Here is a 72089-nt window from a genome sequence, read left to right as displayed (position 1 = left end):
ACGCCTTGATAAGTTCCTTTCCTGAGGATGGCTCACCCCTCACAGTTCTGGGTGACTTTAACCTCCCTACGTCTGCCTTTGACTCATTTCTCTCTGCCTCCTTCTTTCCACTCCTCTCCTCTTTTGACCTCACCCTCTCACCGTCCCCCCCTACTCACAAGGCAGGCAATATGCTTGACCTCATCTTTACTAGATGCTGTTCTTCTACTAATCTCACTGCAACTCCCCTCCAAGTCTCCAACCACTACTTCGTATTCCTTTTCTCTCTCGCTCTCCTCCAACACTACTCACTCTGCCCCTACTCAGATGGTAATGTGCCGTCACAACCTTCGCTCTCTCTCTCCCGCTACTCTCTCCTCTTCCATCCTATCATCTCTTCCCTCTGCTAAATCCTTCTCCCTCCAATGTCCTGATTCTGCCTCCTCAACCCTCCTCTCCTCCCTCTCTGAATATTTTGACTCTCTATGTCCCCTATCCTCCCGGCCGGCTCGGTCCTCCCCTCCTGCTCCGTGGCTTGACGATTCATTGCGAGCTTACAGAACAGGGCTCCGGGCAGCCGAGTGGAAATGGAGGAAAACTAGACTCCCTGCGGACCTGTCATCTTTCCACTCCCTCCTCTCTACATTCTCTTCCTCCGTTTCTGCTGCTAAAGCCACTTTCTACCACTCTAAATTTCAAGCCTCTGCCTCTAGCCCTAGGAAGTTCTTTGCCACCTTCTCCTCCCTGCTGAATCCTCCTCCTCCTCCCCCTCCCTCCTCCCTCTCTGTGGATGACTTCGTCAACCATTTTGAAAAGAAGGTTGATGACATCCGATCCTGTTTTATTAAGTCAAATGACACCGCTGGTCCTGCTCACACTGCCCTACCCTATGCTTTGACTTCTTTCTCCCCTCTCTCTCCAGATGAAATCTTGCGACTTGTGACGGCCGGCCGCCCAACAACCTGCCCGCTTGACCCTATCCCCTCCTCTCTTCTCCAGACCATTTCCGAAGACCTTCTCCCTTACCTCACCTCGCTCATTAACTCATCCTTGTCCGCTGGCAATGTCCCTTCCATCTTCAAGAAAGCGAGAGTTGCACCCGTCCTCAAAAAACCTACACTCGATCCCTCCGATGTCAACAACTACAGACCAGTATCCCTTCTTTCTTTTCTCTCCAAAACTCTTGAGCGTGCCGTCTATAGCCAACTCTCTTGCTATCTCTCTCAGAATGACCTTCTTGATCCAAACCAGTCAGGTTTCAAGACTGGTCATTCAACTGAGACTGCTCTTCTCTGTGTCACGGAGGCTCTCCGCACTGCTAAAGCTAACTCTCTCTCCTCTGCTTTCATCCTTCTAGACCTATCTGCTGCCTTTGATACTGTGAACCATCAGATCCTCCTCTCCACCCTCTCCAAGTTGGGCATCTCCGGCGCGGCTCACTCTTGGATTGCGTTCTACCTGACAGGTCGCTCCTACCAGGTGGCGAGAATCTGTCTCCGCACCACGTGCTCTCACCACTAGTGTCCCCCAGGGCTCAGTTCTAGGCCCTCTCCTATTCTCTCTATACACCAAGTCACTTGGCTCTGTCATATCCTCACATGGTCTCTCCTATCATTGCTACGCAGACGACACACAATTAATCTTCTCCTTCCCCCCTTTTGATAACCAGGTGGCGAATCGCATCTCTGCATGTCTGGAAGACATATCAGTGTGGATGTTGGATCACCACCTCAAGCTGAACCTCTGCAAGACGGAGCTGCTCTTCCTCCCGGGGAAGGACTGCCCGCTCCATGATCTCACCATCACGGTTGACAACTCCGTTGTGTCCTCCTCCAAGAGTGCAAAGAACCTTGGCGTGACCCTGGACAACACCCTGTCGTTCTCCGCTAACATCAAAGCAGTGACCCGATCCTGTAGGTTCATGCTCTACAACATTCGCAGAGTACGACCCTACCTTACACAGGAAGCGGCACAGGTCCTAATCCGGTCTGGATTACTGCAACTCGCTGTTGGCTGGGCTCCCTGCCTGTGCCATTAAACCCCTACAACTCATCCAGAACGCTGCAGCCCGTCTGGTGTTCAACCTTCCCAAGTTCTCTCATGTCACCCCGTTCCTCCACACACTCCACTGGCTTCCAGTTGAAGCTCGCATCTGCTACAAGACCATGGTGCTTGCCTATGGAGCTGTGAGGGGAACGCTTGAAACCCTACCTTTTTAAGGAATAACTGGGATATACTATATATATATATATATATATATATATATATATATATATATATATATATATATATATATATAACAAATTAAACTTAAAAATATACTCAAAAAATTAACAAATTAGAAGAAAAATATATATATATATTGTAAAGTGGTTGTCCCCCTGGCTATCATAAGGTGAATGCACAAATGTGTAAGTCACTCTGGATAAGAGCGTCTGCTAAATGACGTAAATGTAAATGTAAATGTAAATGTAGATCCTCTCAAGCTCTGTCAGGTTGGATGGGGAGCATTGCTGTACAGCTATTTTCAGGTCTCTTCAGAGATGTTCGATCGGTTCAAGTCCGGGCTATGGCTGGGCCACTCAAGGACATTCAGAGACTTGTCCTGAAGCCACTCCTGCGTTGTCTTGGCTGTATGCTTAGGGTCGTTGTTCTGTTGGAAGGTGAACCTTCGCCCCAGTCTGAGGTCCTGAGCACTCTGGAGCAGGTTTTCATCAAGGATCTCTCTCTACTTTGCTCTGTTCATCTTTCCCTCGATCCTGACTAGTCTCCCAGTCCCTGCCGCTGAAAAACATCCCCACAGCATGATGCTGCCACCACCATGCTTCACTGTAGAGATGTTGGAAGGTTTCCTCCAGACGTGACACTTGGCATTCAGGCCAAAGAGTTCAATCTTGGTTTCATCAGACCAGATCATTTTCTTTCTCATGGTCTGAGAGTCTTTAGGTGTCTTTTGGAAAACTCCAAATGGGCTGTCATGTGCCTTTTACTGAGGAGTGGCTTTTGACTGGCCACTCTACCATAAAGGCCTGATTGGTGGAGTGCTGCAGAGATGGTTGTCCTTCTGGAAGGTTCTGCCATCTCCACAGAGGAACTATGGAGCTCTGTCAGAGTGACCATCGGGTTCTTGGTCACCTCCCTGGCCAAGGCCCTTTCTTCCCCGATTGCTCAGTTTGGCCGGGCGGCCAGCTCTAGGAAGAGTCTTGGTGGTTTCAAACTACTTCCATTTAAGAATGATGCAGACCACTGTGTTCTTGGGGACCTTCAATGCTGCAGAAATGTTTTTGTACCCTTCCCCAGATCTGTGCCTCGACACAATCCTGTCTTGGAGCTCTACGGAAATTTCCTTCGACCTCATGGCTTGGTTTTTGCTCTGACATGCACTGTCAACTGTGGGACCTTATATATACAGGTGTGCCATTCCAAATCATGTCCAATCAATTTAATTTACCACTGGTGGACTCCAATCAAGTTGTAGAAACATCTTAAGGATGATCAATGGAAACATTTCTACAAACCTTTTTTCGCTCTGTCATTATGGGGTATTGTGTGTAGATTGCTGAGAAAAAAATATATATTTTATCAATTTTAGAATAAGGCTGTAACGTAACAAAATGTGGAAAAAGTCAAGGGATCTGAATACTTTCCGAAGGCACTGTATATACTGTATATACACTGTATATATATATAAACTGAGTATAAAAAAATATTAACACCTGCTCTTTCCATGACCTAGACTGACCAGGTGAAATCAGGTGAAAGCTATGATCCCTTATTGATGTCAGTTGTTAAATCGACTTCAATCCGTTTAGATTAAGGGGAGGAGAAAGGTTAAAGAAGGATTTTTAAGCCTTGAGACAATTGAGACATGGATTGTGTATGTGTGCGATTCAGATGGTGAATGGGCAAGACAAAATATTTAAGTGCCTTTGAACGGGGTATGGTAGTAGGTGCCAGGCGCACCGGTTTGTGTCAAGAACTGCAACGCTGCAGGGTTTTTCACACTCAACAGTTTCCCGTGTGTATCAAGAATGGTCCACCACCCAAAGGACATCCAGCCAACTTGACAAAACTGTGGGAAGCATTGCAGTCAACATGGGCCAGCATCCCTGTGGAACACTTTTGACACCTTGTAGAGTCCATGCCCAAACGAATAGAGGCTGTTCTGAGGGCAAAAGGGAAGGGTGCAACTCAATATTAGGAAGGTGTTCCTAATGTTTGGTGTACTCAGTGAATATACAGTACCAGTCAAAAGTTTGGACACACCTACTCATTCCAGGGTTTTTCTTTATTTTTACTATTTTCTCCATTGTAGAATAAAAGTGAAGACATCAAAACTATGAAATAACACATATGGAATCATGTAGTAACCAAAAAAGTGTTAAACAAATCAAAATATATTTTACATTTAAATACATTTTCCCACGGGGGGCCAGTATGAAAAATGTATGCACTCACTAACTGTAAGTTGCTCTGGATAAGAGTGTCTGCTAAATGACTAAAATGTAAATGTAAAATATATTTTATATTTGAGATTCTTCAAAGTAGCCACCCTTTGCCTTGATGACAGCTTTGCACACTCTTGGCATTTTAATTAATTGTATGATTTTTGCATCTCTTCCTCCTTGGTTATTTATTTTCATGGTTTTGAGTGTGAGTACTTTTTGAACTCTACAGATAGATTTTCAAGCAGATTTAAGTCAAAACTCTAACAGCGTCCACTCAGGAACATTCACTGTCTTCTTGGTAAGCAACTGCAGTGTAGATTTGGCCTTGTGTTTTAGGTTATTGTCCTGCTGAAAGGTGAATTCATCTCCCAGTGTCTCAACCCTCCAGAGAAGGCTGACTGACGAAGCCTGGCTGGTTAGTCGATGCTGCAACACATGATTATTGGATGTGTACATGTCCATCCATCCTGTATGTCAATAACATGGAGACTAGGGCTAGGGTTTCTCAAGATCAGAAATGGCACGTCATTCAATAGTAAAGAGTAAATCACACTGAAGTGGAAAGCAGACTGAACCAGGATTTCTTCTAGGATTTTGCCTGTACTTAGCTCCATTCCGTTTAATTTTTATCCTGAAAAACTACCCAGTCCTTAACGATTACAAGCATACCCATAACATGATCAAAGCACCACTATGCTTGAAAATATGGAGAGTGGTACTCAGTAATGTGTTGTATTGGATTTGCCCCAGACATATCACTTTGTATTCAGGACAAAAAGTTAATTGCTTTGCCACATTTATTTGCAGTATTACTTGAGTGTCTTGTTGCAAACATGATGCATGTTTTCGAATATTTGTATTCTGTACAGGCTTCTTTCTTTTGACTCTGTCAATTAGGTTAGTATTGTGGAGTAACTACAATGTTGGTGATCCATCCTCAGTTTTCTCCTATCACAGTCATTAAACTCTGTAACTGTTTTAAAGTCACCATTGGTCTCATGGTGAAATCCCTGAGCGGTTTTCTTTCTCTGCGGCAACTGAGATAGGAAGGACGCCTGTATCTTTGTAGTGACTGGGTGTACTGATAAACCATTCAAAGTGTAGTTAATAACTTAACCATGCTCAAAGGGATATTCATTGTCTGTTATTTTGCCAATCTACCAACAGGTGACCTTCTTTGCGAGGCATTGGAAAACCTCCCTGGTCTTTGTGGTTGAATCTGTGTTTGGAATTCACTGCTCGACTGAGGGACCTTACAGATAATTGCAGGTACAGAGATGAGGTAATCATTTAAAAATCATATTAAACACTATTATTGCACACAGAGGGAGTCCATGCAACTTATTATGTGACTTGGTAAGCGTAAAACTCCTGAACTTATTTAGGCTTGCCATAACAAAGGGGTTGAATACTTATTGACTCAAGACATTTCAGCCTTTTATTTTTAATTAATTTGAAAAAAGTTCCAAATACATAATTCCACTTTGACATTATGGGGAATTGTGTGTAGGCCAGTGACAAAACATCTCAATGTAATCAATTTTAAATTCAGGCTGTTACACAATTAAATGTGAATACTTTATCCCATTACTCAACAATATGAAACCAGACCTAATTAAATGGAACAATTTTCACATAAATCTAACAGGTAGAATAAACCTCTTCAGAATGGCATGGCTTCCAAAGTTTTTATTGTCACGATCGTCGTAGAGAGTAGAGTTGGTTGCGAACATACTTAACTTTATTATCTTAAGTGATAATATAACAACAAAACAATAAACGAAACGTGCAGTCCTACGGTTAACACAGAAACAAACCAAACGGAAACAAGATCCCACAAACACTAAGGGAAACAGACTGTTTAAATATGGCTCCCAATCAGAGACAACCAGCAACAGCTGACACTCGTTGCCTCTGATTGGGAGCCACTCTGGCCAACATAGAAAAACAACAACTAGAACTCCCACACAGAACAAAAACACATAGAATCTACACACCCTGGCTCAACATATAGAGTCCCCAGAGCCAGGGTGTGACAGTACCCCCCCCTCAACATAGACAAACCAGGGGAGGGCTGGGTGGGCATTCCTCCTCGGAGGCGGTTCCGGCTCCGGGCTTGACCACCACCCTCCAATAATCCCCCCGTAGCGCCCCTGGTCCGGTCTGGCCCCGCTGGCTGGAGCTGGACTGGACATCGTAGGAGCGGATTGCTTCAGCTCCGGTGTGGAGCAGCTGACCGGTACCTGACCAGGCACCGGTGACCCAGGCACAGGTTGTGCCGGACTGACGACGCACACCCCTGGCTTGGTGCGTGGAGCAGGAACGGGCCGGACCGGACTGACGATGCGCACCCCTGGCTTGGTGCGTGGAGCAGGAACGGGCTGGACCGGGCTGACGACTCGCACCCCTGGCTTGGTGCGAGTGGCAGGAACAGGCCGGGCCGGGCTGGCAACGCGCACCGTAGCTTTGGTGCGAGTGGCAGGAACAGGCCGGGCCGGGCTGGCGACGCGCACCGTAGTTTTGGTGCGAGTGGCAGGAACAGGCCGGGCCGGGCTGGCGACGCGCACCGTAGCTTTGGTGCGAGTGGCAGGAACAGGCCGGGCCGAGCTGGCGACGCGCACCGTAGCTTTGGTGCGAGTGGCAGGAACAGGCCGGGCTGGCGACGCGCACCGTAGACTTGGTGCGAGTGGTAGGAACAGGCCGGGCCGGGCTGGCGACGCGCACCGTAGGCTTGGTGCGAGGAGCAGGAACAGGCCGGGCCGGGCTGGCGACGCGCACCGTAGGCTTGGTGCGAGGAGCAGGAACAGGCCGGGCCGGGCTGGCGACGCACACCGTAGGCTTGGTGCGAGGGGCAGGAACAGGCCGGGCCGGGCTGGCGACGCACACCGTAGGCTTGGTGCGGGGAGCAGGAACAGGCCGGGCTGGGCTGGCGACGCGCACCGTAGGCTTGGTGCGGGGGGCAGGAACAGGCCGGGCCGGGCTGGCGACGCGCACCGTAGGCTTGGTGCGAGTGGCAGGAACAGGCCGGGCCGGGCTGGCGACGCGCACTGTAGGCTTGGTGCGAGGGGCAGGAACAGGCCGGGCCGGGCTGGCGACGCGCACCGTAGGCTTGGTGCGAGGGGCAGGAACAGGCCGGGCCGGTCTGGCGACGCGCACCGTAGGCTTGGTGCGAGGAGCAGGAACAGGCCGGGCCGGGCTGGCGACGCGCACCGTAGGCTTGGTGCGAGGAGCAGGAACAGGCCGGGCCGGGCTGGCGACGCACACCGTAGGCTTGGTGCGAGGGGCAGGAACAGGCCGGGCCGGGCTGGCGACGCACACCGTAGGCTTGGTGCGGGGAGCAGGAACAGGCCGGGCTGGGCTGGCGACGCGCACCGTAGGCTTGGTGCGGGGGGCAGGAACAGGCCGGGCCGGGCTGGCGACGCACACCGTAGGCTTGGTGCGAGGGGCAGGAACAGGCCGGGCCGGGCTGGCGACGCGCACCATCCACTTAGTGCGGGGAGCAGGAACGGGCCGGACCGGGCTGGTGACGCACACCACTTGCTTGGTGTGAGGAGCGGGACTGGGTTTCGTCATAACCCTCCGCTCCCTCAGCTGCCTACCGAGTTCCTCTCGCCGTGCCTCAATTCTCACCTTCTCCCTTATCGCCTCCAATAGCTCCACCCTCTGCACCACTAACTCCTGCTCCCTCTGCGCCAATAGCCCCCTTAACCTGGTGGCCTCCTCACCTAACCTCCTACTACGCCCTGTAGCTGCCTCCTGCTGCCCCGTCGCCCATGCCGTATGCCCCCCCCTAAAAATGTTTTGGGGTTGCCTCTCGTCCGTCCGACGACGACACTGTTGACGCCGTTGCTCCTCTCTCCGTCGCGCCTCTACCATTTCACTCCATGGACGGCGGTCCATCCCGGCCTGGATTTCCTCCCAGGTCCAGGACCCCTGCCCGTCCAATATTTGCTCCCACGTCCAGGCTGCCTGCTCCTGGACACGCTGCTTGGTCCTGGTATGGTGGGATCTTCTGTCACGATCGTCGTAGAGAGTAGACCAATGCGCAGCGTTGGTTGCGAACATACTTAACTTTATTATCTTAAGTGATAATATAACAACAAAACAATAAACGAAATGTGCAGTCCTACGGTTAACACAGAAACAAACCAAACGGAAACAAGATCCCACAAACACTAAGGGAAACAGACTGTTTAAATATGGCTCCCAATCAGAGACAACCAGCAACAGCTGACACTCGTTGCCTCTGATTGGGAGCCACTCTGGCCAACATAGAAAAACAACAACTAGAACTCCCACACAGAACAAAAACACATACAGTGGGGAAAAAAAGTATTTAGTCAGCCACCAATTGTGCAAGTTCTCCCACTTAAAAAGATGAGAGAGGCCTGTAATTTTCATCATAGGTACACGTCAACTATGACAGACAAAATGAGAAAAAAAATTCCAGAAAATCACATTGTAGGATTTTTTATGATTTTATTTGCAAATTATGGTGGAAAATAAGTATTTGGTCAATAACAAAAGTTTCTCAATACTTTGTTATATACCCTTTGTTGGCAATGACACAGGTCAAACGTTTTCTGTAAGTCTTCACAAGGTTTTCACACACTGTTGCTGGTATTTTGGCCCATTCCTCCATGCAGATCTCCTCTAGAGCAGTGATGTTTTGGGGCTGTTGCTGGGCAACACGGACTTTCAACTCCCTCCAAAGATTTTCTATGGGGTTGAGATCTGGAGACTGGCTAGGTCACTCCAGGACCTTGAAATACTTCTTACGAAGCCACTCCTTCGTTGCCCGGGTGGTGTGTTTGGGATCATTGTCATGCTGAAAGACCCAGCCACGTTTCATCTTCAATGCCCTTGCTGATGGAAGGAGGTTTTCACTCAAAATCTCACGATACATGGCCCCATTCATTCTTTCCTTTACACGGATCAGTCGTCCTGGTCCCTTTGCAGAAAAACAGCCCCAAAGCATGATGTTTCCACTCCCATGCTTCACAGTAGGTATGGTGTTCTTTGGATGCAACTCAGCATTCTTTGTCCTCCAAACACGACGAGTTGAGTTTTTACCAAGAAGTTCTATTTTGGTTTCATCTGACCATATGACATTCTCCCAATCCTCTTCTGGATCATCCAAATGCACTCTAGCAAACTTCAGACGGGCCTGGACATGTATTGGCTTAAGCAGGGGGACACGACTGCACTGCAGGATTTGAGTCCCTGGCGGCATAGTGTGTTACTGATGGTAGGCTTTGTTACTTTGGTCCCAGCTCTCTGCAGGTCATTCACTAGGTCCCCCCATGTGGTTCTGGGATTTTTGCTCACCGTTCTTGTGATCATTTTGACCCCACAGGGTGAGATCTTGCCCCAGATCGAGGGAGATTATCAGTGGTCTTGTATGTCTTCCATTTCCTAATAATTGCTCCCACAGTTGATTTCTTCAAACCAAGCTGCTTACCTATTGCAGATTCAGTCTTCCCAGCCTGGTGCAGGTCTACAATTTTGTTTCTGGTGTCCTTTGACAGCTATTTGGTCTTGGCCATAGTGAAGTTTGGAGTGTGACTGTTTGAGGTTGTGGACAGGTGTCTTTTATACTGATAACAAGTTCAAACAGGTGCCATTAATACAGGTAACGAGTGTAGGACAGAGGAGCCTCTTAAAGAAGAAGTTACAGGTCTGTGAGAGCCAGAAATCTTGCTTGTTTGTAGGTGACCAAATACTTATTTTCCACCACAATTTGCAAATTAATTAATTAAAAATCCTACAATGTGATTTTCTGGATTTTTTTTCTCAATTTGTCTGTCATAGTTGACGTGTACCTATGATGAAAATTACAGGCCTCTCTCATCTTTTTAAGTGGGAGAACTTGCACAATTGGTGGCTGACTAAATACTTTTTTTCCCCACTGTAGAATCTACACACCCTGGCTCAACATATAGAGTCCCCAGAGCCAGGGTGTGACATTTATATTTATTCTCGGTAATACCAATTACCCCACCGAAGACATTCTTTTAAAAAGTATACTTGGCCACAAAAATTATTTATATGGGCAAAAAAAACTCATAGAATAAAAAGGAAAGTTGTACATCTTCCTAAGTCTGAGGGTGGTTTTAACCTTCCAGACTTATAATTGTATCAACCCGCCACACAAGGCTTTTACTTGTAACATAGTGTTGGAACATAACTAACGAATTTACAGTTAATGAAAATGTACGCTTAATCCAGTATAAACTAATGTATAGAATTTATTATACAAGAGACAAAATTCACAAATTCTACAGCACAACGACAGAGTCATGTCTTAAGTGTAAAACTAACAAGGACTGAATAATTCATGCCTTCTGGGAGTACTATAAAGTCCAAAAGTTATGGGCGGAGTTAGAAAGTTGGCTGTAAGAAGTTTTACAATGCAAGTTAACTTTTAATCCGTCTATCTGCATATTTCAAGACATGGCATATGAGGGTGTGGTGAGATACCCAATGGGGTGGACCATACTTTTCTGATAAATGATTTAGAAAAAAACGTATACTCAAAAACTGGAAATCAAATGATCCTCCATCACTACGACAGTGTATGAATCAAATGTATTATTATTTAAATATTGAAAAGGTGTGAGCTACGGAGAAAAATATATCAGTGCGATTTGAGGCCATATGGCATAGAGTGCTGCAAGCACTGGAAAGTTCCAGGGGATGAAGGATGAGGGGGAGTGTGGTTGATACATACGTGATGTGTATTATGCGGTGGGAACATGTGGGTCTGAGCAGGTATTATGTCATTGATGTTTGTTGAAATTTGTGTGCATCTGTTTATTGTCTTTTGTTTATGTATGGTTGCTTTTGTTTAAAAATAAAATAGTTTTTTTTAAAAATGTTTGTGAGTAGTACACACCAAGGAACCTTACTGTCTGCACTGATGTCCCTTTACCTCTCTGACTTGTCGTGTGTGTGTGTGTCCAGACGACATCCCCGCCCATTTTGATCCTCGCCACCATTAGCCAGTGGCCCAGCAGCTGGTCCTCTGTCATGTGGTACAATATGCTGACTGATGAACCCAGGGTGAGCTGAACACACACACACACAGTCGCTATCATTCTGAACACACACACACACACAGGGCGTGCACTAATAGGGCGTGCACTAGAATCACAACAATACAGGTCAAAGCACAACATTCCTTTCTGTTCAAAACTTTAGCTCTCTTGTTCTTGGCAACTCTTTCAAAAGTCATTCTTCTTAATTAATCCCTGTTTGTTTTAGGTCTCCACTCTCACACACTCCCCCTTTTTTTATATATTTTTTGTACCTTTATTTAACTAGGCAAGTCAGTTAAGAACAAATTCTTATTTACAATATTGGCCTACACCGGCCAAACCGGACGACGCTGGGCCAATTGTGCGCCGCCCTATGGGACTCCCAATCACGGCCGGTTGTGATACAGCCTGGAATCAAACCAGGGGGTCTGTAGTGACACCTCAAACACTGAGATGCAGTGCCTTAGACCGCTGCGCCACTCCTGCTACTTCCTAGTCTACCTGCCTGCCTGTCTGTCTGTCTGTCTGTCTGTCTGTCTGTGTCTGTATGTCTCTGTCTGTCTCTCCCCCTCTCTCTCTCTTGCAGTGTTGTATTTTTGACATTGAATTCGCTATGTAAATAAATTGGATTGCACCAATAACGGTTGATTTTTTAATAAAACAAATTCTCTCTTTATCTCGCTCTCATCCCGTCTTCCTGCAACCCGCCTCACCCAATGTGGAACGGATTCTATTATTTCTTAATTTTTATCAAGAACCTATGGCTGAAACTAGCCAGCTAGCCAGCTAACTAGCTACTTGCTATTAGCCACCGTTAGCGGTCTTCACCACTGTCCGTGGCCTGCACTACCTACCAGCCAGCTCTGGCCTGGACAATTATCGGCCAATCTGCACAGCGTGCTATCGATCCAGAGCATATCGAATTTTCTGCCGAAATCACTGAATCACTGGACCTTAACACCGGACCATCGCAACTAGCTAGCTGCAACCGAATGGCTGTTGTTGGCTAATCACCACTGTCCCGATGTACCAGTTAGCCTTGAGCTAGCCTCGAGCCAGGCCCATCTCCTGGCTATCTACCTCTCTGTCAACCGGACGGGACATCCTAGTGTCGACACGGAGCCCCGCCGATCCATCACGACTGGTCTGCCGACGTAATCGTCTGATGTGGTTTCAACAGGCTTCCCGTTGCGACGACCACAAAGATCCATCTGCTAGCCCCGGCCCGCTAGCACGCTCAATCAACAGCCGTGCCTCCTGCTCGCCTGTGCTGTAGCAGCCTACGAACTGCTCCCGGACTTACTTATTGCTGTTCACTGGAACTTATGATCACTCAGCTACACAGCTAATGCCTGCTGGACTGTTCCTTTACATGGTACTCCATCCTGTTTATGTGTTTAGCCTCAGCCCAAACTTTCATCGCCATTACCAGTTGTTGTCTTAGCCCTCTCGAAAAACACCTGTGATTGCGTTATGCCTCTCTCCCATGTCAATATGCCAAGCCTATTGCTGTTTGGGTTAGTTCTTATTATACAATTTCACTGTAGAGCCCCCAGTCCCACTCAATCAGCCTCAGAGAGCTCCTTTGTCCCACCCCCCATACACGCGGAGACCGGCTCAATCGGTACCTCCAGTGATGCTATCTCTTTCATAGTTACCCAATGCTTAGGTGTACCTTCACTGTACTCATATCCTTCCATATCCTTGTCTGTACATAATGCCCTGAATCTATTCTTCAACGCTCGGAAATCTGCCCCTTTTATTCTCTGTACCCAACGCACTAGAAGACCAGTTCTTAAAGCCTTTAGCCTTATTCTATTCATCCTCTGTTCCTCTGGTGATGTAGAGGTTAACCCAGGCCCTGTAGCCCCCAGTATCACTCCTACCCCCCAGGCGCTATCATTCGTTGACTTCTGTAACCGTAAAAGCCTTGGTTTCTTGCATGTTAATATCAGAAGCCTCCTCCCCAAGTTTGAGTTATTCACTGCGTTAGCACACTCTGTCAACCCTGATGTTCTAGCAGTGTCTGAATCTTGGCTTAGGATGGCCACCAAAAATGCAGAAATTTCCATCCCAAACTACAACATTTTCCGTCTAGATAGAACTGCCAAAGGGGGCGGAGTTGCAATCTACTGTAGAGATAGCCTGCAGAGCTCTATCATACTATCCAGGTCTGTGCCCAAACAGTTTGAGCTTCTACTTCTAAAAATCCACCTTTCCAGAAATAAGTCTCTTACTGTTTCCGCTTGCTACAGCCCCAGTTGTGCCCTGGACACCATATGTTAATTGCTTGCCCCCAATCTATCCTCAGAGTTCGTACTGCTTGGTGACCTAAATTGGGATATGCTTAACACCCCGGCCGTCCTACAATCTAAACTAGTTGCCCTCAATCTCACACAAATCATCAAGGAACCTACCAGGTACAACCCTAAATCCGTAAACATGGATACCCTCATAGATATCATCCTGACTAATTTACCCTCTAAATACACCTCCGCTGTCTTCAACCAGGATCTCAGCGATCACTGCCTCATTGCCTGCGTCCGTAATGGGTCCACGGTCAAACGACCACCCCTCATCACTGTCAAACGCTTCCTAAAACACTTCAGCGAGCAGGCCTTTCTAATTGACCTGGCCCGGGTATCCTGGATGGATATTGACCTCATTCCGTCAGTAGAGGATGCCTGGATGTTCTTCAAAAGTGCTTTCCTCTCCATCTTAAATAAGCATGCCCCATTCAAAAAAATCAGGACTAAGAACAGATATAGCCCCTGGTTCACCCCAGACTTGACTGCCCTTGACCAGCACAGAAACATCCTGTGGCGTACTGCATTAGCATCGAACAGCCCCCGCGATATGCAACTTTTCAGGGAAGTCAGGAACCAATATACACAATCAGTTAGGAAAGCAAAGGCTAGCTTTTTCAAACAGAAATTTGCATCCTGTAGCACTAACTCCAAAAAGTTTTGGGACACTGTACAGTCCATGGAGAATAAGAGCACCTCCTCTCAGCTACCCACTGCACTGAGGCTAGGAAACACTGTCACCACCGATAAATCTACGATAATCAAGAATTTCAATAAGCATTTTGCTACGGCTGGCCATGCTTTCCACCTGGCTACCCCTACCCCGGCCACCAGCTCTCCACCCTCCGCTGCAACTTGCCCATGCCCCCCCCCCCCCCCCCCCCCCCCGCTTCTCCTTAGCTGATGTCCTGAAAGAGCTGCTAAATCTGGACCCCTACAAATCAGCTGGGCTAGACAATCTGGACCCTTTCTTTCTAAAATTAGCCGCCGAAATGGTCGCAACCCCTATTACTAGCCTGTTCAACCTCTCTTTCAAATCGTCTGAGATCCCCAGAGATTGGAAAGCTGCCGCGGTCATCCCCCTCTTCAAAGGGGGTGACACTCTAGATCCAAACTGTTACAGACCTATATCCATCCTGCCCTGCCTTTCGAAAGTATTTGAAAGCCAAGTTAACAAACAGATCACCGACCATTTCGAATCCCACCGTACCTTCTCCGCTATGCAATCTGGTTTCCAAGCTGGTCATGGGTGCACCTCAGCCACGCTCAAGGTCCTAAACGATATAATAACCGCGATCGATAAAAGACAGTACTGTGCAGTTGTCTTCATCGACCTGGCCAAGGCTTTTGACTCTGTCAATCACCGCATTCTTATTGGCAGACTAAATAGCCTTGGTTTCTCAAATGACTGCCTCGCCTGGTTCACCAACTACTTATCAGATAGAGTTCAATGTGTCAAATCGGAGGGCCTGTTGTCTGGACCTCTGGCAGTCTCTATGGGGGTGCCACAGGGTTCAATTCTCGGGCCGACTCTATTCTCTGTGTATATCAATGATGTCGCTCTTGCTGCTGGTGACTCTCAGATCCACCTCTACGCAGACGACACCATTTTGTATACATCTGGCCCTTCACTGGACACTGTGTTAACAAACCTCCAAACGAGCTTCAATGCCATACAACACTCCTTCCGTGGCCTCCAACTGCTCTTAATCGCTAGTAAAACTAAATGCATGCTCTTCAATCGAACGCTGCTTGCACCCGCCCGCCCGACTAGAATCACTACTCTCGGCGGGTCTGACTTAGAATATGTGGACAACTACAAATACCTAGGTGTCTGGTTAGACCGTAAACTCTCCTTCCAGACTCACATGAAGCATCTCCAATCCAAAGTTAAATCTAGAATCGGCTTCCTATTTCGCAACAAAGCCTCTTTCACTCATGCTGCTAAACATGCCCTCGTAAAACTGACTATCCTACCAATCCTTGACTTCGGCGATGTCATTTACAAAATAGCTTCCAACACTCTACTCAGCAAATTGGATGTAGTCTATCACAGTGCCATCCGTTTTGTCACCAAAGCCCCATATACTACCCACCATTGTAACCTGTACGCGCTCGTTGGCTGGCCCTCACTACATATTCGTCGCCAAACCCACTGGCTCCAGGTCATCTATAAATCACTTCTAGGCAAATCCCCGCCTTATCTTAGATCATTGGTCACCATAGCAAAACCCACCCGTAGTATGCGTTCCAGCAGGTATATCTCACTGGTCATCCCCAAAGCCAACACCTCCTTTGGCCGCCATTCCTTCCAGTTCTCTGCTGCAAATGACTGGAACGAACTGCAAAAATCTCTGAAGCTGGAGACACTTATCTCCCTCACTAACTTTAAGCATCAGTTGTCAGAGCAGCTTACCGATCACTGCACCTGTACACAGCCCATCTGTAATTAGTCCACCCAACTACCTCATCCCCATATTGTTATTTACATTGTTATTTATTTTGCTCATTTGCACCCCAGTATCTCTATTTGCACATCATCTTCTGCACATCTATCACTCCAGTGTTAATACTAAATTGTAATTATTTAGCACTATGGCCTATTTATTGCCTTACCTCCATAACTTACTACATTTGCACACACTGTATATAGATTTTCTATTGTGTTTTTGACTGTACATTTTGTTTATTCCATATGTATCTGTGTTGTTGTTGTTTTTATCGTACTGCTTTGCATTATCTTGACCAGGTCGCAGTTGTAAATGAGAACTTGTTCTCAATTGGCTTACCTGATTAAATAAAGGTGAAATAAATAAATAAAATAAAAATCAGTCTATGACCCATGTAGGTCAGCAAGCCTCCCACAATGAATGGCAGGTGTCCTGGTCCACGTTCTGCAAGGTAGGTCAAGCAGTTATATACACACACAAGCTGGATCATGTCATGTCCTACTAACAAATATCCTCCCTTCCCCTCCTTATACAATAGAAGCTTTCTTAACATACATGTTCTTAATTTCTCTGTATTCCTGTAGCCATACTACACCACCTTTTTAATAAGCGAGGCGAGGTCCTCGGGACTAAGATAAACATAACACAGGTTATTTCAATCAAGGAGTGGAGCATGGGAATCAGACAACATTATCAGGATGCAACAACAATTTATTTCATTTTCAGTGTCACAAGTAAGGCACAATCTCCATAGGCCTACATCATCTTCGGCTCCAGGAGCTCCGTACAACTGTCCTACAAGGCAGACTTCAACAGATAGCAATATCAGATTTCTCACAAACAAATATCACTAGGTTTATATGTTTCATTCACATTCTCAAACAGACAATAATAATGTGTTGCAACACTCAAGGAGGGCGTGCCCAGGAAGAAGGAGAGCAGGTCTAGGTGGAATATGGGCGCCAATGCCTAAAAACAATACATTTACAATAATTCCTATTTCTCATACTTACTTTGTAAAAAAAAAAACACCATCGCAGCTCCCATCCTCCCAAGGCACGTTGACCAGCACATAGTAAGGAGATCCCCTGAATGACCCAGGAAGGCTTTTATACAAAATGCTTTGGCCTTAGCCTTAAATAAGGCTATTAACAATTATAACTTGGTACTTAGATACTTGTTTTTCTTTAAATACATTAGTTGCTGTGAAGACTCCTTGTAATTCTCTGTGGTGATTGGACTGAACCTGCAGACACTCAAAACAATTTTTATCTTGTAGTTGCATTGTCATCAGTTATGCATTTGTCTGACTTTTACTTTCATTTTGAAACAGATGAGTTCTCCATAAACAGTGTAACACAAGATTACCTGCAGAGTCGGCCATGTAACTCACTCCTCTCCGACTTGTGGCCTAGAATCTCTACTGAAGCCCTATACAAGTGTGGTTTTCTCTTACATCTGATCACAATACATTGCTTTTCTACTCAACTTTTAGTATTGTCTTTGAGCCCTTTGTCATGAATACAAATATATAATATGATGTTATGAGTGTAAAGTAGATATTAAATGCAGTGGTACATCCAGCGTGTTATATCACGTCTCATAAATGGGCATCTTTATTACTCTGTGTGCTAGCACACTGTTGCTTTCTGTTTGTCTCTGTGCATAGGTAATGTTAGTCGGTTATTTTTGGAAAAAAGAATGTACAAAGAATAAATGTTTATTATCGCATTGATGTCTTTTCATTCAGTTTACCAATTTGCTTACCAATAGCTTTTTTGGTGATTCATTTCCTTGCAGGTTCTTCAGAACTGCAACATTTCCTCTTTTTATGTTTAAATATTTCCTGAATGGTTCAATCCCAAATGCAGAAGTGATTTTCATTTTCTGTTGGCATTTGACCTGCTACAGTTGTTGGAAACAACAAGTGGCTACTGTACTGTATTGTACTGTATTGTGGTAAAGTGGGAAAGTACCCTGGGCTTAAGTTACTGCATGGGGGAAAAATCCATAATGTTTTTCTAATGTTTTGCCTAGAAGGTAGGAGAGCTTGCTTCCTCAGCGGGTCTACTGTAGTTTATTTTATGTATGACATGAAAGTCTGAATACTGACTTACTGGGTTTACTTTGCAATAAGACACTGTAGCATGATATGGGAGTGTTGTAGGCCTACTTTGGGCCTACTGCCTCTACCAACGGTTTGTGGCACAGGTGGTTATGCACTCACCCATGCACTGCAAAAATATCACGCTCCCCTTCAACTGTCATTTAAGGAATAAGGCATGCCCGGGGATTATCGTAAATGGCACACTGGGGCTGTTCTTATGCACGACGTGAAGCGGAGTAGGCTAATAGGCTGGCTACACTGTAAAGGGATTATAGTGAATTTGACAGTAGTTTACAGGCAGCTCAATTGCAAGTACAATTCTGTATTTCATATTATAGTACACCTACTGTAATATAAATACGGTATTGTTGTGCCACAGAAGCTACAGGACTGTTTTGCTAGCACAGACTGGAACATGTTCCGGGATTCTTCAGACAGCATTGAGGAGTACACCACATCAGTCACTGGCTTCATCAATAAGTGCATCGATGATGTCGTCCCCACAGTGACCGTACGTACATACCCCAACCAGAAGCCATGGATTACAGGAAACATCCGCACTGAGCTAAAGGGTAGAGCTGCCGCTTTCAAGGAACGGGACTCTAACCCGGACGCTTATAAGAAATCCCGCTATGACCTCCGACGAACCATCAAACAGGCAAAGAGTCAATACAGGTCTAAGATTGAATCATACTACACTGGCTCTGACGCTCGTCGGATGTGGCAGGGCTTGAAAACTATTACAGACTACAAAGGGAAGCACAGCCGCGAGCTGCCCAGTGACACAAGCCTACCAGACGAGCTAAACCACTTCTATGCTCGCTTCGAGGCAAGCAACACTGAAGCATGCATGAGAGCACCAGCTGTTCCGGACGACTATGTGATCACGCTCTCCGTAGCCGATGTGAGTAAGACTTTTAAGCAGGTCAACATTCACAAGGCCGCAGGGCCAGACGGATTACCAGGACGTGTACTCCGAGCATGTGCTGACCAACTGGCAAGTGTCTTCACTGACATTTTCAACATGTCCCTGACTGAGTCTGTAATACCAACATGTTTCAAGCAGACCACCATAGTCCCCGTGCCCAAGAACTCTAAGATAACCTGCCTAAATGACTACCGACCCGTAGCACTGACGTCTGTAGCCATGAAGTGCTTTGAAAGACTGGTCATGGCTCACATCAACAGCATAATCCCAGAAACCCTAGACCCACTCCAATTTGCATACCGCCCCAACAGATCCACAGATGATGCAATCTCTATCGCACTCCACACTGCCCTTTCCCACCTGGACAAGAGGAACACCTACGTGAGAATGCTATTCATTGACTACAGCTCAGCATTCAACACCATAGTGCCCTCTAAGCTCATCACTAAGCTAAGGATCCTGGGACTAAACACCTCCCTCTGCAACTGGATCCTGGACTTCCTGACGGGCCGCCCCCAGGTGGTAAGGGTAGGTAACAACACATCTGCCACACTGATCCTCAACACGGGGGCCCCTCAGGGGTGCGTGCTCAGTCCCCTCCTGTACTCTCTGTTCACCCATGACTGCATGGCCAGGCACGACTCCAACACCATCATTAAGTTTGCCGACGACACAACAGTGGTAGGCCTGATCACCGACAACGATGAGACAGCCTATAGGGAGGAGGTCAGAGATCTGGCCGTGTGGTGCCAGGACAACAACCTCTCCCTCAACGTGACCAAGAGAAAGGAGATGATTGTGGACTACAGGAAAAAAAAGAGGACTGAGCACGCCCCCATTCTCATCGACGGGGCTGTAGTGGAACAGGTTGAGAGCTTCAAGTTCCTTGGTGTCCACATCACCAACGAACTATCATGGTCCAAACACACCAAGACAGTCGTGAAGAGGGCACGACAAAGCCTATTCCCCCTCAGGAGACTAAAAAGATTTGGCATGGGTCCTCAGATCCTCAAAAAATTCTACAGCTGCACCATCGAGAGCATCCTGACTGGTTGCATCACCGCCTGGTATGGCAACTGCTTGGCCTCTGACCGCAAGGCACTACAGAGGGTAGTGCGTACGGCCCAGTACATCACTGGGGCAAAGCTCCCTGCCATCCAGGACCTCTATACCAGGCGGTGTCAGAGGAAGGCCCTCAAAATTGTCAAAGACTCCAGCCACCCTAGTCATAGACTGTTCTCTCTGCTACCGCACGGCAAGCGGTACCGGAGTGCCAAGTCTAGGTCCAAAAGACTTCTCAACAGCTTCTACCCCCAAGCCATAAGACTCCTGAACAGCTACTCATGGCTACCCGGACTATTTGCACTGCCCCCCCACCCCATCCTTTTTACGCTGCTGCTACTCTGTTAAGTATTTATGCATAGTCACTTTAACTCTACCCACATGTACATATTACCTCAACTACCTCAACTAGCCGGTGCCCCCGCACATTGACTCTGCAACGGTACCCCCCTGTATATATAGCCTCCCTACTGTCACTTCATTTTACTGTATATATAGCCTCCCTACTGTCACTTTATTTTACTTCTGCTCTTTTTTTCTCAACACTTTTTTGTTGTTGTTGTTTTATTCTTACTTTTTTTGTTTAAAATAAATGCACTGTTGGTTAAGGGCTGTAAGTAAGCATTTCACTGCAATGTCTGCACCTGTTGTATTCGGCGCATGTGACCAATAAAATTTTATTTGATTTGATTTGATTTGAGAAGCAGTATGTCCCGCCTACTTTGATCCCTACTTGACAGCTGTATGTTCCAATTGTCATGACATTGTAAGTTATGTTCAGTGTTTTTCCGTTGGTTCGTCAGTTCTGTTGTATGGCCCCGGTAAGGACACCTACGTGTGATCTGTATTGGAGCTAAACAGTAGCTAAAGTGTAATACCTAACTTGTCTACAATAAACATCCTGCAGAGAGAAGGTAGTTGTGGACCTTCTTCCCACACCATCCACATATTAGAAGGTCAGTGGAGCTACAACAGAACATTACAGTTTATAGCCAGCTAACGTTACAGTCCAGGTATGTCATGTAATGTAATGTAATGGGGTGGAGGGGGGGCCTTCCTCTATTGTTCCTCAAGCAAGGGGGAGGCCGATGACATCACGGATTCCCATCAGACCAACTCCTTGAATGCCCTGTGTCTAAAAAACACTATTTTGCTTAAAACGTGCAAACATTTACCCTTTAGTGTGTGTACTTTAATATATTTATATTTGGGATATCGCTTTTCAACAGTAAAAGTTCAAACATTGCTGGAGGACATCAGCTTCCAAACTGGCAGCGACTATAGGGCAAAACAGATCAAAAGGACATGGCAAAATGCTCAACCATTTCATCTTTAAGACTTGCTGCCACTCCAATCTATCCCCTATACATTTTAATGATGGGGCACTATAACCACATAGGAGTTAAATTAGTACAGCATTCTCACTCACGGGTGCAACAAATATAGCCTCTTATATAGCCTCTTACAAGGCATGTTGATGAGCCAGAAACAACAATATCATGCATCCACTAGTGGTCAAAAGGTTTTTGGCGCTTTAAGGATACGGTACGATACTGTATTATGTAGGGTTGAATGACAGTACCATTCGAAATATAGCAATTATTTCCCCGCCCACAAAATTTTTCAACAATACACCATCATTTTTCAGTATGCTGCAGTAAAACATTTCCGAATCTTTTACTGTCGATAACCCACTATGTCAAATATGACAAACCTGTGCTCTATAAAGGGTGGCATAAGCACCGCTTAATAAAGACCTTATAAATCATATTAAATTTAGGCTTCACAAAGCATTTATAACCCTGTCATGCATCTTGGTATAGCATTGCAACGCCAGGATATTGGCTTCGACCACCCATACGTAAAAAATGTATTCACGCATGACTGCAAGTCGCTTTGGATAAAAGTGTCTGCTAAATGTTATATATTATATTATATTATATTTCCCTAAAACATTTCTAGGATGGCCCAACCTCTTTACCTCTTGGGTGCATAGCTGATATTAGACCTGATATAGTGGGTGACCTGATATAGAGTCAGGCGCAGGAGGGATAAATCACAGAGTACAGCGGTACGCAGCAATGCGTAAAACAACTACAGTGCGGTATGACGGCGCACTGGAGAAAACAAAACACACGGGTGAATATCCCGGCGATAAGTACATAAAGCTCCACTGAGCTATCAACACCTCCACATGAAAAAATCACACACAAAGACATGGGGGGCAGAGGGAATACTTATACAGGGACTGATGAGGGGAAATGAACCGGGTGTGTATAAAAACAAGACAAAACAAATGGAATGATGAGATGAGGAGCGACAGTGGCTAGAAGGCCGGTGACGACGAACGCCGAAGCCTGCACGAACAATGAGAGGAGGCAGCTTCGGAGGAAGTCGTGACAGTACCCCCCCCCCCTTGACGCGCAGCTCCAGCAGCGTGCCGACGCCGGCCTCGGAGACGGCCAGGAGGACGCGGAGCCAGATGGCGATGGTGGAAATCCCGCAACAGGGAGGGATCTAGGACATCCCTTACCGGGACCCAGCACAGCTCCTCTGGACCGTACCCTCCCACTCCACGAGGTACTGAAGGCCCCCCACCCGACGCCTCGAATCCATGATGGAACGGACGGAGTACGCCAGGGCCCCCTCGATGTCCAGAGGGGGCGGAGGGACCTCCCGCATCTCAGACTCCTGGAGCGGACCAGCCACCACCGGCCTGAGGAGAGATACAGTGGGGAGAACAAGTATTTGATACGCTGCCGATTTTGCAGGTTTTCCTACTTACAAAGCATGTAGAGGTCTGTAATTTTTATCATAGGTACACTTTTTAAAAAAATAATCCAGAAAATCACATTGTATGATTTTTAAGTAATTAATTTACATTTTATTGCATGACATCAGTATTTGATCACCTACCAACCAGTAAGAATTCTGTCTCTCACAGACCTGTTAGTTTTTCTTTAAGAAGCCCTCCTGTTCTCCACTCATTACCTGTATTAACTGCACCTGTTTGAATAAAAGACAGGTTCCGGGTCGAGAGCCAGACCCGATCACCCGGTACAAAGACCGGGTCTCACTGTGGTGGCGGTCAGCGTTGGCTGGAGGTGGACGTGGGCGCCGTTCCACGTCTCTTCCGCACGCCGAAACCAGCCATCCACCGCAAGATCTTCGGTCTGGCTCTGATGCCACGGTGCCAGGACCGGCTGATAGGTTAGTGGAGGAGTGGCGGAGAGAGTTATGGGAATATTCGGCCCATGGCAAGAACACCGGCCACTCCCCCGGCCGGTCCTGGCAGTAGGACTGCATGAACCTACCCACATCCTGATTCACCCGTTCCACCTGCCCATTAGATTCGGGGTGAAACCCAGAGGTCAGGCTGACCGAGACCCCCAGACGTTACATGAATGCCTTCCAGACCCTAGACGTAAACTGGGGACCCCGGTCAGACACTATGTCCTCTGGTACCCTGTAGTGCCGGAAGACGTAAGTAAACAGGGCTTCCGCAGTTTGCAGGGCCGTGGGGAGACCGGGCAGGGGAAGGAGGCGGCAGGCTTTAGAAAAGCGGTCCACAATGACCAGGATGGTGGTGTTACCCTGAGAGAGGGGAAGATCAGTGAGAAAGTTAATCGGTTAATGGGACCATGTCCGTTGTGGAACTGGTATGGATGTAACTTACCCGCTGGAAGGTGCCTAGGTGCCTTACTCTGGGCTCACACCGAGCAGGAGGAGACATACACCCTCACGTCCTTAGCCAACGTAGGCCACCAGTACTTCCCGGTCAGACAACACACTGTACGGCCGATGCCTGGGTGATCAGAGGAGGGGGACGTATGTGCCCAATAGATCAGATGATCATGGACACTAGAGGCACGAACCGCAGCCCAGCTGGGCACTGAGGTGGAGATGGCTCTGTGCGTAACGCACGCTCCATGTCCGCGTCCACCGCCCATACTACCGGCGCCAAAATGCAGGAGGTCATGAGTATGGGGGTGTTGTCTATGGGCTCTCCTCTGTGTCGTACAGCCGTGACAGTGCGTCTGCCTTCACGTTCTTTGTGCCTGGTACATAGGACAGCGTGAAATCAAACCGGGTGAAGAACAAGGCCCACCTGACCTGGCGAGGGTTCAGCCTCCCCGCTGCCCGGATGTGCTCCAGGTTACAGTGGTCAGTCCAGACGAGGAAAGGGTGTTTGCGCTCCTCGAGCCAGTGCCTCCACGCGGTCAGGGCTCTGACAACAGCCAACAGCTCCTGATCACCAACGTCATAGTTCTGCTCCGCCGGGCTGAGCTTCTTAGAGAAGAAGGCACAGGGGCGGAGCTTGGGTGGCGTTCCCGAGTGTTGGGATAGGAGAGCGCCTACCCCTACCTCGGACGCATCCACCTCCACTACGAACGGCAAGGACGGATCGGGATGGGCCAGTACCGGGGCTGAGGTGAACAGAGCCCTCAGGTTACTGAAAGCCCTGTCAGCCTCAGCAGACCAGCAGAGCCGGGACGGCCCACCCTTCAACAGAGAGGTGATGGGAGCCACGACCTTGCCAAAGCCCCGGATAAACCTCCGATAATAATTGGCAAAGCCAATGAAGCGCTGCCCCTCCTTTACCGTGGTTGGAGTCGGCCAATTACGCACGGCTGAAATGCGGTCTCCCTCCATCTCAACACCTGAGGTGGTGATGTGGTATCCGAGGAAGGAGACAGATTGTTGGAAGAACAGACACTTTTCTGCCTTGGCATACAGGTCATGCTCCAACAGTCGGCCCAGCACTCTGCGAACCAGGAACACATGCTCGGCGTGCGTAGCGGAATACACCAGGATATCATCGATGTAGACCACCACACAGCAACCAAGCATGTCCCGAAACACCTCATTCACAAAGGACTGGAAGACTGATGGAACATTCATCAACCCGTAGGGCATCACCAGGTATTCATAATGCCCCGTGGTTGTGCTAAAGGCTGTCTTCCACTCGTCCCCTTCCCGGACACGCACCAGGTTGTACACACTCCTGAGATCTAATTTCGTGAAGAAGCACGCCCCATGCATTGATTCGATAACAGAGGAGATTAGGGGTAGAGGGTAACTATAGCGAATTGTAGTTTGATTTACTGCATGGTAATCAATGCAAGGGCGCAGACCCCCGTCTTTCTTCTTCACAAAAAATAAACTTGAGGAGGCGGGTGAAGTGGAGGGACGTATGAACCCCTGGCGCAGGGACTCGGAGACGTATGTCTCATAGCCTCCGTTTCAGCCTGTAACAGGGGATATACATGACTCCTGGGAGGCACAGAGTCTAATCATAGGTTTATTGCGCAATCACTCACCCGATGGGGTGGTAATTTGGTCGCCTGCATTTTCGAAAACGTGTGCGCCAAGTCGAGGTATTCGGAGGGACTGGATCTGTCGTCCTCCGTTCTCCTGGATCGCTGAACCACCCAGCTCCATCGGAACGTGATCCGGGTTGAAGGGGGGTGAAACGGGCAGGCCCCTTCCAGGACGTCTTCTCGAAGCCTGCAGGTTGTCCAACCGGATGGCCATGTCCACCAATTGGTTGAAGGTCAACGTGGTATCCCGGCAGGCTAGCTCCCTTCAGACTTCCTCACGCAGGCTGCACCGGAAGCGGTCGATGAGGGCCCGCTCGTTCCGCCCGGACCTAGCCACTAGAGTTCAAAACTCCAGGGCAAAGTCTTGCGCGGTCCTCGTCCCCTGCCTCAGATTGACCATCCGCTCACCCGCCTCTCCTCCCTCGGGGGGATGATCGAAGACTGCCTGGAAGAGGCGAGCGAACTCCCTGTAGTTGTCCAACGGGTCTCCTCCTTCACTCCAGACTGCGTTGGCCCACTCCAGGGCTTTCCCCGAGAGGCAAGAGACGAGGGCGGACACCTTCTCCCGACCCGATGGAGCCGGGCTGATGTTGGTAAAATAGAGGTCCAACTGCAGGAGGAAACCCTGGCAGCAGGCCTCTGGGGTGTGGGTGACTAGATCCGGTCGCTCAGCTGGTTCCGCAGGGTCGGGTCCTCTCCTCTCCAGGCGCTGGACGACCTGGAGAACCTGATCCATCGCTTCACCCAAGCTGGCTAACATGTTGGAATGCTCCCGGACCCGCTCAAAGACTCCAGGCATGTGCTCCTCTCCTGCTGACTCCATGTCTTGGTGTGTGATTCTGTGATGAGTAATTTCGAAGGAGTCAGGCACAGAAGGGTAAATCACAGAATAACAGGATTTATTCCGAAACACAGGTGAATGCGTCAAAACACTCCAGTGCGCAAAACAGGCGCACTGGAAAATACAAGGCACACAGGGAATTGTCCCGATGATACAAAATACAAGGAGCTCCACCGAGCTTCTCTATCCTCCACAATAAACAATCACACACAAAGACAAGGGGGCAGAGGAAACACTTATACAGGTACTGATGAGGGGATATGAACCAGGTGTGTGTAATAACCAAGACAAAACAAATGGAATGATGAGATGAGGAGCGGCAGTGGCTAGAAGGCCGGTGACGACGAACGCCGAAGCCTGCCCGAACAAGGAGAGGAGGCAGCTTTGGAGGAAGTTGTGACAAACGCAACCACTATGTGTGGTTACTGCTGGCTGTCTAACATACCACAGTATCTGTAATCTGTGTGCGGCTGGTGCTGTCTGGCTAAAATCTACCACAGTGTCTCCAATCTGTGTGTGTGGCAGGTGCTGTCTGGCTGTAACCTACCACATTGTCAATCTCAGCAGGGTTAATAATTCTGGTCAGCTCTCCATACACTTCAGGACTCATGGGCAGCATGGTGTCCTGTAGTCTGGAGGGGTGGCTGAGGAGAAACAGAATGCAACCAACAGCTACACAACCAGGAGAAAATATCAACTTTAGACATGAATAACTAAAATAAATAAAAATGTAATAAATAAAACTCAAATCTAGGCAAAAATTAGAGGTCATTTGGCATTGTTTTATCATTGTTAATTTACACCAGGGATGGGCAACTTTGATCAGGATCGGGGCCGCAAAAAATCTGAACTCTGACGACGAACACCGAAGCCTGCCCTAACAAGGAGAGGAGGTAGCTTCGGAGGAAGTCGTGACACCTGACCTCAACTTCCCCGAAAATGCTGTGCTGCACGATGACACACTCTAAAGTGCAGTCATGCACAGCCTACTTCTGTTCTTTTCCCAAATTCAGTTTTCTTGGTTTTGTTTTCCAGGTTTCGGGTTTCCCCCATTTTTTTTGGTTCACCCCAGTTTTTCACATTTTTTTAGTAGAAAAACAAATTAGATTTTCTGTGTTCACAGCTCCTTCAGGTTGGATGGGTTCCACTGGTATACAGCAATCTTTAAGTCATACCACAGATTCTCAATTGGATTGAGGTCTGGGCTTTGACTAGGCCATTCCAAGACATTTAAATGTTTCCCCTTAAACCACTCGAGTGTTGCTTTAGCAGTATGCTTAGGGTCATTGTCCTGCTGGAAGGTGAACCTCGGTCACAGTCTCAAATCTCTGGAAGACTGACACAGGTTTCCCTCAAGCATTTCCCTGTATTTAGCGCCATCCATCATTCCTTCAATTCTGACCAGTTTCCCAGTCCCTGCCGATGAAAAACATCCCCACAGCATGATGCTGCCACCACCATGCTTCACCATGGATGGTGTTCTCGGGGTGATGAGAGGTGTTGGGTTTGCGCCAGACATAGCGTTTTCCTTGATGGCCAAAAATCTCAATTTTAGTCTCATCTGACCAGAATACCTTCTTCTATATGTTTGGGGAGTCTCCCACATGCCTTTTGGCGAACACCAAATGTGTTTGCTTATTTATTTCTTTGAGCAATGGCTTTTTTCTGGCCACTCTTCTGTGGAGTAGTCCAACCGGAGACTACCGCACCAGGTATTCCCCTTCTGTTCCCATGCTGGAGACCAGGGCTTGATTACAACCTGTCACAGTGCCAACATTTTGTGGCTTATCTTTCAGTGGGGGAGTGGGTGAACATGTCAAAGACTGGGCCCAGTAACACGTGGTATGGCTCGTTTTTGTTTTGTGCATGTTTGTGTACTGATGAACATGTCACTTGGTTCCAGAAGAAAGACACTTTCAATTTCTTTAGGTTGGGGCTTTAATCAAGGTAAGTGTTTCTTGGTGTAACGTCGTCCCCAGGCTATTGCACACACAACACATACAGTATAAGCCTGGGATATCAACCATTCAAAGTTGTCCTTAATGGGACTGGCCATAGAATTCTATAGGATTGACCTTACTGAGTAAAGTATTTGTCATCATCACTAATTAACACAGTTAAAAAGTCATAATTATTGCTAAACCCTGCCCATTTCCACAATTTATCTTAAAATTAGATTTTAAACCTTACCCTAAGTAATGAAGGCCAAGTTTGATGGTTGGTCCACCAAACTTTCCACGCATTTGGGCAGAAGTGTCTGGGAAAGAGATTAGGTGTAATGTAACTAACATGACATCACTTTAGAGCGTATGCCATCCTTCAGCACAACATGTCACCCTTTATAAAGCACATGCTTATATCATATTCGACATAATGGGTTATGTCACATTAGACATTGGTGATTATGTCACACAGTTATGCCACATTTATGAACCCTTTATTAAGCATGACATATGGTTATAGATGCTTTTATAACATATGTATGTAGTGCTTATGAAGGCATTGTGAAGGCTTTATGAAGCCTTTATAAGGTGAATTACATTTAAAGCGGGACCAGTAATTCAAATTGAACTGTTAACAGGCATTACCCAGGAATTATCGTGAAGTGGGGCCCTAGTCAGACTCAGGCGGCGTGCATACCATCCACCGCTTCCGATTGTACTTGTATTAATCGTTAATATTCAGTCCCTGGACAATAAAATAGACGAGCTCAGGGCGAGGATCTCCTTCCAGAGAGACATCAGGGACTGTAACATACTCTGTTTTACGGAATCATGTTTCTCTCCGGATATATTGCCCGTCAATTCACCGAGCAGGGTTCTCCATCCATCGTGCGGACAGGAAGAAAGAACTCTCAGGGGAAAAGAAAGGCAGAGGGGTTTGTTTAATGTTTAACAACTAATGGTGTGATTGTGGCAATGTAAAGGAACTCATGTCCCGAGTGGCCCAGTGGTCTACGGCACTGAATCTCAGTGCTAGAGGTGTCACTACAGACCCTGGTTCGATTCAAGGCTGTATAACAACCTGGCAGTGATTGGGAGACCCATAGGGTGGCGCACAACAATTGGCCCAGTGTCGTCCGGGGTAGGCCATCATTCCAAATAAGAATCTGTTCTTAAGGATCTGACACTTTTTTTCATGACATACCCAAATCTACCCAAATACTGCCTGTAGCTCAGGACCTGAAGCAAGGATATGCATATTCTTGATACCATTTGAAAGGAAACACTGAAGTTTGTGGAAATGTGAAATGTTTTTTTGGGTTCCATCATCTTTGAAATGCAAGAGAAAGGCCACAATATAATACTGCAGTTTAAGCACAATTTAGATTTTGGCCACTAGATGGCGGCAGTGTGTGTGCAAAGTTTCAGATTGATCCAGTGAAGCATTGCAATACTGGACTATTTTTTATCAAGTCTGCCGAAATGTGCCGAATTGGTCAATTTACACATTTTCAAGTGCATAACTACAGAGAACATACAAACATGACATGGTAATACAAAATGTAAGTTTACACACTCCCAGGAATGTCATACATGATGGATTATTAGCTTATAAGCTAAATTTCACACGTCTAGATGGCCGGGCGGGGTGGATGTGCAGCCAGAGACAGCAAGGGTTCAAACTGTAGAACCCAGTTCCTACATTTGAATATAAAAATGGATTTGATCAAACAAAACTATGCTACATTTTATCTCTGGGACCCTCAGGATGACAAATCAGAGCAAGATTACTGAATGTAAGTACATTATTTACCTTCAGAGGTGAATGTATCAAACCAGTTGCCGTGATACATTTTTTGTTGTTGTGCACTCTCCTCAAACAATACCATGGCATTTTTTCACTGTAATAGCTACTGTAAATTGGACAATGCAGTTAGATTAACAAGAATTTAAGCTTTCTGCCCATATACAGTTGAAGTCGGAAGTTTACATACACCTTAGCCAAATACATTTAAACTCAGTTTTTCACAATTCCTGACATTTAATCCTAGTAAAAACTCCCTGTCTTAGGTCAGTTAGGATCACCACTTTATTTTAAGAATGTGAAATGTCAGAATAATAGTAGAGAGAATGATTTATTTCAGCTTGTATTTCTTTCATCACATTCCCAGTGGGTCAGAAATGTACATACACTCAATTAGTATTTGGTAGCATTGCCTTTAAATTGATTAACTTAGGTCAAACGTTTTGGGTAGCCTTCCACAAGCTTCCCACAATAAGTTGGGTGAATTTTGGCCCATTCCTCCTGACAGAGCTGGTGTAACTGAGTCAGGTTTGTAGGCCTCCTTACTCGCACACGCTTTTTTAGTTCTGCCCACACATTTTCTATAGGATTGAGGTCAGGGCTTTGTGATGGCCACTCCAATACCTTGACTTTGTTGTCCTTAAGCCATTTTGCCACAACTTTGGAAGTGTGCTTGGGGTCATTGTCCATTTGGAAGACCCATTTGCGACCAAGCTTTAACTTCCTGACTGATGTCTTGAGATGTTGCTTCAATATATCTACATAATTTTCCTTCCTCATGATGCCATCTATTTTGTGAAGTGCACCAGTCGCTCCTGCAGCAAAGCACCCCCACAGCATGATGCTGCCACCCCGTGCTTCACGGTTGGGATGGTGTTCTTTGGCTTGTAAGCAACCCCCCTTTTCCTCCAAACATAACGATGGTCATTATGGCCAAACAGTTCTATTTTTGTTTCATCAGACCAGAGGACATTTCTCAAAAAAGTACGATCTTTGTCCCCATGTGCAGTTGCAAACCGTAGTCTGGCTTTTTTATGGCAGTTTTGGAGCAGTTGCTTCTTCCTTGCTGAGCGGCCTTTCAGGTTATGTCGATATAGGACTCGTTTTACTGTGGATATAGATACTGAGTTTGAAGGTAGGCCTTGAAATACATCCACAGGTACACCTCCAATTGACTCAAATGATGTCAATTAGCCTATCAGAAGCTTCTAAAGCCATGATATCATTTTCTGGAATTTTCCAAGCTGTTTAAAGGCACAGTCAACTTAGTGTATGTAAACTTCTGACCCACTGGAATTGTGATACAGTGAATTATAAGTGAAATAATCTGTCTGTAAACAATTGTTGAAAAAATTACTTGTGTCATGCACAAAGTAGATGTCCTAACCGACTTGCCAAAACTATAGTTTGTTAACAAGAAATTTGTGGAGTGGTTGAAAAACGAGTTTTAATGACTCCAACCTAAGTGTTTGTAAACTTCCGACTTTAATTGTAAGATATCTCTATGTCCTGGAAAGTTTTCTGTTACTTACAACAGTCATGTTAATCATATTAGCGCACGTTAGCTCAACCATCCTGTATACGGGACACCGATCCCCTAGAGGTTAACTGACTTGCCAGGTTAAATTTTAAAATACATTTTAATAAAGTCATTTTCTTCTCCTGATCTGGAATACCTCACCATTACCTCCCGAGAAAAATGTATTCGTCATCGTTACTGCCGTATATATTCCCCACCAAGCCGACACTCAAGGAACTACATTGGACTATGTGCAAACTGGAAACCGCATATCCTGAGGCTGCTTTTGTTGTGCTGGGGACTTTAATAAAGGAAATCTGAGGAAAACACTACAGAAATTCTGTCAACACATCTCCTATGCTACACGCGCATTAAACAAACTCTTGATCATTGCTACTCTCCCTTCCGGGACCGCAACAAGGCCCTCCACCGCCCTCCCTTTGGCAAATCAGATCACGCCTTCATTCAGCTCCTCCCCGCCGCAATTTAATGGCTCAGACATGAGACATATGTGGCAGGGACTCCAGACAATCATGGATTATAAAGGGAAAGCCAGCCATGTCACGGACACCAACGCCTTGCTCATGGATAAGTCATTTAAGCGTGTTAACCCTGGCAAGGCTGCTGGCCCAGATGACATCCCAAGTCGCATCCTCCGAGTATGTACAGACCAGCTGGCTGGAGTGTTTACGGGCATATTCAATCTCTCCATATCCCAGTCTGTTGTCCCCACTTGTTTCAGAATGTCCACCATTGTTCCTCTACCCAAGAAAGAAGGTAACTGAACTAAATACTATCGTCCCGTAGCACTCACTTCTGTCATCATGAAGTGCTTTGAGAGGCTATTTAAGGACCATATCACCTCCACCTTACCCGACAACCTAGACCCACTACAATTCGCATACTGCCCCAACAGATCCACGGACGACGCAATAGCCATTGCTCTGCACACTGCCCTATCCCACATGGACAAAATAAATACCTATGTAAGAATGCTGTTCATCGACTACAGCTCAGCCTTCAACACCATAGTGGCCTCCAAGCTCATCACTATGTTCAGGACCCTGGGTCTGAACCCCTCCCTGTGGAACTGGGTCCTGGACTTTCTGATGGGCCGACCCCAAGTGGTGAAGGTAGGCAACAACACCATCGCTACGCTGATCCTCAAGACGGGGGCCCCACAGGAGTGCGTGCTCAGCCCCCTCCTGTACTCCCTGTTCAACCATGACTGTGTGGCCACGCACGTCTCCAACTCAATCATCAAGTTTGCTGACGACACAACAGTGATAGGCCAGATTACCAACAATGACGAGACAGCCTACAGGAACTCCCTCAACTTCAACAAAACAAAGGAGCTGATTGTGGACTACTAGAGACAGCAGAGAGAGCATGCCCCCATCCACATCGACGGGGCAGCAGCGGAGAGGGTCAAAAGCTTGAAGTTCACACAGGCAATGTGGTCTTCAACCGCAGGAGGCTAAAGAAATTTGGCTTGGCCCCTAAGACCCTGACGAACTGCTACAGATGCACCATTGAGAGCATCCTGTCGAGCTGTATCACAGCCTGGTATGGACATTTCACCGTCCGCAACTGCAGGGCTCTCCAGAGGGTGGTGTGGTCAGCCCAGCGCATCATCGTGGGCACACTCTCTGTCCTCCAGGACATCTACAGCCCCCGGTGTCAATGGAAGGCCAAGAAGATCATCAAGGACCTCAGCCACCTGAGCCACAGCCTGTTCACCCCGCTCCCATCTAGAAGGAGTAGACAGTACAGGTGCATTAAAGCTGGGACCGAGAGACTGATAAACAGCTTCTAACTTCTATCTCCGGCTAGTGATGACTGTTAAACAGTCATCACTAGCCGGCCTCCGCCAAGTACTCTGCCTTGAACCTTAGTCACTGTTACTAGCTGGCTACCACCCGGTACTCTACCCTGCACTTTAGAAACTGCTTTGCCCAATGTACACTGAACAAAAATATAAACGCAACATTTAAAGTGTTGGTCATGAGCTGAAATAAAAGATCCCAGAAATGCTCCACACACACAAAAATTATATTTCTCAAAAATGTTAGTTAGCGTTTCTCCTTTGCCAAGATAATCTATACACCTGACAGGTGTGGCATATCAAGAAGCTAATTAAACAGCATGATCATTACACAGGTGCACCTTGTGCTGGGGACAATAAAAGTCCACTCTTAAATGTGCAGTTTTGTCACACAACACAATATCACAAGTTTTAAGGGAGTGTGCAATTGGCTGCTGACTGCAGGAATGTCCACTAGAGCTGTTGCCAGAGAATTTAATGTTAATTTTTCTAACATAAGCCACCTTCAACGTCGTTTTAGAAAATTTGGCCAACCGGCCTCACAACCGCAGACCCGTGTATGGCGTTGTGTGGTTGATCGGTTTGCTGATGTCAATGTTGTGAACAGAATGGCCCATGGTGGCTGTGGGGGTTATGGTATTGGCAGGCATAAGCTACGGACAATGAACACAATTGCATTTTATGGTACAACATTCCACAGGCCACAATCAACAGCCTGATCAACTCTATGCGAAGGAGATGGGTCACGCTGCATGAGGCAAATGGTGGTCACACCATATACTGGCTGGTTTTCTGATCCACGCCCCTACTTTTTTTTTTAAGGTACTGTATCTGTGACCAACAGATGCATATCTGTATTCCCAGTCAAGGGAAATCCATAGATTAGGGCCTAATGAATTTATTTCAATTGACTGATTTCCTTATATGAAATGTAACTCAGTAAAATCGACCCAGGACAACGACCCTAAGCACACAGCCAAGACACGCAGGAGTGGCTTCGGGACAAGTCTCTGAATGTCCTTGAGTGGCCCAGCCAGAGCACGGACTTGAACCCGATCGAACATCTCTGGAGAGACCTGAAAATAGCTGTGCAGCGACGCTCCCCATCCAACCTGACAGAGCTTGAGAGGATCTGCATAGAAGAATGGGAGAAACTCCACAAATACAGGTGTGCCAAGCTTGTAGCGTCATACCCAAGAAGACTTGAGGCTGTAATCACTGCCAAAGGTGCTTCAACAAAGTACTGAGTAAAGGGTCTGAATACTTATGTAAATGTAATATTTCCGTTTATTTTTTATTTTTATATTTGCTAAAATATCTAAAAACCTGTTTTTTCTTTGTCATTATGGGGTATTGTGTGTAGATTGATGGGGGGGGGGGGGGACAATTTAATCAATTTTAGAACAAGGCTGTAATGTAACAAAATGTGGCAAAAGTCAAGGGGTCTGAATACTTTCCGAAATGCAGTGTATACAAAAGTATGTGGACACCCCTTCAAATTAGTGGACCCGTTGCTGACAGGTGTATAAAATCGAGCACACAGCCATGCAATGTCCATAGACAAACATTGGCAATAGGATGGCCTTACTGAAGAGCTCAGTGACTTTCAATGTGGCACCGTCATAGGATGCCACCTTTCCAACAAGTCAGTTTGAAACATTTCTGCCCCACATACTACTGAGTTCCAAACTGCCTTTAGAAGCAACGTCAGCATGAGAACTGTTCGTCGGGAGCTTCATGAAATGGGACTCCATGGCCGAGCAGCCGCACACAAGCCTAAGATCACCATGTGCAATGCCAAGCGTCGGCTGGAGCTCGCCGCCATTGGACTATGGAGCAGTGGAAACGCATTCTCTGGAGTGATGAATCACGCTTCACCATCTGGCAGTCCGACGGACAAATCTGGGTTTGGCCGTTGCCAGGAGAACACTACCTGCCCAAATGCATAGTGCCAACTGTAACGTTTGGTGGAGGAGGAATAATGGTCTGGGGCTGTTTTTCGTTGTTCGGGCTAGGCCCCTTAGTTCCAGTGAAGGGAAATCTTAACGCTACAGCATACAATGACATTCTAGACAATTCTGTGCTTCCAATTCAGTGGCAACAGTTTGGGGAAGGCCCATTATGACAATGCCCCCATGCACAAAGTGAGGTCCATACAGAAATTGTTTGTCGAGATCGGTGTGGAAGAACTTGACTGGCTTGCACTGAGCCTTGAACTCAACCCCATCGAACACCTTTGGGATGAATTGGAATGACGACTGCGAGCCAGGCCTAATGGAAGCAAGTCCCCGCAGCAATGTTCCAACATCTAGCGGAAAGCCTTCCCAGAAGATCGGAGGCTGTTATAGCAGCAAAGGGAGGACCAATTCCATATTAATGCCCATGATTTTGGAATGAGATGTTCGAAACACATGGGAAACTGTTGAGCGTGAAAAACCCAGCAGCGTTGCAGTTCTTGACACAAACCGGTGCGCCTGCCACCTACTACCATACCCTGTTCAAAGGCACTTAAATATTTTGTCTTGCCCATTCACCCTCTGAATGGCACACATACACAATCAATGTCTCACTTTTCTCAAGGTTTTAAAATCCTTCTGTAACCTGTCTCCTCCTTCATCTACACTGATTGAAGTGGATTTAACAAGTGACATCAATAAGGGATTATAGCTTTCACCTGGATGGGATTATAGCTTTCACCTGGATTCACCTGGTCAGTCTATTTCATGGAAGGAGCAGGTGTTCATGTTTTCGACATTTGGCGCAGTGGTCTAAGACACTGCATCGCAGTGCTAGCTGTGCCACTAGAGATCCTGGTTTGAAACCAGGCTCTGTCGTAGCCGGCCGCGACCGGGAGACCCATGGGGCGGCGCACAATTGGCCCAGCGTCGTCCAGGGTAGGGTAGGGAATGTCCGGCAGGGATGTAGCTCAGTTGGTAGAGCATGGCGTTTGCAACGCCAGGATTGTGGGTTCAATTCCCACGGGGGGCCAGTATGAAAAAAAAAAAAAAAAATGTATGCACTCATTAACTGTAAATCACTCTGGATAAGTGCGTCTGCTAAATGACTAAAATGTAAAATGTAGTGTATATATTCCGGTCTTGGATATTGCTGGTTCTGATATTTCTTAATTTCTTTCTTTTTACTTTTTGGATTATGTGTGTATTGTCTTTTTTTGTTGTTGCTAGGCAATGTTATTGCAAAGTGGGCGCTGGAAATAAAAACTAACTTGGAATTCTAGTAAATTTCGTTTTATAGGGTTTTGTCTAGAAGGGATACAGCAGGTTTAGGAGATCGTACACAGCATAATTAGGTTAAGGTTAGATAAAGGGTTAGGGATAGCGAAAAATAATAATAAAAAAAGAAAATTATTCACGTTGTATTTAACAACAGCTGTATCCAATCTAGACATTGCCATTTTATAGTCAATTTCCTATCAGTGGAGCTGTCTACTTTCGCTTTCTCGGAAAACACGTGGTTTGTACACAGCCATTCCGTAAGCTTCGGCTACTCCCGCCGACAGAAAACCGGCAGCGCGTTTGCAAAGATGAATATGTGACCATACCAACTCTTGAACTTTGCCAAGCAATTGTAATAAATGCACTATGGTTAATTTTGAACATGCCATTGAGGTACAGGATGAACTACCCAGCAAATAGCGATGGCATTACTTCCAAAGCTTATTTTTCAATAATATGTTAGGTTTCTATTTACGCTCTGAATAAGTTCCGTAGTTTCTGATTTCAGGCTGACGAGGGAGGTTGCCGGATAGAAAGAACAGTGCCAAAACGCATATGTACTTTGATTGGTCCTCTACTGCTATGGGCGTCAACCTTTGCAAAAGCTTATATATGACAGGCTGTATTGCTTATGGGCTGTGCCATTGAACAGCTGTTCATATGAAAGTTGGTATTTTCAGAATTATTTTATCGGCAATACAAATGTTCATATCATATGTTGTCTGAAGTGGAGAGACCTTTCCCATCTATCTTGACTTCACCTTTTCGTACCGTTTCCACCGTTATTCAAGGTAGGTGCGGGTTACCTGAATTTACCTGGCATGTACTGCAATCATTACCTAGGTGAAACACACCCCCCAAAAAGTATTGTGCATGCAGGGAATTTTGACCCCAAAATATTGTGTCATAGATAGTATCAAAGGAAACCAACTCAAGGAAAGTGTGAAACTGAAAGTATAAAAAACATTTTGTTTTACTTGGTAATAATAACAATTACATGTTCTTATATTATTGAAATGGTGAAAGTGTACATTTCATTTTTTGAAATTATTGTCACAAAAGAGATTGTCTGTTCACAGAATTTGGGTTTGTAAGCAAAACAGTAATTTCTGCAATTGAAGTTGCAAATTCCTTGGATTTGTTATTATGCTTTTTAAATGTATTTTCTTTGTAAATGTTATTGGACTTAATTATGCTACTGGCTAAAGTTCTATAAAAATGTTTTATATCATTTGGCAAAAGTGATTAGGCTATCTAATATTTAAATACTAAGTAAATGCATGTGTAATAACTGCAAGTGTGGTAGATTACCATATTATTATTATCATAATTAGATTTGTATTATTATTGTTTTGTTTTAGTCTTACAATACTGTTTTCAGAATGCATTTGGTTGAACCATCATCATAATCGTATAAAGAAGACACTTCAGCTGGTCAAAGTTGATCTTGCAATGCTTCAAAGGTTTAGAAAATGCTTATGCAAAGCTGAAGGCTACATGCCACTACAATTGTAATCATAGCTGTTGACTGAATATATTTACATTTTAGTAATTTAGCAGACAAGCTTATCCAGTTAGTGCATTCATCTTAAGACAGCTAAGTGGGACAATCACATATCACAGTCATAGTAAGAACATTATTCCTCAATAAAGTAGCTATCAGCAAAGTCAGGGCAGGGACTCTGCTGTCCTAGCTTCAGGGGGAAGCTGGTTCTGCCATTGGGGTGCCAGGACAGAGAAGAGTTTGGACTGGGCTGTAGGGGTGGGAGGACCAAGAGACCAGAACGGAGAACTCAGGTTTTATGTTCACATACACTAGATAGGTACAGTGGAACGTGTTGTTTTTACAGAGTCAGCCATAGTAGGACGGCGCCCCTTGAGCAAATTAGAGCACATCGCCAGATTTTTCATGTTGTTGGCTCGGGTATTCAAACCAGCAACTTTTTCATTACTGGCCCAATGATATAACCACTATGCTACCTGCCGCCATAGAGTTGGAGTGTAGGGTTTGAGCAGAGCCTGAAGGTTGCTCTGAGGCTGCTCTGTAGACAAGTACCATTGTTTTGTAGTGGATGCGAGCTTCGACTGGGAAGCCAGTGGAGTGTGCGGAGAAGCGGGAGGATTTGGTGACGGGAGAATTTGGGAAGGTTGAACACCAGGTAAGCTGCAGCGTTCTGGATAAGTTGCAGGGGTTTGATGGCACAAGCAGGGAGCCCAGCCAACAGTGAATTGCAGTAGTCCAATACTCTGTAGCTCAATTGGTAGAGCATGGCGCTTGTAACGCCAGGGTAGTGGGTTCGATCCCCGGGACCACCCATACGTAAAAATGTATGCACACATGACTGTAAGTCGATTTGGATAAAAGCGTCTGCTAAATGGCATATTATATTATAATGGTTGTATATTCTTGATTTGGAACAGGAAACTCTAATAATAGATTTTCTCTTGATCGGAGACACAGGACACTCAATGGTTCAATGCGTAATCTAATGTACTAACAAAAACAGTCCTGTTCATCAGTGCAGGAATGGCTGTAATATTTTCCTCTCAATGTTTTTTTTTTAAGACATATTTTTCTGTTTGGACAGGAGTTTCTGTCCATGACTGGCTGACTTTTACTAAGCCTGTTGATTCAGCTCCACTGTCTGTGATTAAAGTTTGACTAAATAATTGATTGGCAGCCTGTTCTGGTAGACTGGAATTCAAATGAAGTGCATAGCAATTTGCAGCAGCGTGACATGGAGGGAGTTCACCATGAAATCTAACCACGAGGTAAAATAGGTTGCATGTCAGACATTCAACAGATATTCAACAGACATTCGTGGTTAGCCTTTTTAAACGTTGACAACAATTTCCATTCCTCTCTGATTACTACTAAGGATCTTTCAGGAGGTAATGTTTTAGTTATGGACTGGGGTGAAAGTGCAATCCCTATAAGGGCCCTTGAGTGTCTAAGTGATGTGGTTAATTCCACCATTATTTTTACATAAAAAAATGTTAACCTTGTAACTGCAATAACTCTTTTATTGATTGTTACAAAAACCTCAAATAAAATTCAAATTATTTAAAGAAAAGCCTGGTCTACTTTTACAACCTTTGATTTGCATAAAAAGTAAAGTGTTGTTTTGATAGAAATAATTAAATCATATAAAATTGCAATTAAATCTCTTATCCTTAATGAATGTTTCATGGATTGTCATAGGAACATCAAAACAACTGCAAATTATTCTAAAAAGGTCTGGCCTACTTTTACAACCGTTCATTTGTATAAAAAATTTAGTTTTGATTTGATAGAGAAAAATCGAATCATATAAAATACATTTAAATATATTTTTCGCCCCCCAAAAATAATTGATTGTCATAGAAACATCAAAACAGGTGCAAATTATTCTAAAAAGGTCTGGCCTACTTTTACAACCGTCAATTGCATAAAAAGTCAAGTGTTGATTTGATAGAAATAATCAAATCATATAAAATTGCATTTAAATCTCTTATCCACTATAACGTTTTCATGGATTGTCATAGAAACATAAAACTAAATCAAGTGCAAGTTAAGTGTATAATTATATATACAGTGAGGGAAAAAAGTATTTGATCCCCTGCTGATTTTGTACGTTTGCCCACTGACAAAGAAATGATCAGTCTATAATTTTAATGGTAGGTTTATTTGAACAGTGAGAGACAGAATAAAATAAAAAATTCCAGAAAAACGCATGTCAAAAATGTTATAAATTGATTTGCATTTTAATGAAGGAAATAAGTATTTGACCCCTCTGCAAAACATGACTTGTACTTGGTGGCAAAACCCCTGTTGGCAATCACAGAGGTCAGATGTTTATTGTAGTTGGCCACCAGGTTTGCACACATCTCAGGAGGGATTTTGTTCCACTCCTCTTTGCAGATCTTCTCAAAGTCATAAAGGTTTCGAGGCTGACGTTTGGCAACTCGAACCTTCAGCTCCCTCCACAGATTTTCTATGGGATTAAGGCCTGGAGACTGGCTAGGCCACTCCAGGACCTTAATATGCTTCTTCTTGAGCCACTCCTTTGTTGCCTTGGCCGTGTGTTTTGGGTCATTGTCATGCTGGAATACCCATCCACGACCCATTTTCAATGCCCTGGCTGAGGGAAGGAGGTTCTCACCCAAGATTTGACGGTACATGGCCCCGTCCATCGTCCCTTTGATGCGGTGAAGTTGTCCTGTCCCCTTAGCAGAAAAACACCCCCAAAGCATAATGTTTCCACCTCCATGTTTGACGGTGGGGATGGTGTTCTTGGGGTCATAGGCAGCATTCCTCCTCCTCCAAACACGGCGAGTTGATGCCAAAGAGCTCGATTTTGGACTCATCTGACCACAACACTTTCACCCAGTTCTCCTCTGAATCATTCAGATGTTCAATGGCAAACTTCAGACGGGCCTGTATATGTGCTTTCTTGAGCAGGGGGACCTTGCGGGCGCTGCAGGATTTCAGTCCTTCACGGCGTAGTGTGTTACCCATTGTTTTCTTGGTGACTATGGTCCCAGCTGCCTTGAGATCATTGACAAGATCCTCCCATGTAGTTCTGGGCTGATTCCTCACCGTTCTCACGATCATTGCAACTCCACAAGGTGAGATCTTGCATGGAGTCCCAGGCCGAGGGATATTGACAGGTCTTTTGTGTTTCTTCCATTTGCGAATAATCGCACCAACTGTTGTCACCTTCTCACCAAGCTGCTTGGCGATGGTCTTGTAGCCCATTCCAGCCTTGTGTAGGTCTACAATCGTGTCCCTGACATCCTTGGAGAGCTCTTTGATCTTGGCCATGGTGGAGAGTTTGGAATCTGATTGATTGATTGCTTCTGTGGACAGGTGTCTTTTATACAGGTAACAAGCTGAGATTAGGAGCACTCCCTTTAAGAGTGTGCTCCTAATCTCAGCTTGTTACCTGTATAAAAGACACCTGGGAGCCAGAAATCTTTCTGATTGAGAGGAGGTCAAATACTTATTTCCCTCATTAAAATGCAAATCTATTTATAACATTTTTGACATGTGTTTTTCTGGATTTATTTTTATGTTATTCTGTCTCTCACTGTTCAAATAAACCTACCATTAAAATTAGACTGATCATGTCTTTGTCAGTGGGCAAACGTACAAAATCAGCAGGGGATCAAATACTTTTTTCCCTCACTGTATGAAATAGCACATATGGAATCATGTAACCAAAGAAAGTGTTAAACAAATCCAAATATATTTTATATTTGAGATTCTTCAAAGTAGCCACCCTTTGCTTTGTTGACAGCTTTTGAGGTGAGGTGGAGGATTATTTAAGATACTGTTTGAAGAGGTAGATGTTTTCGGAAGATGGGCAAGGGACTCTGCTGTCCTAGATTCAGGGGGGAAGCTGGTTCCACCATTGGGGTGCCAGGACAGAGAAGAGGTTGGACTGGGCTGAGCAGGAGCTTCCCTCCTGTAGGCGTGGGAGGGCCAAGAGACCTGAGGTGGCAGAACGGAGTGCTCGGGTTAGGGTGTAGGGTTTGACCTTAGCCTGAAGGTAGGGAGGGGCAGTTCCTCTTGCTGTTCCGTAGGTAAGCACCATGGTATTGTAGTGGATGCGAGCTTCAACTGGAAGCCAGTGGAGTGTGCGGAGGAGCGTGGTGGCATGAGAGAATTTGGGAAGGTTGAAAACCAGGCGGGTTGCTGCGTTCTGGATAAGTTGCAGGGGTTTGATGGCACAAGCGGGGAGCCCAGCCAACAGCGAGTTGCAGTAGTCCAGACGGGAGAGGACAAATGCCTGGATTAGGACCTGCGCCGCTTCCTGTGTGAGTTAGGGTCGTACTCTATGGATGTTGTAGATCATGAACATGCAGGAGCGGGTCAATGCTTTGATGTTTCAAAGAACGACAGGGTGTTGTCCAGGGTCACACCAAGGTTCTTTGCACTCTGGGAGGGTGACACTGTGGAGTTGTCAACCGTGATGGAGAGGTCTTTGAGCGGGCAGGCCTTCCCCAGGAGGAAGAGCAGTTCCGTCTTGTCGAGGTTGAGCTTGAGGTGGTGGGCCGACATCCAAGTTGAGATATCTGCCAGGCACGCCGAGATGCTTGTCACCACCTGGGTGTCAGAAAGGGGGAAGGAGAAAAGTAGTTTAGTGTCATCCGCATAGCAATGATAGGATAGACCATGTGAGGATATGACAGAGCCGAGTGACTTGGTGTATAGAGAGAAGAGGAGAGGGCCTAGAACCGAGTTCTGGGGGACACCAGTAGTGAGAGTACGTGGGCCTCTCCACATCACCTGGTAGGAGCGGCCTGCCAGGTAGGATGCAATCCAAAAGTGTGCATAGCCTGAGCACCCAGCCCTGAGGGGGTGGAGAGGAGAATCCGATGGTTCACGGTGTCAAAGGCAGCAGCTAGATGTAGGAGGATGAGAACAGAGGAGAAAGAGTCAGCTTGGGCAGTGCGGAGAGCCTCCGTGACACAGAGAAGAGCAGTCTCGGTTGAGTGACCTGTTTTGAAGCCTGACTGGGTAGGGTCAAGAAGATCGTTCTGAGAGAGATAATGAGAAAGTTGATCAGAGACAGCACGCTCAATTGTTTTGGAAAGAAAAGAAAGAAGGGATACAGGTCTATAGTTGACGTCAGATGAATCATGTGTTGGTTTCTTGAAGAGGGCATCAACTCGGGCCATTTTGAAGCCAGAGGGGACGCAGCTAGTGGTCAGGGATGAGTTGATGAGGGAAGTGAGGAATGGGAGAAGGTCTCCAGATATGGTCTGGAGAAGGGAGGAGGGGATGGGGTCAAGCGGGCAGGTTGTCGGGCGGCCAGACCTCACTAGTCGCAGGATGTCATCTGGAGAGAGAGGGGAGAAAGAGGTCAAGGTGTAGGGTAGTTCTGTGTAAGTGAGACCAGTGGACTCAATAGGCTGAGTGAATGAGTAGAGGATGTCGTCAACCTTTTTTTCAAAGTGGTTGACAAAGTTGTCTGCAGAGAGGGAGGCGGGAGGGGGTGGAGGATTAAGGAGGGGGGAGAAGGTGTAAAAGAGTTTACTAAGGTTAGAGGCAGAATATTGAAATTTAGAGTGGTAGAAAGTGGCTTTAGCAGCAGATACAGAGGAAGAGAAGTTAGAGAGGAGGGAGTGAAAGGATGATAGGTCCTCCAGAAGTTTAGTTTTCCTCCATTTTCGCTCAGCTGCCCGCAGCCCTGTTTTGTAAGCTCGCAATGAGTCACTCAGCCACGAAGCAGGAGGGGAGGGCCGAGCCGGCCGGGAGGAAAGAGGACAGTGCGAGTCATAGGATGGGGAAAGGGAGGAGAGTAGGGTCGAAGAGGCAGAATCAGTAGACAGAAGGGATAATGATTTAGCAGAAGGAAGAGATGATAGGATAGAAGTGAGAGAGAGAGAGTGAAGATTGCGACGGCGCATGACCATCTGGGTAGGGGTTGAGTGGTTAGGGTTGGAGGAAAGGGAGACAGAAAAGAAAACAAAGTAGTGATCAGAGACCTGGAGGGGGGTTGCAGTGAGATTAGTAGGTGAGCAGCCTCTAGTAAAGGTCAAGCGTATTGCCTGCCTTGTGAGTTGGAGGGGATTGGGAAAGGGTGAGGTCAAAAGAGGCAATGAGGGGAAAGAGAGAGTTGGAAAAAATTAATCGAAGGCAGACATCGGGAGGTTGAAGTTGCCAAGTACGAAGAGCGGTGAGCCATTTTCAGGAAATTAGCTTATCAAGGTGTCAAGCTCATTGAGGAACTCTCCAAGGGCACGTGGTGGACGATAGATGACAACAATGTTAAGCTTGAGTGGACAAGTGACAGTGATAGCTGTCATGATTTAACTGGATTTGAACCCAAATGCAGACAACTACACCGAGCCAGAGAAGGTTTAACAGGTTTATTTACAAAGTTCAATTTGTCCAGGTTTCCAATAATAGGGGAAGAGCAAGTCCAGGTTTACAGGGAGGGTAACAGATCCAGGTTCAGAGCAGGAGTGGTACCGTAACGTCCTAGTGTCCGTGGTGAGTCCAAAAGGGAGGTCCGGTAGTGGAAAGCAGGATGGTGGTGGCAGGAGTGAAGCGGAGGCAGGAGTCAGGTTCCAATAATCTGTGGCACAGGAGAAAAGTCACTAGAACAGGCCAAAAACACAAAAGGGCGAAAACAAGCAGGTTGAGTCAACAGCGAAACTAACATGGTCGTCTTGACTATGATCTGACGATGAGTGGCAAGTTTGACCGGGTCTTTAAGGCTGAGGTGATTATGGTGAATGAGCTGCAGCTGGAACCCTGACTCCCGCACACCAGACTTCACTCCTGCAATCAAGGACAGACAGAGGGGAGGGGGAGAGCAGAGAGAGAGCTACCTAACAGTACCCCCCCCCCCCTCTACGGACGCCACCTGGCGGCCGACAGGGTTTATCGGGATGTAACCTATGAAATTCACGGACCAGAGCAGGATCCACAATGAAGCTCCTGGGCACCCAGGAACGTTCCTCAGGACCATAACCCTCCCAATCCACCAGGTACTGGAAACCACGACCCCGGCGGCGAACATCCAGAAGTCGCCGGACAGTGTAGACAGGACCCCCACCCACGATCCTGGGCGGAGGAGGGGGACGAGAGGGCGGGCACAGAGGGCTAACCAACACAGGCTTAATCTGGGAAACATGAAAAGTGGAATGAACCCGTAGGGAGGCAGGAAGCTGTAGTTTAACCGCGCAGGGGTTAACAATAGACAGTATCTTGAACGGTCCTATAAAACGCAGCGCCATCTTCTTAGACTCCACTTTCAATGGAAGATCACGTGACTTAAGCCATACCTCTTGACCAGGAGAGTAACCGGGAGCCTGTGTCCGGTGACAGTTGGCTTGCCTCTGCATGTACGACAAAGCTCGGGACAGAGCTACCCTGGCCTTCCTCCAGACCTTGAAGCAGCGGCGCATGTGGGACTGCACCGAGGGTACCGCCAGTTCCCTCTCTTGAGAAGGGAACAGGGGAGGTTGATAACCCAGAGCACACAGAAAGGGAGACAAACCAGAGGAAGCGTTAGTCAAGGTGTTATGAGCATATTCCACCCAGGGGAGCATGGAGCTCCATGACCCAGGGTTAGACCCTGTGACACAGCGGAGAGCGGTCTCCATCTCCTGGTTCGCTCTCTCGGCTTGCCCGTTGGTCTGGGGGTGATATCCCGAGGACAGGCTGGATGTGATGCCCAAAGCTTTACAGAAAGCTTTCCATACCTGGGAGACAAACTGGGGACCCCTGTCAGAGACAATATCAGTGGGTAGACCATGAGAGCGGAACACATGTTCAACCAAAATATCAGCCGTCTCTCTGGCAGTGGGCAGTTTAGGTAGGGCCAAAAAATGAGCGAACTTAGAAAAACGATCAATCACAGTAAGAATGACAGTCTTTCCAGACGAGGGGGAAAGTCCAGTGACAAAATCCATAGCAATGTGCGACCAGGGACGGCTGGGTATTGGCAGAGGTCGTAGATGACCAGCGCTGGCCTGGGTGGAGTTCTTACTTCGTGCACATACCGTACAAGCAGCAATGAAGGCTCGAGTGTCCGCCTCCATCCTGGGCCACCAGAACTTCCGTCGCACAAAGTCAAGGGTCCGCGTAACTCCAGGGTGACAGGTAAGGGGAGACGAGTGAGCCCACTGAAGTACCTGGGAGCGAACAGACTCAGGGACAAACAACCGGTTAGGAGGACCCCTCCCAGGGTCAGCTTGATGATGTTGAGCCTGTCTAACAATCCCTTCGATGTCACATGTGATGGCCGCAATACTGCAGGTAGGAGGCAAGATGGGTTCAGGGTTACTACCAGTATCAACAGCCGAATGAACACGAGACAGGGCGTCAGGCTTGACGTTGCGTGACCCAGGACGGTAAGACAGAGAAAAATTGAATCTCCCAAAAAATAGTACCCACCTGGCTTGACGGAGGTTGAGCTGCTTCGCTGACTGGATGTATGCCAGATTTTTATGATCCGTCCAAACGATGAAGGGTTGTTCCGCCCCCTCCAACCAATGCCGCCACTCCTCGAGAGCCAGCTTAACGGCGAGCAGTTCACGATTGCCAAAATCATAATTCCTCTCTGCCTGAGAAAGTTTCCGTGAAAGAAAAGCACAGGGAGGCAGTTTGTTATCTTCAGGAGAACGTTGTGACAACACCGCACCTACCCCAGTGTCGGATGCATCCACCTCCACGACAAACTGGCGGTCGGGGTCCGGCTGCATCAGAATGGGAGCCGAGGCGAAGCGATGTTTCAGTTCTTCGAACGCTGAGTCGGCCCCTTCATTCCAAGCGAACGGTAGTGAGATGGAGGTGAGAGCGGTGAGTGGCGCCGCAATGCGGCTGTAGTCCTTGATGAACCTCCTGTAGAAGTTCGCAAACCCCAGGAATCGTTGAAGTTGTTTGCGGGTGGAGGGGGCTGGCCAGTCCGTGACAGCAGAGATCTTAGCTGGGTCCATCCGCAACTCCCCCTGAGCTATTATGTAACCCAAAAAAGAGGTCTCAGACACATGAAATTCACATTTCTCCATCTTCACAAATAGTTTGTTCTCCAACAACCTTTGCAACACCTGGCGCACATGCAGTTCATGTTCCTGGGAGGACTCTGAGAAAATCAGGATATCATCCAGATAGACAAAAACAAACCGATTCAACATGTCCCGAAGGACATCATTCACTAGTGCCTGAAAAACAGCAGGGGCATTGGACAACCCAAAAGGCATAACCAGATACTCAAAATGTCCCAAGGGTGTGTTGAAGGCAGTCTTCCATTCATCACCTTTACGAATGCGCACCAGGTGATACGCATTTCGTAGATCCAGTTTGGTAAAGATAGTTGCACCATGAAGGAGGGGAAAAGCAGAATTAATTAAAGGCAGAGAATATTTGTTCTTAATGGTGATGTTGTTAAGTCCACGGAAATCAATACAGGGTCTGAGGGTCTTATCCTTCTTTCCAACAAAAAAGAATCCCGCTCCTACAGGTGACGAGGAAGGACGAATAATACCTGCCGCCAAGGAGTCCCGAATGTAGTTCTCCGTAGCTTCCGTCTCCGGGCGGGAGAGATTGTACAGGCGACTGTTGGGGAGAGGGGCTCCTGGCTGGAGGTCAATGGCGCAGTCGTAAGGCCGGTGAGGAGGAAGAGAAGTAGCTCTGTGTTTGCAGAAAACGGATGCCAGGTCATGATACACGTCAGGGACAGCAGAGAGATCCATGGACTCCAGTGGAGGTTGAGGCACAGTGCTGGCAGGGGTCTGAGCAGAACACAAACAATTCACATGACAAAATGTGCTCCATGAAACAATTCTACCTGTCACCCAATCAATGTGTGGATTGTGTCTTATGAGCCAGGGGATACCAAGGACCAGGGGGGTCTGTGGGCAGTCAATGATGTGAAACTGAATGTTCTCCTGATGATTACCCGACACTCTGAGACAAACAGGCACAGTCTGATGAGTAATACGGGTCAACAATTGTCCATTTAGACCCTTAGCCTGCAGCGGACGGTCCATAGGTACAGTCTCTAAATCCATTTGTTGAGCCAACTCTCGATCCAAAAAGCTTTCATCGGCACCAGAATCAACCAGTGCACTAACAGGGAAATTCTGGGACTGCCACTGGAGGGATGCCTGGAGCAGAATGCGGGGAGAAGAGGAAGAATCCCCTGCTCGGCTCACCAAAACTTCTCCCATTAATGATGAGCCGGCCCTTTTCCCGGACGAACTGGGCAGGAAGGAACTAAATGACCAGCTTCTCCACAATACAGGCAGACCCGAGCCTGAATACGACGTGCACGCTCCTCTGAGGACAACCGTGCACGACCCACCTTCATGGCTTCAGGTTCAGTGCTCCTAGTATCGACTCGGGAAGACTCTGCCTTCTCCGTAGGGAAGAGGCGGGGAGGAGTTGGTTGACGACAGACAGGTTGCTTGGAACTACCACTCTTCTCCCGGCGGCACTCCCAAATCCGATTATCCAACCTGATGGTGAGTGAAATAAGATTATCCAGCGTAGGCGATTCATCATATGACACCAATTCATCTTTCAAGGTCTCAGCCAAAGCATTAATGAACACTCCTTGTAATGCCTCGTCATTCCAACCACTCACTGCCGCTAAAGTCCGAAACTCCACTGCCATCTCCGCCACACTGCGAGACCCCTGCCGAAGAGAAAACAAACGTTTAGCAGCCTCCTTGCCCCGTACGGGGTGGTCGAAAACCTTCCTCATCTCAGTGGTGAAGGCAACATAAGCGTTGCAAATGTCCGACTGACTCTCCCAGACCGCGGATCCCCAGGAACGAGCGGAACCGCTAGTAGAGTTGATAAGGTAGGCAACACGGGCTCTTTCTGAGGCGTAGGTGAGGGGCTGTTGTTCAAACACCAACGAGCATTGAGTCAAAAAATCACCACAGGTTCCCATGTTCCCGTCATAGCGCTCTGGAGCAGGAACAAAAGGCTCTCTGATCTGGGCTGGAGGAGCCGGAAAAACAGGCGGAGCATGAGAAGGAGCAGTTTGTATGCCATGAACGAGGGGTGCATTATTAACTTGGGTAGTAAGGGCAGACACTTGATTGGTAAGTAATTGAACCTGATTAAGCAGCACCTGACTGTTCTCGGATATAGTCTTAAACAGGGTATCATATTGGCCAAGTAAAATGCCCTGATTGGCTATGGCAGTCCGAATTTGAGTGCACTCTGGGGTGGTATCCGAGCTACTGTCTGCTGGGTTCATGTTGGTCAGATCATACTGTCATGATTTAACTGGATTTGAACCCAAATGCAGACAACTACACCGAGCCAGAGAAGGTTTAACAGGTTTATTTACAAAGTTCAATTTGTCCAGGTTTCCAATAATAGGGGAAGAGCAAGTCCAGGTTTACAGGGAGGGTAACAGATCCAGGTTCAGAGCAGGAGTGGTACCGTAACGTCCTAGTGTCCGTGGTGAGTCCAAAAGGGAGGTCTGGTAGTGGAAAGCAGGATGGTGGTGGCAGGAGTGAAGCGGAGGCAGGAGTCAGGTTCCAATAATCTGTGGCACAGGAGAAAAGTCACTAGAACAGGCCAAAAACACAAAGGGCGAAAACAAGCAGGTTGAGTCAACAGCGAAACTAACATGGTCGTCTTGACTATGATCTGACGATGAGTGACAAGTTTGACCGGGTCTTTAAGGCTGAGGTGATTATGGCGAATGAGCTGCAGCTGGAACCCTGACTCCCGCACACCAGACTTCACTCCTGCAATCAAGGACAGACAGGGGGGAGGGGGAGAGCAGAGAGAGAGCTACCTAGCAGCAGTAGGCCTAACAACAGCATGGAATTCAAATGAGGAGATGGACAGGTGAGAGAGGAAGAAGAGAGTAAATCTCCACTTAGGAGAAATGAGAAGACCTATGCCACCACTGCGACGACCAGATGCTCTCGGACTATGAGATAAAACATAGTCAGATGAAGAAAGAGCAGCTGGAGTAGCAGTGTTCTCTGGAGTGATCAATGTCTCTGTCAGGGCCAAAAAGTCAAGCGACTGAAGAGTAGCATAGGCTGAGATTAACTCAGCGTTCTTGACCGCAGATCAGCAGTTTCAAACGCTGCTAGAGACCCGGAATTCCACATGGGTTGTGTGTGCAGGGTACACTAAATTAGAAGGGTTGCAGCCAAGGGGTGGGGAGCGTTTGTAAAGCCTACAGGGAGAGGTGAGAACAGGTATAGAAAACACACACATAGTTGACAAAGCTATAAAAGAGCAAAATGACATAATCTGTAAATAACTAGGTAAGATACTCAAGTGAGAGAGTGGTGTGGAGCCTTAATCTCGTTCCTTCCTCGAATAACTCTGCAGAACAACTAGGCAGAACCGTCTTTGTTTCGGCGACGGTCTTAGTTTTGTGACAAAACCGCCACTGACACGACCGCCACTGCCACTGAGAAACTAGGGGAGACTGAAGAACTAACAATAATTGCTAATTGCCTAGCAGAGTTGGAGAGCACACCTCTCTGTACTAATTGCTGATTGCCTAGGAGAGGTGAAACTAGGGCTGTGGCGGTCACAAAATTTTGTCAGCCGGTGATTGTCAAGCAAATAACTGTCAGTCTCACTGTAATTGACCGTTAATTAACATAAACACATTTAGCATCTCCTGGCTTCCACACATAGCCTAAAACCCACTGATGCAGACCTTTGGAACATCTACATTTTAGAAAGTCTAATAAATCCATGTAATATAGCCTACACTTTCACAATAAATCCATTATTTATTTTAGACAGGTCTAAAGAAACATAATATGAAGAAAATGTAGTCTATTTCAGAAGAACAGAATAGCTTACTCTGAGTTGTCCTTATGTTAGGTCCTGATCTGGCTATGCCATATGGCTGTGGGCTACACTAGCTCATTTAGCAGACAATATTTATATTATTTTATAAAATAGAAAGGATCATTTCTCCAAACGATTTGAGGGAGTGTGCACATGCGGCTATTCTGTGTTGAGCGGTTAACAAAGAAATAGGTTCTCCTGTATGCTTAATTTAGAGTTACAGTTGAAGTCAGGAGTTTACATACACCTTTGCCAAATACCTTTAAACTCAGTTTTTCACAATTCCTGACATTTAATCCTTGTAAAAATTCCCTGTCTTAGGTCAGTTAGGATCACCACTTTATTTTAAGAATGTGAAATGTCAGAATAATAGTAGAGAGAATGATTTATTTCAGATTTTATTTATTTCATCACATTCCCAGTGGGTTAGAAGTTTACATACACTCAATTAGTATTTGGTAGCATTGCCTTTAAATTGTTTAACTTGGGTCAAACGTTTCGGGTAGCCTTCCACAAGCTTCCAACAATAAGTTGGGTGAATTTTGGCCCATTCCTCCAGACAGAGCTGGTGTAACTGAGTCAGGTTTGTAGGCCTCCTTGCTTGCACACGCTTTTTCAGTTCTGCCCACACATTTTCTATAGGATTGAGGTCACGGCTTTGTGATGGCCACTCCAATACCTTGACTTTGTTGTCCTTAAGCCATTTTGCCACAACTTTGGAAGTATGCTTGGGGTCATTGTCCATTTGGAAGACCCATTTGAGACCAAGCTTTAACTTCCTGACTGATGTCTTGAGATGTTGCTTCAATATATCCACATAATTGTCCTTCCTCATGATGCCATCTATTTTGTGAAGTGCACCAGTCCCTCCTGCAGCAAAGCACACCCACAGCATGATGCTGCCACCCCTGTGCTTCACGGTTGGGATGGTGTTCTTCGGCTTGCAAGCAACCCCCTTTTTCCTCCAAACATAATGATGGTCATTATGGCCAAACAGTTCTATTTTTGTTTCATCAGACCAGAGGACATTTCTCCAAAAAGTACGATCTTTGTCCCCATGTGCAGTTGCAAACCGTAGTCTGGCTTTTTTATGGCGGTTTTGGAGCAGTTGCTTCTTTCTTGCTGAGCGGCCTTTCAGGTAATGTCGATATAGGACTCGTTTTACTGTGGATATAGATACTTTTGTAACTGTTTCCTCCAGCATCTTCACAAGGTCCTTTGCTGTTGTTCTGGGATTGATTTGCACTTTCCGCACCAAAGTACGTTCATCTCTAGGAGACAGAACGCGTCTCCTTCCTGAGCGGTATGACGGCTGCGTGGTCCCATGGTGTTTATACTTGCATACTATTGTTTGTACAGATGAACGTGGTACCTTCAGGCATTTGGAAATTGCTCCCAAGGATGACTTGTGGAGGTCTTCAATTATTTTTCTGAGGTCTTGGTTGATTTCTTTTGATTTTCCCATGATGTCAAGCAAAGAGGCACTGAGTTTGAAGGTAGGCCTTGAAATACATCCACAGGTGCACCTCCAATTGACTCAAATGACACAATCTTCTGGAATTTTCCAAGCTGTTTAAAGGCACAGTCAACTTAGTGTATGTAAACTTCTGACCCACTGGAATTGTGATACAGTGAATTATAAGTGAAATAATCTGTCTGTAAACAATTGTTGGACAAATTACTTGTGTCATGCACAAAGTAGATGTCCTAACAGTCTTGCCAAAACTATAGTTTGTTAACAAGAAATTTGTGGAGTTGTTGAAAAAAAAGTTTTAATGACTCCAAACTAAGACTTCAACTGTATTAATGTAACTTTAGTTCTACAAACGTTGGGCTATATGTTTAGATTTTTAATACATTGTAAGGCTGCATGATGCGACTCTAATGATGATTTGAAAAAAGTCGCTTGAAAGGCATGAGTTCTGCTTTGTTTTTTGCGCAAGGCTGTACACACTTCGTAAGTCTCTCATTCACAATTTGAGAAGCACTTAATTATGCTTTGAATTTCCCAGCGGCATCCCCTTTGTGTGGCCATAATGCACCCTAAAAAAAGCAATGCCTTTTGCAGCCCCTTCTCCCTGAGTGCTGCCTGCTCCGAACCACTTCTCACTCACACAGCTCTCCATCACGTGATCTGGTCTTTCTCACAGGCTACAAGTGAAGACATACACATCGGGGACGCAACTGCTCGCATCCTTATCCAATTCCGAGTTGCATATTGAAGATATTGGAAGAACTGTCCACATTTACTTTTCGTAAGCCAATAAGATGATTAGGCCTAACGATCAGCAAAAGCACTAGCCTATGTCAATCTACTATCCCTATAGTACAAAAGTTGACCTATTATATTCTGTGCGAGAAATATATATTCCCAACATAGTCTGGGACAGTTGTGAGATGTGATAAATCCCAAATTACATCACATTTCTACTCCATCAGTCTACACGGGACATGCAGCTGTACAAATCAATATGTGATATTTCAGGAAAGAAATGCACTTAAATTGGATTTCAGCCTACATACCCTCGTTTAATTAAACTATACCCATTCACTGAGTTACACAGAATATAATAAAAAGAGAATGTCACATAAAACCTATTCGGACAGGATCCTGTTAAGCAACTTTGGTGTTACCCAGCAGTAGCCTACTATAGAGCAGCTGCCTCTCTTCCTCAACCCTCCAAAGACTAAAGAAGCTGACCAGTAGTATGTCTGAGTTCTCAGTTCAGTTTTCAATTCAGGAAGTAAATTGAAATTCAATTCATGATAAAACAATTACCCATTGTTTTCTGTGAGGATTTTCAGACGTGAAAACCGAACTGAGCCCAACCCTGGTGTACATGTGGTCCTCTGTAGCTCAGCTGGTAGAGCACGGCGCTTGTAACGCAAAGGTAGTGGGTTCGATCCCCGGGACCACCCATACACAAAAATGTATGCACGCATGACTGTAAGTCGCTTTGGATAAAAGCGTCTGCTAAATGGCATATTATTATTATTATTACATGGCTGTAGTCATCCATGGACGTGGTGATGATTTGATCACAGCATCTGAAAGTAAGCACAGTTTTACCTGTGCAAAGGATTACAATGCAGCCTGTATATGCGCTTGGCGATAAATATGGGATGCGACAGTTAGTAGGCTACGTACTGTGCTGTGTTTCCCACTATACTGGTTATCCTCTGACCTCCATACTGAGGTGCCTATGGAATGATACAGGAAAACACTGATTGCCATTCCCTGTCCCTGGTTCCTAGATGGCCCAGTGGTTCCAGCTGCAGCAGCTAGACTCCAAGTACCTGGAGCAGGTGGACCAGCTGTATGATGATACTTTCCCTATGGAGATCCGCCAGTACCTCAGTGCCTGGATAGAGAGCCTTGACTGGTGAGTGAGCTGCAGTAAGCAACAGACTAACATGGGGTGTGTAGGTTACATAGTCAGTATGTGTAGATCCGTTCGAAGGCTGTGGTGTAACTGCTCTCATGATTTAATGTGCTTTGTTTGGGCTTGTTTATCTAGATCTAGATCTAGAAAGCCTGTGCCAACTACTGTAATAAGAAAACAGAAAGTTAAAGTAACATGCTTGTAAAGGTTGTGGTCTACTTTAAATATTTGTTGTCGTTGGTGTAAGGTTGTTGACCTTTTTCACCTCACACCTTCTTAAATTACTGGGGGAAAAAAAGGTAATTCCTTTCAGCCAGTCAGCGTGCCAGCATTTGGACTCTGGCCCTGCTCACTCTAGCTCTGAGTGGTTATAGCAAATGTGGCTGCTGACCAAGTTATCAGTGTGTTTTACTAGAAGTGTTTGGGCATGCATCCGCAATAACCACAAGTTCATTCCTATTGTAAAATAATATTATGTGTGGGTGATTACTATGTGTGGTGGTGATGAAGATACTAAAAGTCCTGGACTGAGATTCATCCGTACCATTCTTGCCTGACAGCCTGTAGCGAGTCAGAACCAAGTATATCACCATTCAGTCACTAGCAGGTGAGGGCTCAGAAGCCAACCGCTCAGATGGCTCCAGCTAGTCGTTTTTGCAATTACTGTGCTCTGTGGGCTGGTTGCTTTCATTTCAAAGGATGACAATCATTTTCAAAGTCCTCGCCCCTTTTGGTTGACCACCTGCAGGGACATGATGGCCAACAGCGTTTCCCTTGCGACGGTCCGTTTCCATGACCTCCTAGCCCAGTTGGACGATCAGCACAGCCGCTTCGCCCTGGAGAACAACTTCCTGTTGCAACACAATATACGCAAGATTAAACGCAACCTGCAGGTAAGGCCAGGGTCAAACTCTGCATTCATTTGTAAGGACTGACATAGACTTATAAGGGAAACACTCAGGCACTGAGTATTGTTCCATTAGACTGGTGTTTTGATTCATAAAAGAAAGAATGCTACTCTGAAGATTTGTTTTAATGTCAAATCAGGGCCAATAAGGATTAAGGGCTTCAACAATGTTTGAAGCTGATGTAATGAGTCAGCCGTCCTAATCAGAATAAGGTTTAACAACCTTAGGTTCTTTAAGCCATTAAGTAACCATTGTATTGTTTGAGTTTAAGAGCAGGAAAGAACAGTGGTCCTGGAACGCATCCTTGAGGAACACCAAAGTCAACTTTAAATTGTAAAAAGTAAAGTTGAGTAACTCTTCCCAGGACCACTTCCAGGAAGACCCTTTGCACATGGCCATGATCATCTGTAATTGTCTGAAAGAGGAGAAGAAGATCCTGGCCTCCATCATCAAAAAAGAGGTGAGACACTGATCTTGTCTTTTGCATACTGCTTTATGATGCATCCTCCTAGAAAAGTTGCTATTGCATGGAGAATTTAGCAATGAACTGTAATATTTCAGCACATTTCTTGCAGCATAGATATAAAAAAAGGGTTAAACTGCCTTTGATATTGTATTTGTATGTTCAGTTATTGCTGCAACGGAAGGAGCATTTCAGTGTGACCTGAGTGTAAAACCAGACCAAATGTATGTGAATGTTTTTGTGAGGATAATGTGGGGTCCACACCGAACAACATGGTGTTGGAGAAACAGAAGGAGCTGGACAACAACGTTAAAGACCTGAGGAACCGAGTTCAGGTGCGCTCAATTGAACATTACCATGTGTCATTGGTTATGTGGATTTATTATCATGCACCCTACCACGACACCGCCCATTGTCTTGTCATTCTACATGAACAATAACCAGTTGAACAGCCTACGAAAGGGGTAGAAAATGTTTTTCACAAACACCATCATGAGTCATGACCATTAAACTGTGTGATTTCTGTCCTCTTCAGGGTGCAGAGAATGAGATTAAGTCACTGGAGGAACTACAGGATGAACACGACTTTAAAAAGAAGACCCTGCAGAGCCAAGGTACTGTAGGAGTTAACCTGGTCCTAGTCTCTTTCAATAGCCTGGGTCTGGGACACAAGACTAGATTGGTCCCAGATCTGTATATGCTTTAGCCAATGTGAAGGCACTGTAAAACATACCGCACTCCTACTGTACTAAAATTAGTTTCCAGGCTGAAGCAACTGTGCTGTGAAGTTCCAGATGTTTATTTTACTATCGTATTGTGAATGCTTAACGCTATATAAATGGTGATTCTGTCATTGTCAGTGGAACAAGAGGTGAATGGGATGGCACAGTCACTTGCGGTACGGAAAGAGATCCGTGAAGAGGAGATGGTCATCAGAGCGATGTTCATCAAACTCAACATAACCAGAGAGGTAGGTATGAGTGTGTGTGTGTGTGTGTGTGTGTGTGTGTGTGCTTGCATGAGTGTGTACACTGTATGATTAGACTGTGATGTTTGTTTCTCCCAACCTCTAGGTGGTGGTGCATCAGATTGCTGACATCCTGTGCTTGGCCGAGCAGATCCAGTTCACCCTGGTGACAGTGGAGGTACCTGAGTGGAAGCACAGACAGCAGATAGCTTGCATCGGTGGTCCGCCTAACGCCTGTTTGGACCAGCTACAAATCTGGTCAGCCCTGCCTCTAAGTCCATCTTAGCTTTGGCCCCTAGCCCTAGGCCTAGTTCATATCCTAACCCTTACATTAAACCTTGTTCAAATACCTTCAGCAGCAATATTTTCAACCATCATTCACTGTGTGTATTTGTGTGTGTGTTTGTCTGCGTCTGTATGCAGGTTCACTGCGGTGGCAGAGGGCTTACAGCAGGTGCGTCAGCAGCTGAAGAAGCTCCAGGAGCTGGAACAGAAGTACACGTACGAGAATGACCCCATCACTCAGGGCAAAAGCGCTCTGGAGGAACGCGCTCTCGCCCTGTTCAAGTACCTCATTGTCAAGTGAGACCCGCTCTATGTCACCTACTGTATGTCTATGTTCCTGTAGGGATCACATACACATACTAAACATGTATGCACTCACTGTATGATAGGTAACTTAGCCTGAGACCTGAAGACTTGAGTTAGCTCCCAGCGTTAATGTCTAGACTCTAGGCTCTGTTCCCCGACTGGCGGCCCGCAGGTGGTTTTATTTGAAAAATACATAATTGTCATTGTTGGACATACAAAAGACTGTAAAAACACCATGAAATCAGCTCCAAGTTATTATAATTTTTGAAATCTGTTCACAAGTATTCCCACACATAATAGAGAGACACGTGATCATATACAAATGTAAGCAAGGTTTAAAATGATTATATTTTTGTCAAATATTATATCTGTTTGGGCTTCTTGCGGTCAGTTAGTAGTCTACAAATTATTTGTAATTATGTTCCGCCCCAATCCCCCCCCCCCCCCCCCCACCCGACTGTCCACTCAAGAAAAATGGAGCTGAAGTTGATGATCCCTGCTCTAGGCTTTAGTGGAGTGCCATAAGAGGATGTTTGACATAATGTTTTTGTGGTGTCTGTCTTTTAGTTCTATTGTGGTAGAGAGACAGCCCTGTATGCCCACTCACCCTCAAAGACCCATGGTGCTGAAGACTGGGGTGCAGTTCACTGTCAAAATCAGGTGAGGGCACCAGCGCTACACACTCCAAACTCAATGTGCAATACTGTATTGACTAGTAGCTAGTAGAAGCCTGCAAACCCAGATGAGAGTTGGTTAGCCATCCGTGCTGTAACTCCTCAATTAAGACCCACACCTAAATACTACACTCTTTCATCCACATTAGTTCCTGATAGTCATTTGGCTTGCATTGTGATTACTTTATTGGTATCATAATACTCTTGCACCCGATATTTTCCCCAGACTCCTGGTGAAGCTCCAGGAGTTCAACTACCAGCTCAAAGTCAATGCTGTGTTTGACAAGTAAGTGAATGAGAAGTACGTACCAGAGCCATATACATACACACACGTGTACACATATGGTTTTGGGAACTGCTTAATGTTATATTTCATAAATTGTATTACATTATTATATTTTATCAATGGCAAAATTCAAAATTTCAGTCACTGATGTATTGGATTTCTTTAGGGACGTCACTGAGAGGAACACAGTGAGAGGGTATGAAATGTTTTGGTCTCTGTTATCTAACTTAAACCTGAAGTAGCCTAGTTAGTAGTCATTACATTTCCTCTGATTTGATGTCATTTCCAGGGTCCGGAAATTCAACATCTTGGGAACCAACACTAAGGTTATGAACATGGAGGAGTCCAATGGAAGCTTGGCAGCGGAATTCAGACACCTGGTATGAACTGGCACATTCAGATGTTATACTGTACATTGTACATATGATATACTGTACATCAGGGTTCCCCAATAGGTGTCCCGCTCCCAGGTTTTCTGAGCATTAAAGACTGTAAAATCACCCGGAAATAGATCAAAGGGATTTTGTTTTAGGAAATCTGTTCCCAAGTATAAGTAGGGAGATGTGTCTGATAGTATCATAATGTAATCAAGGTTTTAAATTATTATGTTTTTGGGCTTCTTGTGGTCAATTTGCAGTGTTCAAATTATTTATAATTATGTTCCGGCCCTCCCGACCATCCTCTCCAGAAATAATCACCCCCCAGCTGAATGTAATTGAGGACCCCTGCTGTACATCAATGATGATAGCGTCATATACTGTTCATATTGTAATGACTAGGGTTGCAAAGCTACCGGTAATTTACCAAAGGTAATCTATGGCAAGCTATGGTAACTTTGGTAATTTATACTTTAGTAACTTTCCAATTGTTTATTCATATATAGTATTAAAAAAAGATGTCTGAGTTGTCCATGAGTTTCTAGTGGATAGACCATATGGTTCAAGAGAAAATAGCCTAATTAATGAAAAAAGCATCTAATCAAAAATTGCATTATTTTCAATTAACTCTGCAACTTTTCCAACTATTGGCTTTTTTCACAACTGCCACCAGTTTGGCGACAAAACATTTACAACAATGACATATTGACTTACAGGGGTGTCATGCACCCCAAAAATTGGAGTGGCCACAAACTATGCACCCAGTCTGTAAGTTAGAGAATTTTTCAAACACCTAAAGCAGCTTTTTCCTGCAATTCAGAGTCATAATCATTATGCTTAATTCTATGTTTAAAAAATATGTATAGTTTTCTGCGTATCTAAGCATACCTCTTGAGCTGTGTGTATCCTCCTGACTGGTGGTTCTTTATTAAAATATGCTTCTATGCATCTCTGCAAAAATCTGGGTAAAAGATTGAAAGGAATGTGAGTCTTATTCAGTACATTTAGTTATTGCTTGCTTTTCTAAAGTCTACCAACCTTGCCAGCAGGAATGCCAGCTAAGATAGTTAGACAAGCTAGCTACTCGTACTTGATTGATATCCTGAAATGGCTTCTTGGTAGCTACAGTGAGGGAAAAAAGTATTTGATCCCCTGCTGATTTTGTATGTTTGCCCACTGACAAAGACATGATCAGTCTATAATTTTAATGGTAGGTTTATTTGAACAGTGAGAGACAGAATAACAACAACAAAATCCAGAAGAACGCATGTCAAACATTTTATAAATTAATTTGCATTTTAATGAGGGAAATACGTATTTGACCCCTCTGCAAAACATGACTTAGTACTTGGTGGCAAAACCCTTGTTGGCAATCATAGAGGTCAGACGTTTCTTGTAGTTGGCCACCAGGTTTGCACACATCTCAGGAGGGATTTTGTTCCACTCCTCTTTGCAGATCTTCTCCAAGTCATTAAGGTTTCAAGGCTGACGTTTGGCAACTCGAATCTTCAGCTCCCTCCACAGATTTTCTATGGGATTAAGGTCTGGAGACTGGCTAGGCCACTCCAGGACCTTAATGTGCTTCTTCTTGAGCCACTCCTTTGTTGCCTTGGCCGTGTGTTTTGGGTCATTGTCATGCTAGAATACCCATCCACGAAGCATTTTCAATGCCCTGGCTGAGGGAAGGAGGTTCTCACCCAAGATATGACGGTACATGGCCCTGTCCATCGTCCCTTTGATGCGGTGAAGTTGTCCTGTCCCCTTAGCAGAAAAACACCCCCAAAGCATAATGTTTCCACCTCCATGTTTGACGGTGGGGATGGTGTTCTTGGGGTCATAGGCAGCATTCCTCCTCCTCCAAACACGGCGAGTTGAGTTGATGCCAAAGAGCTCCATTTTGGTCTCATCTGACCACAACACTTTCACCCAGGTCTCCTCTGAATCATTCAGATGTTCATTGGCAAACTTCAGACGGGCCTGTATATGTGCTTTCTTGAGCAGGGGGACCTTGCGGGCGCTGCAGGATTTCAGTCCTTCACGGCGTAGTGTGGTACCAATTGTTTTCTTGGTGACTATGGTCCCAGCTGCCTTGAGATCATTGACAAGATCCTCCCGTGTAGTTCTGGGCTGATTCCTCACCGTTCTCATGATCATTGCAACTCCACGAGATGAGATCTTGCATGGAGCCCCAGGCCGAGGGAGATTGACAGTTCTTTTGTGTTTCTTCCATTTGCGAATAATCGCACCAACTGTTGTCACCTTCTCACCAAGCTGCTTGGCGATGGTCTTGTATCCCATTCCAGCCTTGTGTAGGTCTACAATCTTGTCCCTGACATCCTTGGAGAGCTCTTTGATCTTGGCCATGGTGGAGAGTTTGGAATCTGATTGATTGATTGCTTCTGTGGACAGGTGTCTTTTATACAGGTAACAAACTGAGATTAGGAGCACTCCCTTTAAGAGTGTGCTCCTAATCTCAGCTCGTTACCTGTATAAAAAACACCTGGGAGCCAGAAATCTTTCTGATTGAGAGGGGGTCAAATACTTATTTCCCTCATTAAAATGCAAATCAATTTATAACATTTTTGACATGCGTTTTTCTGGATTTTTTTGTTGTTATTCTGTCTCTCACTGTTCAAATAAACCTACCATTAAAATTATAGACTGATCATTTCTTTGTCAGTGGGCAAACGTACAAAATCAGCAGGGGATCAAATACTTTTTTCCTTCACTGTAGTTATGAGGTTTGGAGATTGGGAACCTATCTGGGCTAGCGAAAGCCAACTACCTAAAATTGCTAAATGGCTAGTACTATTACAAATGTATAAATATTTTTTAAACATGACAAATCTGAGGGGACACGTGCCCCTGTGCCCCATATGGGCATGACGCCTCTGTTGACAAAATAAGATAAATACAAGTGTAAACAAATAAATAAAAGGATATTTCAAGCTGAAACCCTCATTAAACACCAATGGTATTCACTTAGTAGATGGTTTATATTAAGGATAATGTTTAATCTTATTTTATATATTTTACATGTGATAAGGCCACAGAGAGGGCCAAAGATAATTAAAGACATCTGTGATAATCTGAAGTACCTATAAATGGTCACTAGATGTCATCTTATAAAATAAAATAAAACCTTGAAAGTTACCAAAATTCGGGTAAATTTAGAAAGTTTCCAGCTGGGGTTGGAACCGGTTCAGGGAATAAAACCGAAAACCGAATAAGAACGGTTATTTTCAAATCTTGAGAATCGGTTAATAATGTTATTTTTAGTTCCAAAAATATTCCTAATGTCTAGTGTACTGTATAGTTCTGTAATTCGGGGAAGTTATAATGCTAGTAATAGCCTGAAAATACATTCCAATTCACGTTTATGTCAAGATGTGCAGCGCTTCAAGCCAAGCCCCCTCCATGTCCACCCCTCTCTTGCTCTCTCCCCACCTGTGAAATTTCAGTCGCATCTCATGCCTGCACTTATCTGACCAATTAAACATGTAAACAACTATTTTATCCGTTCCACAACAAGCTGCTCTATCGGCGTTAATTAAATTAATGAGCTAAATGTAAAAACAATGTTGATTTCATAGGAAGAAATAAAGGATGAAAAGGAACTATATGAACCTTTACTTTTTTTTGGTTCTAACAGGTTCAGAACTTTATTTTCTGGATGGAACACCAGAACGGAACATAAATAAATAGGGATTCTGCTCGGAACGGCCATTGGAAAATTATTTAGATTCCAACTAATATATTACTAATTTCTGTAATATACTGTCCCTTTGCAACCCTAGTAATGACGCTAGCCTTCATAAGAGCATAATGAAAGTGGGTTGATGTTAGCATTCTTGCTTGGGTCGCCGATTGCTGTAACAGTATATCATGTGTGTGCTGTTCAGAACCGTTTTTAAGTTTTGTTGTTGTTCTTCTTCTTCTTTTGGTTACTTTACATGATTTACAACTATTTTCTTCCCCAGCAACTAAAGGAACAGAAAGTTACAGGCAACAGATCAAATGAGGTAAGGAAAGCACATCAGGTGTGAGGATGATTGTGATGTATAAAACTCATGTAAAGTCATAGTAATACATATTCTATTTTCAAATTGATGTACGTCTGTGTGTCGACTCAGGGTCCTCTCATAGTGACGGAGGAGCTCCACTCTATTAGCTTTGAGACTCAACTCTGTCAGCCAGGACTCCAGGTCGAACTAGAGGTCAGAACAACAGTAACTAATCTGTAGAGCTTTAAAAAAGACATAGTATACACTATTGTCATGGAATAAATATTTGTTAGTAATACACACCAAGGAACCTGACTGTCTGTACTGATGTTTCTCTCTGACTTCCCCTGTGTGTGTGTGTGTGTGTGTGTGTGTGTGTGTGTGTGTGTGTGTGGATCCAGACAATGTCCCTGCCCATTGTGGTCATCTCCAACATTAGCCAGCTGCCCAGCGCCTGGGCCTCTGTCATGTGGTACAACATGCTGACGAGTGAGTCCAAGGTACAACCCCTCTTACCTACCCTTCTCATTCAAGACTAAATCCTCACTTGACATATGCATAGCTACAGTATCTATCTATCTAGTTACTCAGATTCTGCCCTCTGAGAACTACAGTAACTTTTGTTCTTTTAACTGCCTCCTTACTTCCGTCATGTGATCCAGACTGGACAGGTGTAATCCAGGGGGATCCAACTCCTGGTCCTGGAGAGCCAGCTGGTGTGCAGGCTTTTGTTCCACCCCAGCACTAACACACCTCTTCCAAACTATCAACTTATCATCTCCATCCCTCTCTCTCCTCCTCCTCAGAATCTGTCGTTCTTCCTGAGCCCTCCTCAGGCCACCTGGAGCCAGTTGTCAAAGGTGCTGAGCTGGCAGTTCTCCTCCGTAACCAAGCGAGGCCTCAATGACGAGCAGCTGAGCATGCTGGGAGACAAGCTCCTGGGTGAGTCTTATTGTGACTTGGCGTGGTTTTGTGCCACGACACAGCCACAGCAAACCCATCTGTGATATAAAGGTGCCCTAGTTGGTTATAAAAGTTGGCTATACATACAGTATGTGAGGAGGCCATTAGTTTTTCTCGACACACATATCTGGCAAGCGAGTCTAGGTGACCAACTAATTTGGCCAACTAATCCCAGATAAAGGCTAACAATGCAAATGTTGCTTAAGATCTATTCACCATATCAAAAGGTTCACCATATCAAAAGGTGCATAAACAGCTTATGCCCTATGTCATGTAATGCTCATAACGGTGTTAGCTAAGGTCGTTCCATTAAAGTGAACCAATAATAATACGAAATTCCTGTGACAGGTCGAGAGGCAGCGGGAAACCCTAATGGGCTCATCCCCTGGACCAAGTTCTGCAAGGTGTGCATCTCACTGGAAGTTTGGTGTTTTAGCCAACCCCTGTGTTTACTTTGGGCTGTGTATTGAGTGTGTCTTTACCTGAGCAGAATGTGAATGAGAAGAGCTTTCCATTCTGGCTGTGGATCGAGGGAATACTGGACCTGATCAAGAAACACCTGCTGTGTCTGTGGAATGATGGGTAAAAGCCTTTGAGTCAGCATTGCCCCAGCAAAGCCCATTCAGTCTAAAACATCTCTCCAACTCACAACTCACATTACTTCAGTATGCCTTTTTGAAGCCTAGGTATACATTACTTTTTTGAAAAGTTACTTTATTGTGCTATAATCCACTACATCTCTATGGGCTATAGGTGTATCATGGGCTTCGTTAGTAAGGAGAGAGAGAAGGCCCTGCTGAAGGACAAGGAGCCTGGGACTTTCCTGCTGCGCTTCAGCGAGAGCAGCCGGGAGGGAGCCATTACCTTCACCTGGGTCGAGGGCTCCAATAACGGTGTGTGTGTGTGTGTGTGAGTGCGTGTGTGCATGTGTGTGTTTGTAGCTTTGTAGTTTTGTAGCTGTAGATGAAGGGGAGGTGACAGGTTAAATAATGATTTTTAAGCCTTGAGACAATTGAGGACATGGATTGTGTATGTGCCATTCAGAGGGTGAATGGGCAAGACAATAGATTTAACTGGCTTTGAACGGGGTATTAGGTGTCAGGCGTTCCGGTTTGTGTCAAGAAATGCAACGCTGCTGGGATTTTCACGCACAACAGTTTCCCGTGTGTATCTAGAATGGTCCACCACCCAAAGGATATCCAGCCAACTTGACACAACTGTGGGAAGCATTGGAATCAACAAGGGCCAGCATCCCTGTGGAACACTTTCAACACCTTGTAGAGTCCATGCCCCGATGAATTGAGGCTTTTCTGGGGGGCAAAAGGGGGGGAGGGGTGCAACTAAATATTAGGAAGGTGTTCCTAATGTTTGGTATACTCAGTATGTACCCATGTACATACAAAAATATATATATTTTAATTGTTTTTACACATTATGAGTATGTGTCTATACATCTGTCTCCTTGTATATGTGTTTCTGTTTGTATTATTTTACCAGGTAAGCTGACTGAGAACACATTCTCATCACATTGTGTGTGTGTGCATTTATGTATATCTATGAACATATAGACGTCCATTTCCACTCGGTGGAGCCCTACACTAAGAAGGAGCTGGTCGCCGTCTCTTTCCCTGACATCCTCCGCAACTACAAGGTGATGGCTGCCGAGAACATCCCTGAGAACCCACTGCTCTACCTCTACCCCAACATCCCCAAAGACAGCGTCCTCACACGCTACTACAGCCGCCCCACAGAAGGTAACTAACAAGTTGATAGAAATGTATATATGTTGAGGAAAGATTGAGTAGTTGAAAAGGTACAAATGGTGTTGAAGACTTCAATTCCAGTCAAAGCTATTATACACAATATTCACTGCATAGCATACTTTTCATATTTTGTTGTGCCACACCATTTTCCCCATTGAAATACTGACCACTGGTAATGGCTTTCCACAGGAGGTTGGGGAGGCGAGGAAGGCTCATAATAATGGGTGGAATGGAGTGTGTGATGTTTGATACCATTCCATTCACTCCGTTCCAGCCATTACTATGAACCAGTACTCCCCAATTAAGGTGCCACCTGTGTTTGGTTCTGATGATAACCTCTAGACGTTTATAACCTTTGACCTCCTCAGCTGTTGAGCCAATGGAGTTGGAGAGTGCCTCTGAGGCTGGCTACATTAAGACGGAGCTCATCTCTGTGTCTGAAGTGTAAGTGTGATTCTTGTTATGAAACACCTTTTACTGTTTTTATAGGCTTTCATTGATTTAAGATACACCCAACAGAGAACACACACAGCCCAAAGTACAAGTAAAGGTCAAATGAAAGGTGTAAGTCTCTTGTTATGTCAGTCACTGACAGTCACTCACCCATGTCAGCAAAAATATTTTTAGATTGGTAAATTAGTCTAGCCAACTATCTCACTTGTAGTAATCATGGTTGAAATACCGACCGTGGGGCCCCCATTGATTGATTGTCACTCTCACTCAGATATATTAAAAACTGCAAACATTTCTGTCGGCCCCATGGCAAAATTAGTAGAAATACATGAAATTAATCTTCTTTCCGCCTGATGGCAAAATATGTAGAATTACAGGCAATTAACTCTTTCTCTCCGCTGGGGGCCGGTTCTGACTGCATGTGTGGGTATGGATGTGGGTACACAGACCCACGAGCCACTGCGGCCCCTCATGAGGAGTTCAGATTTTTTGCGGCCCCGATCCTGATCAAAGTTGCCCATCCCTGGTGTAAATTAACAATAATAAAACAATGCCAAATGACCTCTAATTTTTGCCTAGATTTGAGTTTTTTATTTATTACATTTTTATTTATTTTAGTTATTAATGTCTAAAGTTGATATTTTCTCCTGATTGTGTAGCTGTTGGTTGCGTTCTGTTTCTCCTCAGCCACCCCTCCAGACTACAGGACACCATGCTGCCCATGAGTCCTGAAGTGTATGGAGAGCTGACCAGAATTATTAACCCTGCTGAGATTGACAATGTGGTAGGTTACAGCCAGACAGCACCTGCCACACACACAGATTGGAGACACTGTGGTAGGTTTTAGCCAGACAGCACCAGCCGCACACAAATTAGAGATACTGTGGTATGTTAGACAGCCAGCAGTAACCACACATAGTGGTTGCGTTTGTCATGACTTCCTCCAAAGCTGCCTCCTCTCCTTGTTCGGGCAGGCTTCGGCGTTCGTCGTCACCGGCCTTCTAGCCGCTGCCGCTCCTCATCTCATCATTCCATTTGTTTTGTCTTGGTTATTACACACACCTGGTTCATATCCCCTCATCAGTACCTGTATAAGTGTTCCCTCTGCCCCCTTGTCTTTGTGTGTGATTGTTTATTGTGGAGGATAGAGAAGCTTGGTGGAGCTCCTTGTATTTTGTATCATCTGGATAATTCCCCGTGTGCCTTGTATTTTCCAGTGCGCCTGTTTTGCGCAGTGGAGTGTTTTGACGCATTACTGCGTAACTCTGTGTTTCGGAATAAATCCTGTTATTCTGTGACTCCTTCGAAATCACTCATCACAGAATCACACACCAAGACATGGAGGAGTCAGCAGGAGAGGAGCACATGCCTGGAGTCGTGGTGCGGGTCCGGGAGCATTCTACGATGCTAGCCAGCTTGGGAGAAGCGATGGATCGGGTTCTCCAGGTCGTCCAACGCCTGGATAGGAGAGGACCCGATCTTTCGGGACCAGCTGAGCGACCGGATCCAGCCACCCACACCCCAGCAACCAGAGGGATTCATATATCCCGACCAAAGGATTTTGACGGGACAGCTGCCCGCTGCCAGGGATTCATCCTGCAACTGGATCTATACTTCTCGACCATCAGCTCCATCGGCGTGGGAGAAGGTGTTCGCCCTCGTCTCCTGCCTCTTGGGGAAAGCCCTGTGGGCCAACACCAGTCTGGAGTGAAGGAGGAGCCGTGTTGGACAACTACGGGGAGTTCGCTCTCCTCTTCCGGGCAGTCTTCGATCACCCGCCTGAAGGTAGAGAGGCGGGCGAGCGGCTGGTCCACCTGAGGCAGGGGACGAGGACCGCGCAGGACTTAGCCCTGGAGTTTTGTACTCTAGCGGCTGGGTCCGGGTGGAACGAGCAGGCCCTCATCGACCATTTCCGGTGCCACCTGCGAGAGGACGTCCGAAGGGAGCTAGCATGCCTGGACACCACGTTGTCCTTCAATCAACTGGTGGACATGGCCATCCGGTTGGACAACCTGCTGGCTTCTAGAGGACGTCCTGGAAGGGGCCTGTCCGTTTCACCCCCCGCCCAACCCCGGATCACGAGATGATGGAGCTGGGTGGTGCGGCGATCCAGGAGAGCGGAGGACAACAGCGCCAGTGTCACTCTTGTGGCACGAGAGGACATTCTCTTGTACGCTGTAGTCAGCGTTCTTTTGGGTCTGGAGGAAGCAGGCAGGGCACTCTCGTGTCACCCCAGATATTGAACACCCACACTCATTCAGAGCCCTGTGCTACGCACTGTACCCTACACATCCACTTCCCTGATTACACGGTAGTTCCCCAGTGTAAGGCGCTGGTCGATTCAGGCGCAGCTGGGAACTCTATGGACAGGTCATTAGCACATAGTCTAGGTATTACATAGAGAACAAGTCACCTTTTTTATTATTGAGTCTCCTGAATTCCCTGTTGCATTGGGTCTTCCCTGGTTAGCACTACACAACCCCACCTTTTCATGACCGCAGAGGGTTCTCACAGGGTGGTCGCGAGTGTCAGGGTAGGTGTCTAGCTGTTTCCGTTGGTGCAACGGCATTCCCCCCGAATACCTCGATTTGGCACACGCGTTTTCCAAAACGCAGGCGACCAAATTACCACCTCATCGGGCAGGAGAAATGATAAACCTCCGGGTAGACGCTGTGCCTCCCAGGAGTCATGTGTATCCCGTCGCAGGCTGAAACGGAGGCGATGGAGACATACGTCTCTGAGTCCTTGCGCCAGGGGTTCATACGTCCCTCCACTTCGCCCTCCTCGAGTTTCTTTTTTGTGAAGAAAGACGGAGGTCTGCGCCCTTGCATTGATTACCGAGCACTGAATAAGGGGATAATACCTTATAGTTATCCTCTGCCCCTCATTCCATCTGTAAATCGAGTCAATGCATGGGGCGCGCTTCTTCACAAAATTAGATCTCTGGAGTGCGTACAACCTGGTGCGTGTCCGAGAGGGGGACGACTGGAAGACAGCATTCAGCACAACCACGGGGCATTACGAATACCTGGTGATGCCGTACGTCTTCAAGTCCTTTGTGAACGAGGTGGTTCGGGACATGCTTGGTCGCGATGTAGTGGTCTACATCGATGACATTCTGGTGTATTCCGCTATGCGTGCCGAGCATGTGTCCCTGGTTCACAAAGTGCTGGGCCGACTTTTGGAACATGACCTTTATGCCAAGGCAGAAACGTGTTTGTTTTTCCAAAAGTCTGTCTCCTTCCTCAGATACCACATTACCACCTCAGGTGTGGAGATGGAGGGAGATCGCATTTCAGCTGTGCGTAACTGGCCGACTCCAACCACGGTAAAGGAGGTGCAGCACTTTATTGGCTTTGGCAAGGTCGCAGCTCCCATCACATCTCTGTTGAAGGGTGGGCCGTCCCGGCTCCGCTGGACTGCTGAGGCTGACAGGGCCTTCTGTAACCTGAGGGTTCTGTTCACCTCAGCCCCGGTACTGGCCCATCCCGATCCATCATTACCGTTCGTGGTGGAGGTGGATGCGTCCGGAGGTAGGGATAGGGGCTGTCCTATCTCAACACTCTGGCACGCCACCCAAGCTCCGCCCCTGTGCCTTCTTCTCCAAGAAGCTCAGCCAGGCGGAGCAGAACTACGACGTTGGTGATCGGGAGCTGTTGGCTGTTGTCAGAGCCCTGACCGTGTGGAGGCACTGGCTCGAGGGGGCGAAACACCCTTTCCTCGTCTGGACGGACCACCGTAACCTGAAGTACATCCGGACAGTGAAGAGGCTGAACCCTCGCCAGGCCAGGTGGGCCCTATTCTTCACCCGGTTTGATTTTACAATATCTTACATCCCGGGTACGAAGAACGTGAAGGCAGACGCACTGTCACGGCTGTACGACACAGCGTTCCCCTGCTCAGCCGTTCCATGCATAAACCAATGGTTGCGTGCAACATCATCGATTGTGCCGTCCGGCACCAGATTGCTATAATATATGTGGTTAGTTGATACGTAAAATAATTATCTGGGTGTAGTAAGATCTGGCATGCGTCAGCAACGCCTGGGCAGAGGAATGCGACCCTTAGTGTGGTAGGTTAGAGACAGACAGCGCCAGCCACACACAGAGATGAGAACACATATCTATCTAATCATCATAAAACACAAAATGTGGAAAATATGTGAACATTTGAGAAGACAAGACAGCCCTGGGCTAAAATTTGAATGTAAGGTCCTGGCAAATCAGCTGTACTGCTGTCATAACTGAAGCATTTATTTCCAAATCTTTCATGCGAGGGTCGGGATAATTCAAGCATTTTCTATTTACTATGTGACTGTGCCGCTGTGTAACACACACAATCACAAAAGGGCATTATTCCACTATTGAGATGCAGCCCATTTATTTTCCCTGATCCTGTGATGTCTCTCTCCCTTCAGATGTGCACTCACTTCCCAAACTAATCAGCCCTCTTCAGGTGGTGCCCAGGAAAACTTGTGTAAGCTACCGAGCCGAGTACTGAAGACACCCCACAAAAAGGATGAAGTTTGCAATAGATTTGAAAACACAACCAAAACTGTACATATACATGTAGTTCTACGTTATCATTTTATGTACACGCATGAGATTTTGGGGCTTCGAGTCCAGCTGTTTGTAATAAGGAATGTCATTCTATGCTACTTGTATGACAGGGTAATATTTTGTATATGCATATGTAATGTGGAGAAAAAGAAAATCAAAAAAGGATGCAGAAAGCTGTTCTTCACTTTGTAATAGATCCCATTTTGTAGTAACTTATAATAAGGTGAAATGGTTAAGCTGTTCTGGGTCGTTCCACGAAATGAGTGCCCTTTAATATTTTAGTCAAATGTTGCACCAATATTGAATTTAAAAAAACCTGTTATATTAAATGAAGTGGCCTTTAATATAGACCACATGGAGACTTCAATAAATCAGATGTTTAATATGAATAAAGGCTTGCTAAAGTTCCAACCCTGTGTCAAGATTTTAACCCACTGAATCCCAACATTTCTCCAAGTTTCTCCAAGCCCTAGTTATTTTGTTCCTTTGACAGTCATTTCTGAAGAATCGTTTTTTCATGTGAATAGTGATTCATTTGCGTCTGTCCCTCATTTTAATAAACATAAACTGAACTCTAGTTTCAATATGGTGAAACTATTCCTTTTGCAATATTGCTTTCAAAAGAAACATTAAACATCTAATAGTCAAATCACTGAGTAAACGCAGGTGCGCTGGGATCTACTCTATTTTTGTAAATTTTCTGGTGATTTGTGGTGGAAAACTTAGCAGGTCGAGCATAACATGTCAACCCTGTTAGCCATAGATAGGCTAGAAATTATTTAACAATTACATTTTTGGGGTGAAGCTTGCATACAATTGCCACACCCTGTAGCACACAAGCTGCAATTTCCCCTGTCACAAGGGGATTCATGGCTGATTTAAGAAGAAATCGTCAACCCTGGTACTTTATTTGCCACTTATAGTCTATTTTTTTATTTTTTTACCTCTTGAGATGGGAAAACATGTTTTATGAAGTTGAACATGTGCTCTTTATGACAGAATGTGAAAACTTTGTGCAATCAAATGTTTTCTTTGACCAAGTCACACAGAATTTGTGGAACAACCCTTATATGCAAAGTTGACTGCCTGGACTTCATTGTTTCAATTGAGGAAAAAGAAGAGCTCTCTCACATGCCTGAAAAGCTTTGCTTTATTTAACCTTGTTTATTAAAATATATTTATGTGTATATCCTGTGATGTGTGCAAACCTGGTGGCCAACTACAAGAGACGTCTGACCTCTGTGATTGCCAACAAGGATTTTGCCACCAAGTACTAAGTCATGTTTAGCAGAGGGGTCAAATACTTATTTCCCTCATTAAAATGCAAATCAATTTATAACATTTTTGACATGCGTTTTTCTGGATTTTTTTGTTGTTATTCTGTCTCTCACTGTTCAAATAAACCTACCATTAAAATTATAGACTGATCATTTCTTTGTCAGTGGGCAAACGTACAAAATCAGCAGGGGATCAAATACTTTTTTCCCCTCACTGTATGCCTTAAAATAACAGAAAATGACAAGCATGTATGGCAATACATTCAGAACTGTCTTTAGTTGGAAATTTAGATTGGTCTGTGACTATTGTTGACACCTGACATAAACCATCTGT

At 45.8% G+C, this 72089-nt stretch overlaps 1 protein-coding gene across 1 annotated transcript; it reads left to right on the top strand.

Annotated features, from left to right (window-relative positions):
• The first annotated feature begins 37444 nt into the window (after positions 1 to 37444).
• LOC311129868 (signal transducer and activator of transcription 1-like) lies at positions 37445 to 71887 on the top strand. Its single transcript, XM_084162387.1, has 24 exons — positions 37445 to 37597; positions 54343 to 54470; positions 55219 to 55363; positions 55743 to 55838; positions 56087 to 56176; positions 56377 to 56455; positions 56702 to 56811; positions 56915 to 57066; positions 57232 to 57390; positions 57967 to 58059; positions 58300 to 58359; positions 58526 to 58555; positions 58649 to 58739; positions 62717 to 62758; positions 62870 to 62953; positions 63142 to 63240; positions 63547 to 63682; positions 64052 to 64107; positions 64194 to 64285; positions 64457 to 64596; positions 65272 to 65457; positions 65835 to 65910; positions 66607 to 66703; positions 70337 to 71887. The coding sequence occupies exons 2-24, from the start codon at positions 54343 to 54345 to the stop codon at positions 70358 to 70360; spliced, it is 2265 nt and encodes a 754-aa protein (XP_084018513.1). The 5' UTR covers positions 37445 to 37597; the 3' UTR covers positions 70361 to 71887.
• The last annotated feature ends 202 nt before the right edge of the window (positions 71888 to 72089 follow it).

This window comes from Coregonus lavaretus, assembly GCF_964263955.1.
Source record: "Coregonus lavaretus genome assembly, chromosome: 5".
NCBI classification, from domain to species: domain Eukaryota; kingdom Metazoa; phylum Chordata; class Actinopteri; order Salmoniformes; family Salmonidae; genus Coregonus; species Coregonus lavaretus.
Note: the sequence above shows the minus strand (reverse complement) of the source record. Positions and strands in the feature narration are given on the sequence as shown.

Bases quoted from the DNA above. Each gene is read 5' to 3' on its own strand.
- LOC311129868 (XM_084162387.1), top strand. From the start codon at position 54,343: ATGGCCCAGTGGTTCCAGCTGCAGCAGCTAGACTCCAAGTACCTGGAG. The intron at 58,060-58,299 runs GTGAGGGCACCA...TATTTTCCCCAG, and splicing joins CAGTTCACTGTCAAAATCAG to ACTCCTGGTGAAGCTCCAGG. The intron at 62,954-63,141 runs GTCAGAACAACA...GTGTGGATCCAG, and splicing joins GACTCCAGGTCGAACTAGAG to ACAATGTCCCTGCCCATTGT.